Raw genomic sequence first — 72,089 nt, 5'->3', positions numbered from 1 at the left:
TAAAACATTAATGGTTGCCATTAATTTTTATCAAAAGATAAAATAAAAAAGACACTAATTAATAAACCAGCCTGTGCTTTCAGTCATGGCTTTATTGCCTCTAGAAAGTTCACTTCTGGATCCAGGTATTTGGAACTAAGAAGTTTGTTGACCTGTAATCTACTCAGACATACTGAGATTCCACAGAAGAAAACCAAGTTATGGAAGGCTAAGAGACTTCCTACAAACCATAGTTGTTGAAAGGAAAGAAGAAATAAATTTCTTGGTTTCCCTGCACTACTACTATAACTGCTTCCAATAATAACTGAAGGAAAGTTGGCATCTGCAGAGCACCCATGAAATGCATTCATTGTCTCAATTATTCTCTGCATCACCCTTATGACAGAGACACAATTGACTTCTCTGATTTCATGCTGCATTTAAGAACTGAAGCAAAAAACAATAACTGATTTGCCAAAGATCATACAACCAAGAGGAGGTAGAGCTAAGCCATGAACCCTGGTGTGGTGTCTGATCCCAGGCTCTGCACAACAAGACTGTACTGACCACAGCTTCCTTTTCACTTCACTGATCTTTAGGGCATTGAGAAGGTACATCACATCCCTAAGATATACTCAGAAGCCTCTACATTTTGAAATAGTGCTAGTATGCTGAACACGGTATGCACAGCATCAAACAGAAATTAAGCAGTAGTTGTGCTGTCACCACAATGAGTATCTATTTTCCCAAAGCCCTTAATAAATTGCCTGTCCAGGAACAGCTACAAAGAGTTTCTAGAGGAGTTTCCTTCTGGAAATCATCCAGACTTTGGGAATAAAAACTTTTTCTTTCTTTTAAATTGTATGTGTGCAGAATGCCTTTATTTTATTTGCTTATTTATGTATGGGCTAATAAGTATCAAATCCAGCATCCCACACATATTAGGCAAGCAATTTTTCCACTAAGACACAGACCCAACCTGGAAATAACACCTTTTCAAATACTGTTAGCAGGTGTCACATTTCTCTTCCTATTCCCTGTATCTAAGCTCTTGAGATGACTACAGATTCACAGATATTTTTAAGAAATAATAATTAATAGATGATGTATCCCCTTAACTAAATTTCCTGGAATGAACAGCCTGCAAAATCACCACTGGACACCTGACCAGAAGACTGCTGTGAAACCGTAAAGGCAGAGTATTTTCATACATGCCACAAGGCTCTATCGGGCTGTTCTTTTTTTTATTTTTATTTTTAATTTTTTATTGTGGGTTGTTCAAAACATTACAAATTTCTTGACATATCATATTCGACACTTTGATTCAAGTGGGTTATGAACTCCCACCTTCACCCCATACACAGATTGCAGAATCACATCAGTTACACATCCATTGATTTACAAATTGCCATACTAGTGTCTGTTGTGCTCCGATGCCTTTCCCATCCTCCACCCTCCCCCTCCCCACCTCTCCTNGCTGGGTCAAATGGTGGCTCCATTTATTGGGCTGTTCTTTCTGATCCACTAACCTTTGGCCCTCCCCTACCTCACTAACCCCAAACAACTGTTATCTGATAATTTCAATAATGTTATATAAGTGGAATCAGTAGTATGTTCTGCTGTAGATACAATGGTACATTACTCAGAAAAATACTTTGAAAATAAATTCAGTGCTGTTTACAAAATATTTTAGCTTTGTTTAGCATTCATAGGATAATTAGCTATTCTTAGATTTTTTTTAACTTTCCATAGTTCCTTGTAAATGTAGAAACTTTGACAGTAGTAAAGAAAAGGCAAATACAACAGGGCAAGTTATACACCCCCAGGAGCAGTAAACAAGAAATGTGGCCAACCACCTTGATTTTCCCAGGACCTAAAAAAAACAACAACAACAACAAAAAAAAACATTAACTGCTAAAACAGGAAAAGTCTAGGGCAAACTAAACTGATTTGGTTACCCCTACACTCACATGTGAAACCTCTAGACATATGGTCTAAATGATCTCTCTCTCTTCAACATACCCTTTGTGGTAGTATAAGAATGCTCAATATCAGCAGAAACTTCTAAGAGGACAGCTTCAAAGAAAGTAGAGCAACAAAACCATGATACCAAAGAAATAAGTCCCAAATCTAATGCTACTTCCATAAATAATTTTAGTTAAATATGTTAAGAGAAAGATAGATATATATGAAACAAGATTCAGCTTTTATTCTCCAAATGAAACTACTCTCACTTAGAGATAAAAACATATATGTTCACTTCTCTGATGTGAGATATTTTATTTTCACTACAAATCTTTCTCTAGCTGGGGATACAGCTCAGTTGGTATAGTGCTTGTCTTGCCTGCAAAAGGCCCTGTGTTCAAAACCCAGCACCACCAAAAAAAAAAAAAAAATCTTACTCTAAAAATCAGTATCATGATTTTACTTGAGACACAGACAAGAACCAAAACCTTTCACCCCATAATAGGTTATAATATATGAAAATAAAATAATCTAGTTATTTAATTATCAAATTGAAATTATCAAAGTTCCAAATGAAATCAAATGTGTATACTGGCTGTCTGAAACACATATGCATATTTGTGCAGATACACACACTTGTAGATACATTACATAGCTTTACCATGTAAAATGAGACACATTTTGAGGATGCAAAGAGCAAAATATCTGTCATTGCTGCCATGCACCTCCTTCTTTTACCTAGACTGTGAGTGCAGGACCCTATCTTCAGCAGGCATAATCAGCACCATTTTTTTCCCTCAGAATAACAAGAAAGAAGGTCTGGATCTCCAGTACCTTCTCTGTCTGCTAAAACAGCACCTTGAATGACAAACAACATCTTTGAAGAGTTGTCCACAGGATGGGTTTTACTTTCAGGGATAATATGTAAGGTGAGAAAAGAAAGCAAAAAGAAATTGTGCTTCTCAATTCCAGTTTCATACCAAGAATCAAACCAAGAATGTTTTGTAACCAAGAACAATGTCATTTGAAAAGCACTGTGAGTAATTTGGATAGTACCTTTAAAACCTGCATAATTTAAACTCATCTCAAAGTGCTTATTTCACTACTACTTCATCACTCCTTTTTTTAACCCACTGCTATTAAGAATTTGAACTCTTGTTCACAAAACATTAAATAAATAATTTTCATATCTCAAGTCACATGAGAGTAATCAGATATGTAAAATTTTTCTAAGAGTTTCTTGAACTAACACCAACAGAAAAATTCCACCACTGCCTCTTTCTGTATTGGAATCACTCAAAAAAGTAATAACATAGCATCTCTCCCCCCTGGACCCCAAGGTATAGATGTTTCAAGACCCCCCAATAGATTTATAAAACCATGAAAACTATCAACCTCCATACACATAGTGATTTTTATTAGGTACCTTCCGTGCTGCCACAGAGCAAAGGAGTTAATCTGTCCTTCATGTTTATGCCCTGGTGCCTCCTTAGCATCACTATTCATGTGCTTTGGTGCCATTATTGAGTAAAATGGGCTTATTTGAACACAAACATATTATTGCGACAATCTGATAACATCCAGGTTGTGTATACAACATGGGTACTCCTGACAAAGGAATCATTTTTTGTCCTGAATGGGAAGGAATAATATTTCATCACTATACTCAGAATAGCACATATTTAAAACTCATGAATTCTTTATTTCTGGAATATTCCATGCAACTATTTAGGACTTTAGTTCACCTAATAACTAAAATTATGAAAAAAATACTGAATAATAGAGACTTCCTGTAATAAGAAAAAACAAGAAAGAAAGAAAAGTTATGATTGTCTTTCTATTACTCAGTTATTACTTCAGATTCATACATTTTTATTATTACACATTTTATTTACACATTTATTTATTTACACATTTCTATTAGTACACATTTTATTATTCTACAGCAATTCTGATGAAGGCATTATTATAATGCCATCTTTACAGAAAAAGAAAGAAAAATTCTGTGATGTTGAGTAGTGTGCCCAAGGCTACATGTCTGTGCTGTGTCAGAGCCAGGATTTGAACCCAGGCAGTCAGTCAGATTTCTAAGTTCACATTTTTACCTACCATTTTGTATTGCCTCTTTCAATGATTAACTCTTATATATTCTTAAGGACATTAAGAAGAATAGTGAGAAAACAAAATTGTACTAAATGAAGGATGTTTTTCTATGAAGAATTCAGAAATAGTTGGGTTTTCTTTAAATTTAATTACTAGATGCTTTTCAAAAATTACATGACTGCCAATATTCTTTGTTTCATCACAAGGTCAAAATTACTAATTTGTACTCAGGGCATTTACAATTTATTGAAATTCATAAACAGTCTAGTAGATGAAGGCCAAGCTCTAAATAACTAGATAGTCCACTCACAACCAAGGATCAGAGATCAGCCAAAGGCAGGTTGCCAATGCCCCCTTTCACTTAAAGTTGAATTGACACAAGAACTTTTTCACATTTATTTCTACAGACAAAATTCTTAAATTTAGCTAAAATTTGACTAAGTAACTTCAGGCCAAATATATCAGCTTAAAAACAGACAGGAATTAAGAAAAAATGTTAATAAAAGTGTCAGGAGTAAATTAATTTTCCAAAGTTCTTGGCATGATGTAGATTTCAAAATAGAATACCCAATTCTAAAAAAAAGCACTGGTAAAGGATAATTAGAGTACTAAATTAGGCAATAATGGTATCTCAATGACTTTATAGAATAAAAGGTAGTTGTTAAAAAGACCATGAATACAGACTTCATAAAGGTGAGATTCTAAATACCAAAAATTACACAGCATAAGTCATTCTCAAAATGGCTTCATCATTAAGTTATAGACTCTAACTATAAAAGTATACACATTGTACATATCACCAGAGGACATAATTTTTCTCTCAAATAGAATAATTTACCTCTTCTAATAATGAATGTGAAAGTCTAGACTGAAGGAATGATTCATGCTCTCAAAGATAAATAAGTTCTAAGAATGCCTCCTAATTTATAATCATCCAAGGTAAAACAGTATAGTTTTGTGAGCAGGCACTAAAACTAAGCACTAAATCATGAAGAATAATTATCCTGGGTAAAGAATGAATTAGTGCTACTAGATTTGTCTGATCCTAAATTTTCTAATCTTTTCATAGCACATTTTTCCCAGGGGGATTTCCAATTAATAATTATGGTGAGATTGAAGCTGAACCTTTTCACAACCAGGCTGTTGAGCTGAGTCTGTTATATGCAAATTTTATCCAAAGATGAAGGAAACTATAAAGACAGGCTCACTCACTCCATGTTCTCTGCTTCTTACTTTTCTACCTAACGCTTCCCATTCTCTGCCTCTTATTTGCTGATCTTTTATTTACTCATTTTGTACTGAATCCATTTCTTATTGAGTCAAGGCTCCTAGGAAAGGGTGGAATCCGCTGAAAAGACTGATTTCTGGTGGCTGCATGCCACCAAGCTCACATGATGCCTCCTCCCCATATGTACACTTGTGGCAACTTATCTCTGTCCTTCTCCAAATATGGCAAATCTCAGAGCCTGCATCTTTAAATCTGAAGTTTAATTTTGCTATATATAAAGATGTTGGTTGGAATCCACTTTTTTTAGAGTTGGATATCTATTATTCCAGGACCTTCTGCCATTGGGGTTCTGGGTTGAGAAATTAGCTGAAATCTGAATTTGTTTACTCCAGTATGTAATTCTTTTCTTGCAGATTTAAAATTCTATTTTTATTCCCTGTGTTATTCACTCTTATTATAATGTGCCTTGGTGTAGTTTTGCTGTAATTTTGTTCATTTGGGGTCTTGGGGTCTTGTAAGCCTCTTGTAGTTGATTTCCATTTCCTTTTTTAGATTTGTGAAACTTTCTGACATTATTATTTCTTTAAAAGGTTATGCATTACTTTGGTTTGTATCTTCAAGCCTTTTATCTATTTATCTATTTTGATAAATCTTAAATTTGGTCTTTTCATGTTATCTCTATTTTTTAGAATTTCTGTTCATGATTTTATACCATCTTCTTGGTGTAGTTGACTTTATTTTCAAGAGTATATATTTTGTCTTCATTGCCTGAATTGTTTTTCTTCTAAGTAGTCTAGTCTGTTGGTGATATTTTTCATTGAAATTTTAATTTGATTTATTATTTCCTTCATTTGAAGATTTCTGCTGGATTTCTCTTCGTAATCTCTGCCTCTTTATTGACATGATATTTTACTTCCTGTATTTCCTCTACTGTATCATCCTTCATTTCAAAGTTCAGCCTAATTAGGTATTTTCTCAATTTTTTTTCTGACGTTTCTTCTACTCTGTTATCTATAGATTGCATTTTTGGGAAATGTTGGCTTTTGAGGCACTTTGATCCCTTGATTTTCATGTTGTTTGTGTTTCTTCTCACCTAGCAGTGTGAGTCTGAAGCAGTAGTTTCTACCCTGTAGTCTTATAGTGTCCCTGAAGTCTCAGAGTACCTCACCATTAAGGGGAAGACCAATGTTAATAGCAATCAATGCAAACAATATACACCTTTAATTTTAATAGCGCCTATTAAAGCAGCTACAGTTTTGTCACAATAAACAGAAATGGTGTGTTAAATTATTGTCTGCAATATAGATATTAAATTTGCTAAAAGGGTTCAAATGTTCTAATGATAGACAATGAGGGAAAAGGAGTAATGTAAGATGTGGAGTTTTTAAAGGAGAAGGAGAAAATATAAAGGTAAAAAATTTATAGTAAGAGTGAGAAAAGAATTAATAGAAGTTTGTTTTAGTATGAGAGAAGAGAGAAAGAGAATCCAGGAAGACAGAGAGGTGAGAAAAAATATATATACAGATTTGGGAAAAAAGAAAAAAAAATATATATATATATATACAGCAAAATTTTAATATATTATTAAAACATCCAATTCCTTAATAAATTTATAAATAAAATATATTTGCATTCAAAGAACATTAAGATATGAGATGGGGGGAGGAAAGTCTCAATTGAGTATTAAATGATAGCTTCCATTGGCTTTGAAAATTTTTCTCAACATTCCTTCTCCACAAATATGTAGAACTGTCTGAAATTTGAAGGTACCTTCATTCTGGTGGACAGGACAGTTGGGTATGTAAGCTGATAGCAAGATGCTCTTACACCCTCTTCCAGTCTTCCCACCCATTGTAGACAACCCTTTCTCTCCCCATGCAGTTCAAGACTCACTGAGCTGGAGAGAGCTTGGGTTTCTCCAGTTTCTCCAATCTGAGCTCCCCTGAGGACATTCTCCTAGTTTCTGGCTTCCCAAAGCTTCCTAGACTCACACTGGCCAACACAAACCTAGCTGCAATCTGATGAACCTGTTTTTCAACTGCCCCAGACTCTGCTTTGCTGCAGTTCCAAGATTGCAATGCCATCTCACCTTGCAGAGAGACCACAAGGGATGTACTTACACAAAGGAGTAACCCTGCAAAGAGGCATCTAGATGGTGACCAATAGCACACCATGCAGAAAGACTTCAGGTGCAACCAGACCCACAAGTAACATGCAGATATATTTCCAGGCCCTGGCCAGTGTCCTCAGACTGAGGTGGCCATACCTCAAAATGGTGGCAGTGTTGGTGGCAAACCTGCAGTATCCAATGGGTATTCCAAGATGGTTGTGGTCATGTGTAAACACATCTATGGGTACTGTGACAATGGACTTGCAGGCATCAGAGGGCAGTGATTGATGATCCACTTGTGGTCTGTGAGCAGTCTTCAAATTAACATTGGGTGATTCGTGGATGGGTGGCAGGTAGCAGGTGATGGGCAGGCAATAGTCAGGTAAAAGGGCCTTGACATATATTTTTCATGTGTCCACTCTACTAGATTTCTTTTGTCCTGTCTTAAGCAAGGCTGCCAGGGCTCTTTGCCAGGACCTCTTAAAAAGCTTCCTAAATATTGTTTCCACCTTTACCCTTTCTATCCATTATCCACACAGCAACAAGTTTTTCTTTAAAAAAATCAGATCATGGCACTCGCCTGGTTTAAAACCTTCTACTGCTTCAGGAAAAAATCCACATCTGTGACCAAAGACAAAGCCCAAGGTAATCTGGGCCTGCTTCTCTCAACTGAGGCCACCCTCCTTATAGTACTGCAGCCACTCTGGATTTCTTTCAGGCCTCAGAACTCACCAGACTCCTGCTCATCTTAGCTGCTCAACAAATGCCCTGCCCAGTATCTAGCCCCATTTTTTTTATGTCACTGGATTCTTCTTCAAATTTTGGTTTAAATGTCTTATCTTTGGACAAGGCTCCTCTGATCATTTGATTATGTGTTTATGCTTTGTTCATTTTTTTTAATTTTTACCTTTATCAGACTATAAATTTAGTAATGGGGACCAGTGGAATGTGACAAAAATGAGACTTCTGACAAGTAACTTGTTGAAGGAAGGTGTGACTTTTCTTTATTCCACAGAACACAGGCCATAAAATCACAAATAAAAGGTCTCAGTGAAGTATATCATGATGGTCAGCAAAAAATAAGAGGAAAGAAAAAAGAGTTGAGTTAAGACCACAAATGGTGTTAAAAGGCCATGCACTGTATATTCTTCTGTATTGAATGTTCAGAGTGGAAAAATCCATGAGAAAGAAAGATTCATGTTCCTGAAGCTAGAGAAGTAAGAATGGGAATGCCTACAATTGAGTAAAGGTTTGTCTTTTGGGGTAGGGGAAAATTTCCAATAGACAGTGGTGATAGGTGCAAAACAGTGTGGATTTGCTAATGCCAGCACCAGAACTGGGTACTTCACAAGTCACTTTTATTGTGGGTAGAGTACATCTCAATAAAAATATTATTTTTTTAAAAGGGTACATGAGATGAACTGCTGTGAAGGTGCTATATCACACTAATGGAACCAGAAGCCCTCAAGACTCAGGCCATATTATTGATTATCTTATCTTAAGAGCCTAGTACAGAGCTGGGACTTATTGGCTGAATGACAACCAGATACTAGGGTCTGTTGTTTGGACGCAAATACTCTAGCTATTAGATGTAGCTAAGCTTTGTTCAGCTCTGATTTCAACAAAGAGTGAGCCCTCATGAGATAGAATTTCACATTAACCATATATGAAACTTAGTAATCCATGGAAGACTTCCATATTTGTGCCAGTATTTGATAATTATGCACAAACACAAAAGGCCTACAAGGTGGGAAGGTCAGCTGAATATCCCTGAACTTCTCAGAAATATAAAAGAAACTTCCCAGAAGTGAGCAGTCTTCCGTGACACCTGGATGAATGTGGCACCACAATTTCAGAGTCTGGGTAAAGTGTCTTCTTCCACATCTTCACCCTCATGGGCAAGTGGAGATGAACTCTGTCATAAGCATTCACAAAAATGACCAGAAATGTACCATTTGAACAATGAGGTTCATCCTGAGCTCCACCTCTAACATATTCTTTGGCTTTAAATAATATACTTACTTGCTTTCCCAATCTAGTAATCCACAGAATCTGAGTAATAAGACTTCTGCTGTTTTTATTCATAGTATACCATGAAGACTGAGAGAAGTCCTGCAGGAAGGTTAGCAAAGCATTTGCCTCCACGTGATTTACATGGGATGCATGTCTCTCACCTCAGCTTCCAGAATACTAAACTCTTGTCATCAAAGTTAAACATTACATTTACAACTTGAATGGAACCAAATCTTTCTAAGGGCCTACACTTCTAGGGCTGTTCAGCCTGCACAGAAAGAGTTTCTGGCCTGTCACACACCACCAGTAGCATCATGGCTTCAGAGAGATGCAGTCACCAAGAGAAGATACTAGAGACCTCCATCACTCCAGCTGCACTCAGCAGTGATGCAGGCCTCGAACTTAACCATCCACCTACTGCCAGCCAGTGCCCATGATCTGGCCTAACACTGTCTGTGAGGCAGCCCTTCTAATGCCTCCTGACAATGTGACAGAAAATATGAAGTTCTCATCATAATCTTGGTCACTGAGGCTTTCATTATGCACAATTAGATTCTGTGTAAGTCACATTACAGGCAACTTAGTCAATAGGCTGGATTCTATAGGTTGAACAAACATAACACTTTCCATCTTTTACTTACTTACTCTCAGGGTCACTATTTTGCTTCAGAATAACATTAGCTCAGAGAAAAGAATTCTATGACTTCTCCTCCTGGATATGGTCACAAGAGAAGCAACCAAAAGGACTCTTTGGGCTTTGGAAACCAACACTTGGATAAGCACCAGGGGCATTTTATACGAGCTGAGGCCATTGCAGCAGAGGGGCTGTGCCCTGGACTGAACATGTCCTTTACTCACCCAGTCTGCTGTGAGTCACAGAAAACATCTGCACAGCCATGAAGAGAAACCCATCTACAGCTCCCTCAAGACTACATTCTCAGATTAGTTTTACTTGATTGTTTGTTTGTTTTTTGGGGGGAGCATACAACACATTCTTCACTAATTTGGACACATGTGGGTAAATTACTTTCTTGCTTGGCATCTAGTGCTGAATCTCACTAATTTAGCTCCATAAATCATTCTCCCTGCTCCATAAATGAATCTGGGCTGCCCCTGGACAAATACCTTTTTGGTGACATTCCAAGCTGCCAGGATGGAATCAAATGCTTTCAAAAGCCATTCCAGGAGGCATTCAGAGCATCTAGTCTACCCAGATGACACTCTCACCAAAGCCATGAGCAGGTATGAGTCAACCAATCTGCCCTGTCTCTGTCCAAGTCCCAGCTGCCTTAAAGCCCAAGAGATCAGGATTTACTTGTGTTTGTACTCAGTGCTGTTTCTTCCAAGGCTCCAACTGCTCCCCTCACCCCATTTGCCTATAGCCTCTGATCTGCACTTTCCACTGACTACTATACTCACTCTAACACTTACCCAGGTACTTTAATCCTCCCACTGCCACTGACCTTTCCCTCTACACTATTTCAGACCTTTGTTTTCATGGTAACTCACTAAAATTTGTCAATCCATCTCAAGTTCCATTCTGGTCTAGATTTCTAATAACCTACAAGTTAGTCCAGTTTCCAGGACAGCACAGTTTTTGAAATAGCTTGCACACCAACCATTTATGGCAGAGATTGAAGAACAGCAGGAGCAAGGAGGGTGCAACCCAAAGGAAAACCTCAGGGAGGGGCATGGAGCTTTACTTTATTTGTTGATACACATGCATTCAAATGTTCTAGTTCTTTAAGGGTCCAAATTTACCCAAGGAAAAATATTCAACTGTACCATATTCCTGGATTCTATCACCTGAGCTCTTTGAATGGGAGGAGGCCCAATGTCTGGGATGGGCTGAGTGGTAAAGGCGAGAACAAGAAGACTAGTCCTATACACCCACTTACTGTTCTTTGTCCACTCTAACTATTCATCCAATCAACAGGTGCTCACAGTCTTCTAACTGTACCATATTTGTCTACTTGTCATTCCATCCTTTATAAAACTCAGAAAAAAAATTGACACATATAACCCCCTTGCAAATACCCTTAACATTCTTTTTCCTGACCCCCTTTAGCTGACTTCTTCACAACTGCATGAGAAACTCTCAGCTTTACTAGAAAAATCTATCTCTACACACTGTAACTCTGCACCTGCACTCAATGTTTCCCACAAAACAGTGAGTTCCCTGATTTGCTATAGACTCTGGTTGATTATTAACACTTTCACTTCCCTTCCAGTGGCACATGTCACCTAGAACTCAAAAGCTCTTTGCTGTATTCAGAGACAGTTCAAGTCCACAAAAAAATCCATTGATTTCTCACAAGTAATCTATCAAAACATGCATCCAGACCTTTTTTTTTTTTGGTTTCTGACCTGTTACAGTGAATGCTGTTCCTGACATTATTAAGTGTCTCAATGCATGACTACATACAGTTATGAGATTGTCACTTCATAGGTGTCAGGCCCTGGTCCTCATCTGGGAATGCCCTAGTCCCTAGTCCACATCCCCTTCAACAAGGTTTTGCTACTCTCATGTATTCACACTCTTCCCAACCTCACTCTCCATCAGATAATTTTCACTGGCATACAAAAATTATCTGATATCCTTCACATTAAGGTAAAATCACTACACTCACCTTCCTGTACCCACTATGGACACTACATCATACTCTGCAGCCATTCACAAGAACATTAAACAGTTACCTTAATTTGCTATATTTAACTTTTATGTACATATATTTAAATTAGTAAACCTTTTCTTAGTATAAAAATTAAATGAAGACCAGCATTTCTAACACCCTATTATCTTCCAATTTCAGTATATTTTCTCAACCTCAATTTTTTAGTAACTTGCTTAAAAATATAAATTTCAGTCTTATATTAAATTATCTTCACCTTCTCTCTACTTTTGAATGTTGGGACAAAATACTATCCTAACAGTTACATCCCATAAATTTTTGAAGGTATTATTACATTATCTTCTCCACTATTGCTGTCTGTTATTATCTAATTGTTCTTTTTGTGCTCATTTTAAGATCTTTTTTGTGGGATTGGAGTTGTAACTCATTAGTAGAGGGCTTGCCTAGCATGTGTTAGGCAGTGGGTTTGATGCTCAGCACAATATAAAATAAATAATTAAAATCAAGTTATTGTGTACACCTATAACTAAAATATACATATTAAAAAGAGATCTACTTGCTGGGAATGCAGGTGAATCCCTGTAATCCCAAGAGTTCAGGAGGGTGTGGCAGGAGGATCACAAGTTCAAAGCCAGCCTCAGCAAAAGTGAGGCTCTAAGCCATGCATTGAGACCCTGTCTGTAAATAAAATACAAAATAGGGCTTAGGGTATACCTTGGTGGTTGAGTGCCCCTGATTTCAATCCTGGTACCCACCTTCCCCACAAAAATGATCATCATTGTCTTTGAATTTCTCTAGTTAATCTGTAGTATGAATGGATTTGGATTTATTTTTACTCTATTTGAATTTTGTTCTGTTTCTTGACTCTGAATATTCATCATTTTAGAAAATATTGTAGCAATTACCTCTTTCAACATTATCTAACCCCAATTCTCTTGATTGCTTTTGGAATTATTCTGACATGTCTACTGATTAATCTTCTAACCTCTTATTCTTTCTTTCATAGTTTCCATATTTCTAATTCTATGCTTTATTCTGAGTATTTTTCTCACACCTACCAGAATACCAGTTCTCATTTTAACTGCATATTGTCTGCCTTTTCACTCAAATGACTTTTTAAAGTTATAAATGGACATAATACCTTTATATTATTTATTTTTATGCAGTACTGATGATTGAACTCAGTTCCTCACATGTGGTAGGCAAGCACTCTACATCTGACATACAACCCCAGCCCTTAACTTAAATGACTTATTAAATAAATATATTTTTTACCTGTATGAAGTGTGATTTTTCCTATTTTGTCTAACATCACTGGACATTATGGAAAATTTAAATTTAAAACTCAATTAGATACTTCATAAACCTACCAGAATTAATGAAGTAAAATGTAGGAACAATACAAAATGTTAGAGAGAAAGCAGAGAAACTTGATCATTAAAATACTGCTACTATGAGTATAAAATTGAAAATCCACTTTGAAACATTTTCTAAACAACAACAACAAATCCTAAATACACAGCTTAGTCATTGCATTCATAATTATTTATTTCAGAGATGTAAAATCTTGTTTTCACAGAAGAATCTTTTATAGTAGTTTTATTCATAGTGGCTTAAACTAGGTACAACACAGACATGTTTCAACAGGGCAATGATAATGCAAACTTTAGTACATCTACACAAAGTGTACTACACAACAGTAATAAGGAACCAATACTACATGCAAGAATATTGACAAAATCATTAACAAATCAGAGAATTATGCTGAATACAAAAGTCAACTTTGAAAAAAATATACACTGCAGGATTTAACTCATACAAATTCTTGAAATGACAAAATTATACAAACAAAAAGCAGATTAGTGATCACCAGGGTGTAGATAGAGGTTTAAGCAAGAGAAAAAAAAAAATGTAGCCATAAAAGTGTAATATGGCAGGTCCTTGTATGGACAAAAAAAATCTATTTCTGATTTGTGTCATTGTAAGTATCCTGATTGTGACATTGTGCTCATTTTTCAAGATGTACAAAAACTAATTAAAGTGTACAAAGTATAAGCCTGATTTAGTTTCTACAAGTGCATGTATATCTACAATTATCTTTAAACACTATTTAATTAAAAGTTTAAAATTGGGCAAAAATGAAAAATAATGTAGAATCCATGTATACAAGGTCCATAGAGCACTCAAATTCATAGTTGGAAAATAAAATGGTGGTTTACAAGGGCTGCATGGAGGAGGAAATTTAAAAAAAAATAGTGTTTGATGAGTTTAGAACTCCATTTTCCCAAATTATGGAGATGGATATTAGTAAATTTTGCAACACCATGAATTTATTTAAATCCTCTGAACTACACATGTAAAAATGTTAAATTTATATATATATAATAAAAATTATTTTCAATAACAAAAATCAACACTCCTTCAAGAATTTCCAGATTATACTTAGTAAAATTTATATTTCTTCTAGATTCTGGGGCCTACAGGGACTCTAGTCTCATTGTCTACCAATCTGTCCCTGTCTCAACACAGTAGTCTTACCATAGATTCTTCAGTTTTGCAAATTCATGCAGCTTTTTCCTGCACCTGCCTGCCTTTATCCTCTGCCTGGGACATGCCTCTACTGGGCTCTGCACTGCTAACTGTTTCCCACCCTTGGATGTAATTCTAAGAGCTAACAGAGCACACAGGGTCAAGTGTGTTCTCAGGAATACAATGGCACTCTTGCTTTCTGCCTGTTGTCCTTTCTTCTAACCAGCAATTTGAGGATAATAACAGCACTGACTACCCAGGCTACTGTAGGGATTAAATGAATCATTATCTGCAAAACACTTAAAACAGTGCCTGGCACTCAAAATTCAATGATTCTAATACTATAAAATTTTAGGATAGGTAACAACTGCTAACCTATGTAAAATAAATTAGATTCTTGGCAGGGCAAGGCAGGAGGAAAGGGCAGAGGAAACTCTTACCACTAGAATGGTGAGTTCTTCTATGCACACAGTTGTTAAAATCCATCAACCTGTGTGCTTGTAGTTTGTGCATTTTGCTGTACATTAATTAGAAATTCATATAATGGTTTTTAAAATGTCACTTCTACAAAGAGGCTATCATTAACACATGATTTAAAGGATCCTTACCACAGCTAAGTGTTCCTTACTTTTATATATTGCTTGTGTCCTCTGAGCCTTTGTCTTCACCTTAAAGAACCCTGCTTATTAACACATTAATCACCAACAATTTATTTTAGATTTCCCTCTCCTTTCTCTACTTAGCAAACAGAATAGCACCTGGCACTAAATAAGTGTTCAGTAACTATTCAAAGACTGCACAAAGGAAGAAAAATAGGGGGAGAGGCTAAACTGGCCATAAGCTCCCAACATCCATCACAGCACAGTTGCATGTTAACACTGTAAAGAATCTGAAGAGTATTCAATACACCAGCTTCGTTTTTGATATGATTAAATGGAGAAAAGGGATACAAATAATTTTCTCAAGGTCAGAGTTGGAGAGAAAGCAGGTTTGGAATCCATATCTCCTAGAATTATTTTTTATTATTATTCAAACTCAATATTACTCAGTTTGTACATATGGCCTTACTCTATTATTACAATCAGATATTCATTTAAGAATTAAGTTGTGACTTTCAATACATTAAACATATCTTTCTTGGGGCAATTAAAAAATGGTAATAATGTTTAAATACTTAACCATGAACAATTATGAGTCAGAATGTTTCCAATTCACTTGGGATGCCTTTGACTGCCCTTAATTCACAGTTAGGATCATTAAAGGCAAACCTCTATCACAATGTTCACTTAAGTTTTGAAATATTTAACCTATATAATTCTAATTCAAGTAAAACACATGAAAGAACACTTATCCTTTCAGATTCCTGTCATGTAGGCTACAGGATGTTATTTAAGCAAAAAAAAAAAAAAAAAAAAAAACTGAAATTAAGCAGAAGATTACCATTGCTCAGACCCAGTGTTGGTGTCATAATCTGATTACTGGTTGCATAAATTTCCTCACAGAGGTAAAATAAGAATTACTTGACATCAAGGTTTGCATTTAATAGAGAAAGAGAAGAAAATGGAAAAATAAAAGCACACACAGAAGAATTTTATTTTAAAATAAGACTGTGTGTATAAAACAAAGCTATACTCATCACTGATATGCAAATAGAAAATTAGCTATTTGGAGCTCAGTAAATCAAGGAAATAAACATGCATTTTTTTTATATTCTCAGAAAAATGAAACCCATGATTACCTATTCAAAATTCTAAATGCAACTTATTCTCAACTTTTCTAAATATCGTTTGTTCATCCAGGATATTTTTCTGCTCCAACAGCTTTATTTATTGAGGTTTGTTAGTCTGATATTTTCCTCGATCTGATGAAGTTTACAGACAGTACCTAACTATCCATTAGATCCTATCATTCATTTAGCTGCACCAGGACTTTATATCTGCTATACATACCAGCAGGTCAAATATAGTTATAAAAAGAAAGAGGTTTTAGAGTGTCAAAACCTAGGGTTGGGGGCTAGGAAATATTAGAAAACTATCTGGGCCAGGTGTGGTGTCACACATTTGTAAACCCAGTGCCTCAGGAGACTAAGGAAGGAGGATCACAAAATTGACGCCAGCTTCATCAACTTAGCAAGACTCTGTCTCAAAATAAAAAAGTGTGGTGAGCCGTTCTAATTAGACCGTGGCCGCCATTAGAAGATGGCGCCGGCTTCCACTGTGGCCTGTGACAAACAACTCCTAATATGGAGAGTTGGCACGCAATCCCTTCCCACCCTATGAGAAAGGTCCACGTGGCAGCTTGGGATTGGTATGCGGGAGGCTTTATTAGGCTGTGCTTGGGCGCTCGGCGGCGGGTCGCTAGAAGATGATACATGAATCAAGGCCTGAATAAACTGCTGAAAGAAGAATCCTGTGTCGTGTTTTCCCTTGCCGGCGAGGGGTCGAGACAAAAAAGGATCAGGGATGTAGATGTAGAATGCCCTGGATTCAATTCTTAGTACCATGAGAGATGGGAGGGGAAAACAATGAAAAACTATTTGAATATACAAGACCTACAGATTTAAACAGTTATTTCAATATAAAATAACCAGAATTTTTTTAAAAGAATGAAAGTTTTTTTCTCTTATCTCAAAGTTTTCATGAAAACCATAATCTTAGGACAATGATAGTGTAAGAGCCCAAGAATGCAAAAGAGAACTGTTACAAGATGTGTATGAGGATCAAGTTACTACCTCTCCTACAGGCACTACAAAAGAAATGCTTAGGTTTTTTTTTTTTTTTTTTTTTTTTTCCCAGAGTGAGCAGAGGAAACTTGGAAGAATTAGACCTTTGCTTCTGAAATGTATAGGTAACGTACATTGGAACATGACTCTTAGGGCTAAAGCCTATAAACAGCATGCAAATGCAAAAAGATGCCAGCATTTATGTATGTGTCTGACATAGGGTAGACATACTATATATTACTGTATTAGCTAGAAGGCTACATTTTTTTCCACTGGTCACTTCTTCCCATCTTTGTCAGTTCTTCACTGTTTCTTCAACTTTAATTTTTTTTCTGTCATATAACGTAACATGTTCACAAGTTTCTGTAATTAGGTGCTTGATGTCTTTGGGAAACCATTTTACTGTTTATTGCTTCCTTAACCACAGAGCAACCCTTGCAACTGCTAAGTTCTCTCCTAGTGTTCAGTTCTATGATTCCCTATATACTCCAAAAAATGTAATTTTACAAAAGATAACAAAAATCAACCCTCTGATTTCCAGATAAGAGCATCCCTGATGCAATGGGAGCTCCTGGGGTGGACCTACTGCCTCACATGTTTTACAAGTTTGCAAAAAGCTTTAAATGTCATTAACATGCCAGATTTAACCTAGATATCATTGATGACCTTGGGTCCAATACATACAACTCTCTATTCATTGGTTCTTTTTCGCTAAGCAATATACCTCTCAAATTTTACATGTCCAAAATAAACTTTAGACACCAGCATCAACCCCCCCACACATATATACAAACTTACTTCTCCAAAAAAATTGTCTCTTTATTTCAGAAAAAGATCTATCCTATTGGTCAATCAGGCCAGAAATTCTAAGAGTTATTTATGGCTGCTTGCCATTACCATATCCAGAAGGAAATACTATTCATTCTAGGTTTGAATTACAGCAATAACTGACACTGCTACACAAATTGAGATTAACCTAAATAAACTACATAACAAGAAGTTCAATGTTTCAATGTGCACAATAAATTTTGGGCCAAATGTTTCAGATTTTAAAGGTACCTCTGTTAGTGCAGAACACATCTGAAGCCATCTGATTTTTGCCTCCAATTATCCAGATATCATCAGAAAAAAAATGCCTTTCCATTTTTTGTCAAAAGTGGAAATTTGTTTGAAATTGAAAGCCAGTCTTCTACATGAATGAAGAAAAAGACAAACAATTTATGGAATAAATGATCAAGAGCATGAAGAAAGTTCAGCAAGTAAAGTGAAAAGAAGAATTAGGCTGATGCAGAAGAGAGCATGATTTGTAGGACTGGGTTGAAATCCTAGCTCATTAGTTGTGCCCTTGGGTAAGTCAGCAGCTCTAATCTGCAGTTCTGAGGGTTTGAGGGAAACTAATTATACTTGCGTCAGAAGCCAATGTTGAAAGTAAAATAAGATATGTTTCAAGAAGTCCTCAATATATAATAGCCACTATTATATACTTTTAATATATAATATATATTATACATTTTAATAGGCTATTTAACTAATTTTTCAAGTTGGAGAATAAGACTTACTGTTTCTCTTCAAACTGAAAAAGAAATAAAAAATAACCTGTAAGCCCAAAAGGTCAACATGAGACATTGCTAACAAATAGTGGGAGGGGAAAAGAGGTTCCTCTCTCTGGACAAAAATCTCTCACTTCTGTTGTGTCTGGGAACTGACTAAAGAAGTTTAAATCTGATGGAATGTTTCAATATTTAGGAGGCTTCCAACTACATGTTCCTATCGCCATCCAACAGATGTGTTGACATATGCTGGTTTCACAACTCTGACTACTTCAAAAACTAAAAAAATGGTGAAAGAAGTACACAAACACAGAAGTACCTTATCAAACTCCAAAATGGCTCTCCAGCCTTAGGTATCCATGGAAAGAGAGAGAGAGCCACTGGAATGATTTGTTCTTATATAGGGGACACACAAAGGGAGTTCCATGGAACAGTCTATCCCCAAAAGAGCAAATGTGTAGGATTACTAAGGAACAGGAGTGTGTAACTCAACCCCACTGGGTGATGCCCAAAACAAGAGAAAGACCTTATTATCTGAGTGGGGTTAAAAGTTCAATGTACTGTGGGGTGCAAAAACTGTTCAGTACCCTTTACTCAGAGCTTAAATTTGTGTACTGTTCAGAGTGGTTCCCAACATGTTCTGTGCTAAAAAGCACCTCTGGTGGTGCAGAACCTCTCTGATGCCATCTGACTTTTGCCTGACAACCACTTGGCCAGGAGCAATGCAGGACTGACTTTCCATCTTCAATAAAAAGTGAAATTTCATTAGAAATGGAAAGCTATACATCTTTGAATGATATATAAACATGTAAACAAAGTCATGAACATAGTGATTTATAATATCTTACACAGCTAGGCATGGTGGCATATGCCAGTAGTCCCAGTGGTTTGGGAGGATAACGAGTTCAAAGTCAGCCTCAGTAGTGGCAAGGAACTGAGCAACTCAGTCAGACCCTATCATTAAATAAAATACAAAAAAGGGGGTTGGGGTGCAATGACTATAACTCAGTGATTGAGTTTCCCTGAGTTTAAGTTCAATCTCCAGTATGAAAAAAAAGAAAAAACAAAAAAAAAAACCTTGTTTCACAGAGGTACTTATTAATATGAGACAATTATGAGATTGAAAATACAAACCTAAACCTAAAAGGCTTTGCAAATATGTAATATCCATAATCAGTCTCATTTCATCTCTTTAAACAAAAAGGACTACCACCACAATATTCTACCATTTGTTTGAAGGTACACTAAGCTGAAGCCCTAAAAGAATTTTTACTTCATTAGATCATTAGAAATTAAGAACTCTTTGGAGTGAATCTGCAAATTAAAAAGAAAAGAAAAAAAAACTCATGAAACTAAATGTCATTTCATTTTATACCTTTTCACACTTCTTGAATAAACATTATCTTATAAATGAAGCTAGACCACAAGTTAATAAATTTATACATATTTATTTGCTATCAAGTTAAAATAATTATTTCTTCATAAATTATGTTGTAATTGATAATAATTAAGAAGAAGCTTAATTTAATCTCCCTCCCCATCCCTACTACAAATTTCTCTCTAGCACTTCTCCCACCTTCATCTATCATACTGTGTTCAACACTGTGAATGTCTGAAACATTTATATAAAACTCTGAGTGGTATTCCAGAAGAGTTGTATAAAACTCTGCACTGTCATTTGCTCAGCCTAACAATTTCCTAAGACAATGAGTTATTGATCTTTCTTTTTTTTTGTTTCACCCAAATTTGAAAAGCATCTGTTATGATTGAAATCAATATAAAGTGAATATCTAAATTACTTTTCATAAAACAAAGACAAAGGGATAGCAGTTGTCGAATTTTCTAAGGCCATTAGTAATTTTAGAATTTTTAAATATGACTTTTACGTGTATTTCAGGTTTGTATTCCTCTTTCAATAACAAATGTAGGAATCATGCTAAATATGTTTAAAAATAGTTCACATTAAAACAGTGTTTTTGTAGGCCTAGATGGACAAATGACAAAATTGGGCTTAAAGAGGATGGTCCATGGGTGATCAATTCAGGGAGAAAAAAAGTTTTTGCCACAAATACTTTTATAATTTCAATTAAAATCTTTTCAGTAAATTGTTTTACAGATATCTCTTTTTAACAACAAAACAAAGCAAAAGCATCTTTTTACATTTACATAAAAATTCTTCATAAATCTTTATATAAGTGCAGCCAGTTGGCAGCATAAATACATTTTATCCTAAGCTTACATCATTTCAGGATTCTTTTGGAAATTATCATCCTTGAAACCTTGATATTCAGAACATTGTCTTTAGATTAACTACTTTTAAAATATATACCAAATATTCTTGTTAACCACTTATATCACCAAATAAAGAAAACCTGCCTAGCATTATACAAATATTTTGAATGTGATATAGGCAAGAACACTTTGAAATAATGCTTAACTAATCACAAAGTGATGATTCTGTAATAGATTGCCACTTATTAGACAAAAGTAAATAAAACTGTCATGATAAGATAAAAGAATAAAGAGAAGTAAGCAGTGATTACTCTTTTATTATTAGAGAAAGTAATATCCAACACAGGCCAATAAAAAGAGGAGGGAAAGCCCACAACAAATAAACAAAGGGCCTGGTCGAGTCAGTACTATAAGGTAGAAACAATTCAGGGATAACCGTGACACCTAAACGTCCATCGAAGAACAGAACAATGGGCTGCACAGAGAGGGCAAATGTTCTTTAGGTTCAGGGTATGCAACATACTGAAGAATAATATTACATGGATACTGGCTGAAAAATAACCAAGCTATTCTCAAAACAACTCTTTATTAAGGACTGAATTAGGACTCTTAAGTGAGAATATTCTTTTCAAATCATTGGTGGCCTTAATTTGGTCACTTAATATGGAAGTGGTCCCAGAAAGTACAATCAGTTGTGTCTGAAGCTTTAATGTTTAGAGCAACTTACATTCTAAGGACACAGAGAAGCCCAGGAAAATGTCATGCAAATACGGAGAAAGAAGATGGCAATCGACATGATAAAGGGTAGGCATCAAAAGAAATAATTCCAGCAATTACCTTGATATACAAATTCTAGAATTAGGACAAATAAATGTCTGTGTAACCCCATCTATGCATTGTCTTACAACAGCCCTGTGAAACTAATGCAGCCCATTTGGAAACACATACACTTTCCCTGCCTCTTGGCTGAAGGAATGTACAATTGGATCCCATCACCTTCCAACAGCTTTGAAAAACTGACCTGCTGCAAGAAAAGACATTTATTACTAGAATATTCTTAAGGTATGCAAAAACAGAGCTTCTTACCTGATGGGGATATAGAGATTTGTGGTATGGCACAGTAATAAAATACATATACTATTTTACCTCCTTTGTTTGTGTAACTCTCACTTCTTTTTGTGTCAAAACTTTTCTGGTGAGGATGTTTGTATATAAGTTCTGTAAATGGACTAGAAGGCCTGTGAAGTTTACTGGTACATGGGCTACCTGGGGCAGGTAGCTAAAACAAAAACAGTAAAATCACAAAAGAAATATCCAGTGCCCAACAAACACTGACAATGATGTGAAAATGACTTTTCTGTTATTTCTCCACGTATGTAATCTGAAGATATACAGCTGTTATGTTATCAGGGGTAATAATAGAGTCCAGATTATTTTTGAATGGGCATGTATGTCATTCAAGTGGTAAACTTCTCAGAGTTCAGGGGATTCCCCATCTTGAGTATTTGTTCTGGCATATTCTGGCCATCTCCAGTTTTGTCCTGTGGAGACAATTCTACAGAAGGCTCAGCTAACTTCAGACCACAGATATCATCATGGGTTTTGTGATGCACTTGCTGTTTCCACAGGAGACAGAACTAAAAAGTAGCTTTTTCGGTGGTCTACAATACGCTCTGCAACAGTTTATCTTACAAGGAAAACAATTAACACTAACCATCATGGCTGTTTTCACAGGTGACACTCCCACTGAAAATATTTATACACAGATTAGAAATAGATGAATGTATGCATAGGCCTTCATACATTGGATTACAGAATCAGGTCTTTGGATAATTATTTCAGTAGAAAAACTAGAATCCAATACTTAAATATCCACTTTACCACCCATGTCCTGATATAGCAAAATTCTGCCATTGCAGGTGCCCCAAAATTACTGCCCTCGCCCAAACACACAGAGAGAAGGGGAAGGTCTAAAGACTTTTCAGATATAATCCCAGATGAGGACTTGCCTAGATTTGTCTTCTCTGGACTGTTCCCTTTTACCTGTAAATACCTTCTGATAAGTAGTCATAGGTCCTGGTGTGAAGGCTAAGACAACATGTAAATGTGCTCTGGACATTTTTGTGCCTAAAATCCTGGAAGGTTTGCATACATCATGGAAACATATTTTTAGCTTGTGCATCTCCATTTAAATGAGCTGAATAATGCAACCTCTCTGGAATGTGTATGCCTGGTTACTAGAGTTATAAGTTCTCTTTGGTTCTAATGCTGAGAAATTGAGGTTGATCATTCTAAGTTTCATTACCTTTGTCACTTCCTTTAATAAGACTACCACAATATATTCTTTAGAGTGCTGAATTTTCATCTTTTTATCTGTGTAAAAATACACAAATGGATGTGGCCTTTTAGTCTCTTGGGAAGATGTCAATCCATCTTGTAAAAGAACTTGAAGGTGAGTGGAGTTGACTGATACATGGGCTACCTGCGGCAGGTAGCTCAAACAAAAACAGTAGCAACAGAAAAAAAAAATCAGTCCACAATAAACACTGACAATTACATGTGCACACTTTGGTGAAGGCTTCCAGTAGGCTCGGCAGGTACTCTGAAGTAGAGTTGGACCTGGATGGCAATATTAGAGCCTGATTTTTCTCTAATTGAGTTTAATCTGGAGGCAAAATAAGAAGATCAGCACAGAAGAGACATCAGAGAGCACAGACACCTATAAACCCCCGCTGTCCCTGGACTGCCTTGCTCACTGGTGAGCCATTTTTTGAGAGAAATACTTGTGGTGGCCACTTGATGGCAGCTTTGCACAGACCAATTCAAACCTGGGCATTCTCTCTGGCTCCCTCCACTCTCCTGGATCCTGGGACCTGGGTGCTCACATGCCTTCCTACAAAAGTCAAAAAGGCCCTGTCCAGGGGTGCATCCATATTTGCAGCTGGACACTCTGCATTTTACAAAGAAAAAGAAACAAAATTACTAACTGTTCACCTCTGCCTGCTTGTTTTGATGCAAACAGAGCAGATCTGATTCAAAAGAGAGCTCTGGGGCTGGGGATGTGGCTCAAGCGGTAGCAAGCTCGCCTGGTATGCCTGAGGCCCAGGTTCCATCCTCAGCACCCCATACAAAGTAAGATGGTGTATCTGCCGGAAAAAAATAAAAATAATAATAAGAATAATAATGAATAAATATTAATTTTTTTTTCTCTCTCTCTTTAAAAAAATAAATAGAGCTCTGTATCTTGCTCTCAAAATATTAGGGGACAAAAAAATCACATAATATAGACAAGACTTATTGTTAAAGGAGGGTGAACAGTCTCTCTCTTCAAGGATAAAATTAATATTTGGTTTCATTGTGAATCCAGGAAAATTAATTCCAGATTTTTCAATTATATAAATAACTCCATATATGTGCCAATAAATAAATATATAACCAGGCACTCTGCTCCTCTCTGCCCTAGTTAAACATGGGGTGCCTTGAGATTACCTGCTCCCTTGGATCCCTTCACCTGCATATCAATGCAGTAGGGGTGCAGTCCCTTCCACTACTCTTTACAGCATCCTGAACTTCTACCTATTTTTTAGGCCTGAACACCTTTTGAAGACTCCACTTGGGGAGAGATTCATAAAATTCTGGAATGAACCTAAAGGCATTTCATTATCAGGCTATCATGCTATCAATTTGGTTCTATGTTCCTATTCACTATTTTTTAATTTATTTTATTTTAGTTGTTCTTAATTATACATGACATATAATTCCATTTTGGTAAAATTATACATGCATAGATATTCCTATTTATGATTCATAATTATTTGGGGCTGGGGCTGGGGCTGTAGCTCATTGGTAAAGTGCTTGCCTCACACATGTAAAAAACTGGATTTGATCCTCAGCACCAAAAAAATAAAAAATAAATAAATAAATAAATAAAATAAAGATATTGTGTCCATTTCAAAGATAATTCATAATTATTCTAATTATGAATTTCATTATAATGGGTCGACATCATTGTGGAATTTATTTATATATTCTTTTTTTAAATTTTATGTTCTGTATTGTGTAAACTTATTTTAAAAAGATTACCATTTAGGTGCTTCATATTTACAACTTGACAGAACACTGACACTTGGAAAGGGATGGATTACAGGTAACAGGAAAGGGAAAGATGATAGTTTAGTTTTGTATTGAAACATCTTGAGAAATATCTTAGTGAACTCTACTTCCAATAAACAGCTCAGTCACATACAAAACAACATCAACAAAGCAAAACTAGATTATACAAAAATGCAGAAAAAAACTATGATCATATATACAATTTATAATCCAACTTTTTCACTTTAAATATTTGCACAATAAAAAAATACAAATAGTCTGTTTAAATGTACATTAAGAGAAATAAACTCTTCCATGAAAATCAACATAATACAAAAATGCATCTAAAGGACCACATAATCTGTACAAGACATTATTAATGGAGAATATTAAGGGAATTCAGCTGCCAAAGTATTCACAGTCTCTTTTGGAATGTCAAGATGAATTCCTTCAAAATAGTGCAGAAACCTTCTTTTACTTTTTCCTTGTTCTTTTAGCTTCTCAATCCTACAGATGTTGCGGAGAACTGGCAGGTATTCAATTACACTAGCTTGTCTATTACCCAGGTTCAGAAGAGATCGACTAGAAAACACACTTTTAATGACTGATATCCTCTTCCAAGCACTGTCTAAATCAGTTGCTGACTGACTAAAGCATACATTATTGTGCTTTTGTGAAACACTAAAAGTAAGATCCTTGGTTGGATCTCTTCCTAATTTCTTGGAAGAATTCAAGGAGGATTCCAATGCTTTTGAAATAGTAGAAGAACATTTAGTAAAGGTAAGAGCTTCTGCAGTTGCCGTTAGTTCTCTAGAGCTTTGAGAAGTCCATCCATCATTACTCTCAAGACTAAACTCATCACAAAGTCCACTTTTAACCATTCCATCTGTCCAACGAAAGTCATTTTTCCCAAGTTCCTTCTGTTCCTTTATATCAGTTAAAAGGGCATCCAAGAAGGACATGTTATCCATAAACTCAGTGAGAGAATTTAAACAATGAGAGACAAGGACAGAACTTTTTTTCCCCCGCTGGTGTTTTAGGAGGATGAGGAATAGATTCAATGCTAGACTCTAAACTATTGTTCAGGTTCTTTGTCCCTGAACTGCTGTCTCTGGTCTTGTTTTCTTCTAAATTTGAGGAAGATGCAGGTGATAGGTTAATAAATTCAGAAAAGTCCAAGTCATTGTCAAATAAATCACTATCATCTAGTGTCACGATCTTTTTCTTATGTTTCTTTTTCTGTGACTTATTCAATGGCCGCTCTCCTTCAGTACATTTCCTAGCAAGACACTTCATGCTCCTTGCTGCACTGGCATCCACATTTATTGATAAGCCACAAATGGTTTTTGATTCTGGAATGATATCAACTGGTTATGGTAGAATAAACTCAAGATTGCTATATAAAAAATCTACATCCTGCATGTGGAATTCTGTAAGAAGCTGGATGAGTTTATGCCATTCTTCCTTTGTAGTGATTTTGTGCTTTAAAAATGAAAATAAGTCTTCAGATGGGGAAAAAATGTTCTTGAGTCCAAACAAGGTCTCAACACAGCCAGTGTCACATTTGGGAAGGTCCACATGATTGCTTTTGGTATTTCTAGTGTTATTTTTGGAAGCAGGGCCATCTTCAGAGCAAGCTAGTTGTTCATTTCTGCTACTTCCTCGACAATGAGATAATGGCCTTTCTTCTAAAAATCCACCTCCGCTTCTAATCCAAAATTGTAGGTAAAGGATACTTTTTCTGATATCACAGCCATTTGCAGTTAACAAGGTTACAAAGTCTTTTACATCAGTTCTGAAATTTTCAGTTAAACATATCATTTGTAGGTAGGTGGCAACATTTAGCAGAGAAGGAGTACTGAAATTGATTTCTTCAAAGCAGCCATCAAACAGTAAACTAAATGTTGGATCACTTGTAGTAAGGATTACAGGTCGTTTCGTTGTTGCCATGAATGTTTTGATTGCATTCAAAAAACCAGAATCTTCATCAAAAATGACATCAACCTCCTCAAAAAGAATAAGAGATGTTGCATTTTTCCTGTTGGGTTCTTCAGCTCCAAATTCTTTGACGTTTGAATTAGGTACACTTGCAGATTTAGTCTGAGTAATTTGCTTCTGTTCCAAAGAATTTTTAATCCCTTTATTACTTTCCAGAAGTTCTCCTATTTCTTCATTATTTTTGGACTTGGAAGATACTTTAAAGTAATTTGCCAAAGTTTTAGGGGGAATTCCTCGCTTCTGCCCATTACTTTTTGGTGATGATGGAGGAAGTTTCCTTGGTGAAGTAACAACTTTCTTAGGAGAGTTTAATTTTTTTTGGTGACTTGCCTATGTTGTAGCTATTAAAAAAGCAGGGTTTTTGTGAGTTTACACCTTGCTTGTCTACTTGATGGGACTGAGTAGCTTCCTTCAGCTGAGACAGAATCTGTCTACCACTGCGCTGGGAAGAGGCATTTACTTCAAATATCTTGAATCCAAGCTCCTGAGCACAAGCATACACTGCAGCAGTTTTTCCCACTCCTGTTGGCCCTGTTATAAGAACAGTATTGCAAAGACGACTCTCTTCCTCATCATCTGAACTGCCTTTAAAGTCTTTGCTATCTGACAAATCTTCCTGTTTCTCCTCTCTTTTTCCCTTCAAATTCTGTCTTTCTTCCAGTTCAGCTCTTCTCTTCCAGTCTTTCAACCAACTATGTAACTTTTTTATAGCTAACTCATTGCCTATGAGTTCACTGGCATTTTGAGGTTGACACTTTTCTGTCCAAAGCATGTATTCAGTTCCAGAATCAGAAATGGAAGATATTTCTGCTGGAAACTCTCTGTCACCATCTATGATCAGAATATCATTATCTTCTACTGCTCCTGATTTCACTTTACGTGGTGTACTCAAAGCAGTTTGTTTCTTCCGAGACATTTTAGAAAATATACCTTTGGAAGAACCTAGCTTTTTCTCAAAAGAGTTGTTTCTTTTGTCAAGTTCTTCTGGCTTCCCATTTATCTTTACTGGACTTACTGAATATTCATTTGGTTTCTTTCTTTTTGACTTCTGATTTTCCATTTCCACTCGTTTCCTTTTGCTTTCTTTTTGATTGTTATCAAGCTCTACTTGNTAGCTGTTGAGATAAATTAACCCTCTTTACTTTCTTCTTAAATACTGTATTTGAGAATGTGTCCAAAGGTTTTTTACAATCTTTGTTATTGTCAACAGGCAATGGTGCAGATGACTTTATCTTACACTCTTTCACTGAGTGTGTCTTCTCATTTGTGGGTGAAGTCTTTCTAAAATAATCCATAATATTACTAGATTTTGGTGGAGAGAAAACTCTGTCTCCAGTCTTCCCTATCGGTGATAAATATTTTGTAATTGTTTTACAGGAAGATTGGTCATCATCTTTTCGTCGCTTCTTGCATGGCCAAGTAAGTTGAGCCAAGGTTATAATGAGCCCAGGTGTGGTTGAAGAAGATCCAGAGAGGCACTAGCTCAATCTCGTAGTCCTTCACTGGAGGGGGAGCAGCTGCAGCCGCCATGGCCAGGACCCCCACCATGCTCCCTGCTTCCCCGAATCCCAGCTCCTAGGACCTTGCGCGGTCCGGCTCAGCCTGCCTGGAGGCCATGGAGCTGGCCGGCTCCGGTAGGAGCGAATTGCTGGGCCGCCGAGTCAGTCTCAGGGTCCCACCGCGCCCACCCGCCCAAAACGGGCGCGGAGACTGGGCCCAGCTCCGTCGAGTCAAACGCGGAAAAAGGCGGTGAGAAAGCGCGGGCAGCTAGGGCCCTGGGACGCGGCCGGCAGTGCAGGATGTCTCAGAGGCGGCAGTTCCAGGCTGAGCGCCCAGGACTTGAGCCTGGTGTGCCTACAGCCAACAGAACACAGATCGGGCCGCGGGGCTTCGGGGGGAGTTCTTGTCAATTGGGTTTTCGCGCCGTCCTGAGCCTATATATTTTCATATGCATACAATCTAACTTATTTTAGATTCATTCTACTGTCTTTCCTATTACTATCTATTCTACCTTTCTTGAATACTTCTTTGGATAATCTACTGAACTACTTTTTCCCTTCCTCATTTATTGTGGTTTAGCCTCGACATCCGCAAAAACATTTCACTTACAGTTTTTTGTGATTCGCTTGTTTCACTTAGCATGACAGTCCCCATATCCATTTATTTACTGACAAATGTCATAGAGTCATTCTTCTTTATGGCTGAGTAATATTTTATTGTCTATATATATTAAAAAAATCTCTATTCATTTATCTGATAATGAACATCTAGCTTGTTCCCATACCTTAGCTGTTGTGTATTGTGTTGCTATAAACATTGATTTGGCTGTGTCACTGTAGCATGCTGCTATTAAGTCCTTTGTATATATGCCGAAGAATGTGATAATTGGTTCAAAAGGAGTTTTAAATCCTAGTTGTTTTTTTTTTTTGAAACTTCATACTCCATTCCAGAGAGGTTGCACAAATTTTCAGTCTCACCATAATTTTTGAGTGTTTCCTTTTTTCCACATCCTCACAAAAATTTGCTTTTACTTATATTCTTGATAATTGGCATTATAATTGGAATGAGATGGTATCTCAGTGTAGATTTTTCTTGCATTTCTCTAATTGCTAGAGATGTTGCCTTCTCGGTGTTTTTGAATTTTGCTTCTCAGTAACAACATCCATGGTATTTTGGGAACCAGTTTTGCTTTATTTATGAATTGGGGACAATATTTCACTTGAAAGATTGACTGGGAAGCTTAAGGCACATGACCATGAGTCCAGGGATGACTTTTACACAGTTGTCTTGCCCATGATTATGAGAAAAAAATTGATATGGTGTGAGACGAGGGAAGGGAGAAGGGAGCAATAAAAATGAAACATATTGGGGCCCAAACCCATACTTTTCTCAATGAAGTGCAGGTGAATGGAAACCAGGCCTGGTTCTTGATCTTGGGGAGAGGGATGGGCCATTTCCCCAAATACCAGTTTCTTAGCTAAGCCAAGCTGAGACTGGTACCAATGTGTCCAAGATCCTCCCAGCTATGGTGTGCCATGTGTGTCTGAGAGTCACAACTTGAGATAAGTATCCTTTTGAATTTTCAAAATTAAATTAATGCAGCCACCCTTCTTGGGCACGTTGGTCCAGGAGCTGAGTTTAATGCTGGCACAGACTCTCGGTCATGGCAGATGTGGCCCACATTCCCCTAGTATTTTCTGGGCAGTACAGGTAGCAGCCCCAATAAGGAAGGGGACCACAGCTCTAGTTTTATTTAAGTGTTAACAAGCAGCATGTCAAAATATGGCCTTACACAGTGCTGATGAAGGAACTCCCCATGGGATCCTGATGAAAAAGGTGGCCAGCAAAGAGAGAGACAAAGAAACAGACATAGAGAACTGTGGCCATGGCACTTGGCAGGACTAGTGACCTTGAGTTTGCTTACAATACAGAAGAAGGAAAAAAATGTAAAGAGTTAACCTGTGAATAGTCACCCTGAATTGTAAACCTCCTGAGGTCAGGGTCAGGTCTCAACCCCCAAGTAACACTGACACATTCATTCTCATATGAATGTCCATTTCACACCTTAAAATTTAGAAAAATACTCCTCAAAACCACATGCACTCTGCAAAACACAGTGCCATTCTTCTTGGTGTGGCTCCTCCTATGAAACAGAACAGGTTTGACACATCTGGATGATCTTTCTAGCATGAATTCTTAGGGACAGCTATGTAGGGTATGAAGGCCAAAGTTGGGTGTTGCAAGCCACTCTGAGGTGAGTGGAAACAGGGATTATACTTGGGTTATATATTTATATATTTTTTTACCCTGGCCCAGAAGTTTACTAGGATCACTATAGTTGTATATGGGTTGAATTATTTTACTCAATAAATGCAGCATCAATTAGCACAGTAGTAATCTGATCACACATGCAATTAAATATTTCTTTTTTTTAAACATATGAACATTATCTGAATTAAAGCATCCATATTTTTAAACCATTATTCTTAGGTCTGCATAAGAGCTTGTATAATAGTTGCACCATAGTTGCTCAGCCATATTTCTATCTTGCATAATTGGTTTCCTCACAGTTTTTAGCTATTCTAAAAATAACCTGTAAAATATAAACATATTACCCAAAAATGATTAAATAACAAGTGAGTTTAGAGGAAGTATTCTTGGTTGGGGAATTATTTCTGTTCTCTCTCATCCATTTTCAACAAGAACACACTTTCTTGGAATTCTAGGTTTTGGGGAGAAGCTCTGTCCTTAAATTTTTTGGATCTCTGCTCCTTTGACTCTTTATATCTCTCACACCTACTCAGCTTTCTCTCTGGTGTTGTTGTACTGAGTCTGAGCAGGTGGGATGCATCAATCCCCCAAATGTAAAGCCTACCAGTACTGAGAGAGGAGCCAGAGGAGGCCAAACTGAAGTCCAGTTTTGAAACATGGCTAAGCAGAAAAGAGCTGAGTGCCCAACTGTGAGAGAAAATGGCTCAGGCAAAACCTGTCTCTTTGAAGAAAAAAAATAACTTCATATTTCTTTCTGAGACTTAAGAAATGTACTTTATTTGCAGCTTTTGGTTTAAGCAGTCACATGAAGCTTTCTTAATCCACAGGATAAAAAATCTTGGAGTATTTAGTATGAGGGCAAAGAGTGGTGGACTGACTTCCTGTTCTGCACAGTGACTGGTATTTGCTCACTACTCTCAAAGACCCTTCTTGCTTTGGGGGTGGGTGGCCTCTGTGTCTTCTCATGGAAATTGGTCTGAGACAGATATTTGAGCAGCAGGTATGCAGAAGGAAAGTGGAAAAAGATGTGCACAGCCTATCACTGTGTGGTTTCCTGGGTACAGTGCACAAACCTGGTGTCTTCTTCCCAGGACACTTAAAGCAATAATCACAGAAAAGGTAAAATGGGAGTTATAATATAATTCAATGTTCAGGCAAAAAGTGCTGGATAAAACCAAGGCCCCTGAATATATTTATACACCTACAAATGTATGAGTTCAGAAATTAGGGGTGCAGAGGCCAGAAGCTAGAGCCTTAGGATGAGGTGTGGAGACTTGGCCACATTTGGGGTAGAACAACCTGGCATTCTGGTTTAGAAGAGCTGCTACTTCCTTAGCCTTGCTCTCAGAGTGCGGGGTTGGGGGGATTGCAGGAATGGAGCATAGGGATCATTTGTGTTCTGGTGTGACCTTGTAGCTCTAATTTTTCTAATTGAGTCTGAAGACCCCACCTCAGTTGTGGGATAATATTGAATGGTGCACAGATGGCTAGCCTTTGATTTAATGTTTCTATGAGATTTTAAAGCTAATTTTCATTTAAGGCAAACATTACTCATCTTGATTCAAAATTGCCACAAACAGTTAAGGTTTTGAGTACATTTCTGTAAGTATAATAGGCAAGTTGACTTAAAATAAATAAGTGAACAAAAAACAATAGTAATGCCAAAATTGCAAAGGTGACATGGAAATAAATATGTGTATAAACCACTATAAGATTTTAGTAGGCAGAAAGCCTCCCAAAATCAGCAACATATTTACCAGAACAGGGTCTTTGTGAAGTTCTTTCAGGGAATCTTTATTCTTCCTGTTTCCCCTCTTCCACCTCTATGTCTATGATAATCTTCTTTTACTTGAGGGAGATTAGCAGTGAGCTGGGATGTCAAGGCTGAATCAGATTCATGTCTACCACTTTCAAGGCTGGTGGCCTTGGACAGGAAATTTAACTCCCTCTGAGTCCTGGTCTCCTCATCTATGAGGTGGGAATGTTCTGAACCCTGAGTGCCTGAACACTGCCATGAACTGACATAGACAGACTTCTCAGCTCTACAGTATGGACAATGGCTCCCCTGAAGATCAAAAGGGAGTGTGATGGGTTATCTGTATCCAGTGTCTGTTTTCTCTTCTTCCAGAAGTTTCTTGTTTTTTTCCCTTGTATTCCCCATCTGCATTCCACCCCAAGTTGGGTGAGTCAGACAGGATACCCAGTCCAAGAAGTCATAGCATGAAGCCCCCTGAACAAGAGGCATTTAACATGCCAAGTTGATTTGAGCTGGTCCAGACAGACTATTCCAGAGGCCCACAAATAACTGTAGGAAGTGAGCATGGAAACCTTATTGCCAACTTATGGCTTCAGGGAGGCCAGAAAATGAAATAGCAAGGTTAATGTAGATCATGAGAACTTTTCAAATGTTTAGTGATACAAAGGAAACTGAGACATCAAGAAGACCCCCCTTTAACCTTAATTCTTGTAACTAAGTCAGAAATATTTCAGACATTTCATTCTGAATAACAGGCATAAATTTATTGAAAGGATAAACAGGGAAAGGGGACACTATCACAGAAGATAATGGGTCCTCTCAGAAGGGAGAAAGTATGATTTTCTTGCACTCCACTTTTGCTGGGTATCCAAGAGAAATTTCCAAATATTCCCACCTAGGCCTACCACTTGACTTTGAACTGACAGCTGGATGACATCAGACTGTCAAGTCCCCACAGCCTTGATAACTTTAGGTCACCTTGGCCAATGCTAATGGTTCTCTTTGGATTCTTAACCATAAATTCTAACAGATTTTGGAGTTAGGAATAAATATCTTTATCTCCCTGTGTTTTAGAATCTGGTATGTGGAAAGAGTCACAGAAATTCCCTTCTTCAGGGTAACATGGTTTCCTCTTATGGGCATTATTTCATACCTGATTTTCTCCTGCAGAGAACAGATAGTTTGCTGAGGAGTGTGACATACACTTTCCACTTAAGGCAGGGCTGTAGGTTAATTTCTTTATGAAAAGGAAAGCATGTGTGGGTCAGCACAGTGGGCCCACTTTATAGAATTATTCCCTGAGCCTCAGGTCCCACCATACACATCTGTCCCATATCATTTAGCAATAAGTAGTTTATCCCAAGCCATACTATGGTTGATCCTTGATCCCAAAGACTGGGCCCCAGACAAACATCAGTTTCACCAGAGAACTGGATAGAAATGTGGATTCTCAGGCTTCAGCCCAGCCTTACTCTATGAGACTCAGAGTGGCTCACAAATCTTAATTTTCATAATACATTCAGTTGCATGCTTGGGGCTGAGAATCTATGCCCTGATTTGGTCTCACCTTCAAGAACAAGTTTTTTTTTTTTTTTTTACCACTTTATAAAAAAATATTATGGCCTCATCATATTACACTTCAATAACCTGCATCTAAAATTGTCTACTTCAGATGGTGTACAGACCTGAGATCCTGGTGTACAGATCCTGAGATCCATGGGACTGCTCAGATGTTCATGGAATCCTGTTGCAATATAACCTTTTAGAACCTCAACCACAATACCCACAGTTAATAGTCAAATCTCTGTAAACGTTTTGACCTTTACCTCTCTTCCTGAGATAAAAGCAATACCCAACCTGTTGTTTAAGAAGATTAAAGAAGGCTGAAGTTTTGGCTCAGTGGAAGAATGTTCTCCTAGCATGCACGAGGCACTGGTTTTGATCCTCAGCACCATATAAAAATAAAAAAAAAAAAATAATTGTGTCCACCTAAAACTAAAAACAAACTATTTACAAAAAAAATAAAAAAAGAATCTCTAAACACCATGTTACTGCACTTTAACCATGATTGGGTGGACCATGGTTATCTTAAATGAAGATTCTGGATCATGATGTGCAGATCACTTCTGTGACTCTCTCCACATACCCACAGTTGCCTGATAAGACCAATAGATGGCAAGCGTGTGTCTTTTTTGCTAGTGGTGGGCGCTTTGCAGGTAGTTGCTGGCTTCTCTTGGTTTCTCCCATCAGAGTCCATGAAGTGTCACTGTGCGGAGGCAAATTTTACTCCAAATAACAGGAAGTGATATGAAGCCAGGTTCTTTGACTACAGGAGCAATGGCCATAGTATCATAGCAGGAAATTGTTTGAGAATGTTACAGGTCCTCCTCCCCATAATGACAGGCTGATATTTTCTCCACAGCCTGACGTCCTGGTGGTGGCAGAGATATGGTCACAGTCCCTGATAATACCAATCTGGAGGAGGAAAATGGAGACAGGATATTTTCTTCTCATGAAAAATATACTCTGGTTTTATGAACACCCAGAACATATGGCCTGCCTTTTTTGATTAATTTTCATATGATGAACAACTTAGGGAGATGGCTGACTATCTCTAAGGATTAGCTCTCTCCAGAAGGTCATGACTGGATGCAGTGGTCCATGCCTGGGTGCAATGGTACATGCCTGTAAACCAAATGATTCAGGGGACTGAAGCAGTTGAATTGCAAGTTCAAGGCCAGCCTGAGCAATTGCATGAGACCCCTGTCTCACAGTAAAATTTAAAAAACACATCCAGGGACCTTGTTCTGGTATAATAGAACAACTGTAGAATGCTCCTGAGTTAAATCCCCAGTACCTTCCTCTGCCCCCAACACACACACACACACACACACACACACACACACACACACACATAGCAGTCTAAGAAGTCATCCCCTTCATGGTCAGCAAAGCCACATTGTCAAAGAAATAGAGTCCCAACAGTAAAACACCTTGGTAACACAAGTATATTCCATTTCTAGAAAAAAAAATAAAGTGATTTTATAGGTGCTTCTAGCAGCCTGCTCTCTGCTTGCTCAGGCAAGGGCCTGTGTTTGTGATCTTCTAGGTCACATGCTTAATGGACCCTATGTAACCTTGTGGGTGACTGCAGAGCAGCAGGACTCCTTGTTTTAATAAAGTATCTTCCAATGAGGCATAAAGTTTGGCCATGAGAGCAGAGAATTCTGATGCCAGTCAACAGTATCTCCTCTGTCCTTTGATCCTCAAATTGTCACCAGATGATACCTGCCTGAGGTGACCTCAGGATGTTTGGGACAAGGACAGACTACTCAGGTAGAGAGAAGAGAGCAGTGGCCTGGTTTTGCATGGCATTGCATCTCACTGGAGCTTTTATTCTGTCTGGTGGCACTTTAGAAGGGAAAAGTGAAACACTTCATAGAACACTCTGGAATGTGCAGGATCAGAAGTGAAATGTTTTCTTTGTAGATGGCAAGATAATGTCTCAGGCTACAAGCTCCAGCATGGGGCTGCAGATTCTGATGGCCTGCATATTAGTGTGTGTGTGTGTGTTTGTGTGTGTGTGTGTGTGTGTGTGTGTGTGTGTGAATGTGTGAATGCCAGTGCCAGTGAAGTGATCAATGACTCACTGTGCATTCTTGGGATAGAAGAGGTGGAAACACTCCTTCTTCAGTGGGATTCCTGCTAAGGAAGAATCTTGTCTGCTGTTCAAGCAGGGGCATCTAGCTCAACATTGACAACTGACCTGGGACTGGTAAGCTTTGGGAGGGATGGTATAACTCTTTGAAAGAGAGTTGTGGAGAAAATAATAAATTAGAAAAATATCAGTGCTTTTTTTTGCGACATGTGTGATTTACCCCAGGGTTCCTGACCTCAGCAATGTTAAACTTAGAGACCAACAGCTTGTTTTTAGTGAGGAACTTGCCCATCTTGATGATGTTTAGTAATCCAATTCCCTGTCTTGAAAATAAAAAAAAATGCCACTAGAAGGCCCAATGTCCACTGGGTGTGACCACTGACATGGCTGAGAACTACTGAGCAGTGAGGCATGAAGCTAAGTCCACACCTGCAAAGGAGTTTTCATGGATGTCTCTGTGTCCACTTGGGGTCTGTTTAGGGTCTGCTACTGCTCACAGAGTCTGGGTTAGTGGGACTTGAAGGAGGTTTAATACACACCTGTTGTGAGAGAGTAATTGAACAGAGGCTACCAAATAAAACCCCCACCAACAGAGGCACCATCTTAATATTGTGGGATTATCATGGAGTTATTTCTGTGACAGCAAAAGTCAGTGGAGGTATCAGTGCTTTATAGCACTATGGTGATCATTCAGTAACTATAGCTATTATCAGACTTACACATAGTGAAAACCAAGTCTGACTACCACAAAACCTGAGTCTATTTGTCTTCGTATTTTCTTTTTTTGTACCTGGGATTAAATCAAGGTGCTTGCTACCACTAATCCACATCCCCAAATCTTTTTTTTTATTTGGAGTTAGGATCTTTCTAAGTTGACTAGATTCTTATGAAATTGCTGAGGCTGGTTTTGAACAAGTGATCTTCCTTCCTCAAACTTCCTTGCTGCTTGGATGAAAAATGTGTACCACTGTGCCCAGCTGAAGACTAATTCTTCTAGAATCCTGTGAGAACCTGAAGTACTGCAGCAAAAGAGATTTTCTCATACTTTATTCATTGTTAAAATTATCCTTTCCTGGGAAGAAGCACCTTGAAGTGTGAGATGGGTCCAGGGAAATATCTAACTTTCTGAGCTTTCACAGTGTGGCTGGGGATAGACCAGCTATTTCCTGGGTGACACAACTGTACCTTTGTAAGATTTACTGGCAGGATGGACTCATCAGTTCAAATGCTTTTCATTGACACCATTCTTCAACCATTCTTATTCTTGGTTTTTCAAATGTAACAAAATAATTGATTTGAAAAGTTTGCAGGGCTGTGGATTTCTTTTAAGAGAAAAAAGGGCAACTATGTTTCATCAGATACTGGCTCAGTGTTCTCTAAAACAGATGTCATATATATGCAAGCAGAAGGACACATTGGCACAAAGACACACAGTGCTTCACTTGGATTGTCTAGTAAATGCTATAGTATGTTTAGGTGTGGGTGAAGGGTAGTGTGCTTCATTCTCTTTGTGCAGGCCCTCTGGAGGCCCAGAGGCTCAAAGTCATGAATGGAAGCTCTGGGGCCTCAGGCGTTATGGGCCTCCTGCTGTCCATTCAGTGTGAGCATTCACACCCACTACATGTGTGGATTTAACAACAGGAAGTGTTGCATTTTGCTGTTCAATATATTTGTTTCTCAGCCACCTGGTTTCAAACTTGTGAACTCTGCATTTGATGTAGAAAGCTAAGTTGTATCATGCAAGACAATTTAAAAGCCAGAATCTGATGCCTTAAGTGTGACAAAAACATCTTTTGAATTCTTTTTATGGATACCAAATCCTGAGTAAAATTTTTTATCTAACTGCAAAGCAAAAGACATGACTTTTTGGTGCAGTGGTGCATGCCTGACATCCAAGCAGCTCAGGAGTCTGAGGCAGGAAAATCATGAGTTCAAAATCAGCCTTAGCAAATGTGAGGCCCTAAGGACTCAATGAAATTGTGTCTCTAAATAAATCCATAATAGGCTGGGATGTGGCTTAGTGGTTGAGTGCCCCTGAATTCAATCCCTGGTATCCCCCCAAAATAAAATAAAATAAAATAAGACATTAACAAAGACCATGCGGTCTATCTGAAGTTATGGGGGAAACTGTGATATGATCATAGACTTTGGGCATAAGACAATTTCATTAATGTGTTGGTTTGGTACCAAAGTGCCTTTAAGTCCAAAGATAGCTTTTGAAAAAAACAACATGATTTTAATTCAATCAATACAGAGGGATTGGGGAAGGGACAAGTGAACCTGGAGAGGTCCATAGGAGGGGAAAGCACCAAGGAAGGTTTGAGCTCCCTGCCCACTTCCATGGGCTCCTGGGTCAAGGAAAGTTGGACAGGGGATGGGGTTTCATGGAGTCAGCACTGCAAAACTATCTCAGGGCAATTGTAATTTTTTCTTTTCAGTATAAAGTTTCTGGTGATCAATGAGGTGTAATCTCACAACAAATGATTTTACAGTCTATAGCTTTGTGAGGATTGTCTCAAGTACGAATGATCTGTTGCTTGCTAACACTTGAAGCATACTTAATACTTTGCCACATTCCATACTTTTATTTGCCTCTTATCCAATATGAATTTTTTGGTGAACAATAAGACTTTTCCTAATAGAAATAGCTTTGTAACATTCTTTGCATTTGTATGATCTCTCCCCAGTGTTAATTCTCTCTTGTTGAGAAATGTGTGATCTTTGATAAAAAGCATTGCTATGTTCTTTACACTTGTATGACTTTCCAGCAGTATTAATTCTCTGGTGTGAATAAGGCATGATCTTTGACTGAAAGACTTGAGATTATATATATATATATATATATATATATATTGCATTTGTATGGCTTTTCTCCCATATAAAGTCTCTGGTGTTGACTGAAGAATGATCTTCAATTAGAATCTTTGCCACATTATTGATATTTGTACGGTTTCTCCCCAGTATTAATTCTTTGGTATTCAGTAAGGCATGATATTTGATTAAAAGCTTTGCCACATTTTTTACATTTGTATGAATTTTCTCTCATATGAAGTCTCTAGTGTTGAGTAAGAAATGATTTTTTATCAAAAGCCTTGCCACATTCTTTACATTTGTATAGCTTTTCCTGCAATATGGATTCTCTGGTGTGGAGTAAGGCATGGTTTTTGATTAAAAGCTTTGCCACATTCTTTACATTTGTATGGTTTTTCCCCAGTATGAATTCTCTAGTGTTGATTAAGGTTTGATTTTTGATTAAAAGATTTGCCACATTCTTTACATTTGTATGGTTTTTCCCCAGTATGAATTCTCTGGTGTTGAGTAAGGTTTACTCTTTGATTAAAAGCTTGGCCACATTCTTTACATCTGTATGGCTTTTCACCAGTATGAATTATCTTGTGAATAATAAGTATTGAGTTTTGATTAAAAGCTTTGCCACGTATTTTACATTTGTATGGCTTTTCTCCAGAATAGATTTTCTGGTATTCTGTAAGCTGTGATTTTTTATTAAATGCTTTGAAACATTCTTTACATTTCTAGGTTTTCTCTCCAGTATGATTACTGTAGTGTTTAAAACAGTTTGAACAACATTAAAGACATTTTCACATTTCTTATATTTGTAAGGTTTATCTCCACTTTAAAGCCTATGGTTTTTAGTAATGGATGAAGTTTGAGTAAAATATTTTCCACATTCTTTACTTATGGAGGATTTATCACTGCTCTGGTAAACAATTGAGGAATCCTTAAATGCTTTTACATATTTCCTTAACTTGTAGAGCTTTCCTCCAATATTAATTCTCTGGTGTTCAGAAATGCTTGCAGTTTTATTAAAAGTGCTTTCACACACCTTATATTTGTAATTTGTCTCTTGATTATGAAATCTTGGATAAATAAATTTTGGGCATGAGTTAAAAATTTTCTCACTTTTATCATTGTAAAGCTTTTTCATATGACTACAGGGGTGTTTTCTAGGATTTAAAAAAGGAGTAAATTTTAATGAGTTTCACAGAATTGATATTGTTTTACACCAAAACAAATATACTGCTAATTACTTAGGGTAGAGACCTGTCTATAGGTCTTGAGAGATTTATCATAAATATAGTTGCCTCTTTGAGTATCTACATCTACATTTAGACTAAGCAATAGTAGGTAAGTACAAATATTTCCACATTCATTATAATTCTGTGCATTGCTGCAAGGAGAAACTGTTCATTGCACCATTTTTGTTAAATAACAATCAGACTAATCAAATTCAGAAATTTCTTTTTATTCTTCTTCTTTTTTCAAAAATCTCTTGTCTACAGAAATATTTGTGGATGTTTACTCAATGGTACATTTCAAGTTATTCCAGTGACTAACTGAAGCTTGAAATAGACTCCATAGCAATTTTTATTATTATTTTTTAGAGGAAGGATATAATTCCCAAATGCTGTGCAGATATATTTAAAAGCACACACAGGTGCTCAAATGTGACTGCTATATATGCTTTTTCTCCAGCTGAGCCAATGCCCCACATCCCTACAGTGCCACCTTGCCTCCAACACACTATTGTCTGCTTTTAATTTGCAGGGGATTCTGCTGGCAGTTGGACATAATCATGGCCCTGATGTGCCAGATCACCCTTCAATAAGCCAAAGAGAAACCTGCATCTCAGCTGGATTGCTCAACTTTCAAGCTAAAATATCTATCACTGTGGGTGTTGCTAAAATTCTCTCTATGTAACTAGCTCACTGAAATCAGTCAGAGGATACTTTTAATTTGTTAAAAACCTCTTCCTTGGGATGCACAGATGAGTAGTGCTAGGGCCTCTGAAAAATCTAATGGCAAATGTATTAAGTTTACTGGGAACATGTATAAGATCCAGGAAGTCTGTGGGTCTCACACTTGGAAAGTTTTTCTGCTATGAAAAACCACTAAAACCACAAAATGCATAGATCTTCTGGGATTTGAACTTGGAGCCTGGTTGAAATCCCTGTTGCTATAAAAGATGAGGCAGTGCATGTAAGATGGAGCTGCTGAAAGGCATTTATGAACTGTGCATGAAATTAAAAAAAAAACACATATGGAAGTCATTAGGCAAGAAAGTATGGTATCTGGAAACTCACAGTTGAAATCCATCTGGTTTGGGAGTAACCAGTACATGTTATATACTACCTAGCTTTGTCTTAAGTTCAGCATTGCACTGGAGATAGTATCATGCATTGGAGCCATATAGCCACATAGCATCTGAGAGATGGGTGACACTTGCCAGAATGTCAATCAACCTGTCTGAAGAAAGACTCTTCCTGTTAAAATCGTATTCCTAACTTTGATGTACACTCCCTTAAATAAAGAATTGGAAACATTATCTATAATCTTTTTTCAGATCCTATGTGGTCTAGAGAATCTATAAGGTGCTTTATCTCTTTTAGTAAGTTCTGGCCCTGTCTCATACTCCATTACTAATTATTTAAGATATTTATTTTTTTTCAGGTGGCTCATCACTACCCAAGAATTAAATTACTCAGGTGGGTGCTTGATATCCCATGACATGGAGTGATTATGCTAACTTATGAGCCATAAATAGGTTGGTAACTACACAAATACTGCTTCCAGTTGAATTAAAATTATAAATGAATATTTACAAGCACCTTTGACACAAACTATCAAATTTCAGGGAGAAGGGTCTACAAAAATGGGTTTCTGAAATGGTAGAAAGAATCATAAAATAGATCTTTTTTTTCCTATAGAGAAGTTTCATTGTAAGACATGCCCCATTCAAAGGTGGTCTTACCTAGCCACTATGGCTGATTCACTTTTCTGAAGAGTTTTACAATTACAAGCTTGAAACTTTTATTGTTCTTCATTTGCCCCACACTCTCCTTACTGCTTCTGTTCCAGGCATGTTTTCTACCTCTCAGCATGAGCCCAAAAGAGTCTCAGAAGACTTCCACTGTTCTCACAACACCCTCGGTTTTACTTTTGGCTTGTGATGCATTCCTGAAAGCCATTTGGGCTGTGGATTTTCTGGGAGACTGTGCTAGAAGTTCCTGAGTCTTTCCTTTGTTTCAATTGTCATACATAACAGATGAGCTGTATGCTTATATGATGTGTTTTAGAAGGATATACTGCTTCTCTCTCTCTCTCTCTCTCTCTCTCTCTCTGCTTAATTATTATTGCATTTAAAAAGCAATGCCTACCAAACTTCCACCTTAAACACATTTAATGACTGAATAGTTCTTTTCAACAGAAATTTCTTAGTGAGGATTACTGCAGCATTTCCATTTCTTCTTAATTGGCATGTTTTTAGTCTGTAAGTACAAATACTATGCATGTGTTCAAATGATAAGAAAATTTGTCTACACTGTGTAGGAAATCGCCTCCTTATTACTTCATTAAACAGACATATTAGAATACTGCAATTTTATATTAATGATCTATAGACTTTTATCTAATGTGCACCCATGAAGACATTATTAAAAGTTTTAAAACATGACTGATTAATAAGCATTTTATTACTGTTTTTGATTTTTTTTAATTAAAATGCCTTTTTCTATTCTAATCCTATTTCTAAAGCTGAGCAAACTTGTTGAATCTTTATTTTCCTAAAGGTATTTTTAAGATACAGCTTCATAATGGCCTGTAAACATCACATATATATGTAGTTTGATACATGTTTTTGCATTTGAAAATATTGTGTATTGTAAGTGGTTGTACACAAAATACTGAGTAGTAAAATTTTTACAGTTACAATACGTATTAAAAGTTTTAACCAAACAAAAAGTGACTGGCACAAGTTGAGAAGTCACTCTTCTGAGATATTTGTGACAATGTAACCTGATAATTGTGTAATTTTCTGTATAAATAATTTTCATGTTTTTTTTCCTTGATTAAAACAAATTTTCTGAACTTCCCTTTCAATTTCTATTACTTGTTTAAAATTAAGTATTAACTGCCTTGGTATCCATACCTTCTCTTTATCAAGTTTTGCAAAAAAAATTATTTCTGGCTCTCCTGAAAATTTTTGGTTTTGATTAGAAGACATTCCTGAAAAAAAATTAAAATAGCAAGTTATTCCACTTACTACACTACTATATAAGTAAGTATATTCAAATACTCTGAATATACTTACTATATAAGTATATACTTACTATATAAGTATATTCAGAGTATTTGAATATACTCTGCAAATATAGAAAACTTTATTAGGTGGGGGGAAATAGCCAGAGAACAGTATGATTTAAGACCATTATCTCAAGAAATATATAGAATTTACTACAATATGTGTGGTAAGCCATTCTTATAGACTGTGGCCGCCATTAGAAGATGGCGCCGGCTTCCACTGTGGCCTGTGATAAACAACTCCTTTTATGGAGAGTTGGCGCGCAATCCCTTACCACCCTATGAGAGAGATCCACGTGGCGGCTTGGGATTGGGATGCGGGGGGCTTTATTAAGCTGTGCTTGGGCGAGTGGGGCGGCGGGCGCTAGAAGATGATACATGACTCAAGGCCTGAATAAACTGTTGAAAGAAGAATCCTGTGTCGTGTTTCCCTTGCCGGCGAGGGGTCGCGACAAATATGCTGGCAAAAGTTGTAAAAACTTTGAAAATCATCCTAAGAATTTATAGCAACACAGCTGAGGACAACATTCAAACTGAATAATGTTACCACAACAATATCAAATCACAGCCCTTTACTTCAACATATTTGGATTCCACCTCAAATGTTTCAGGAAATGAATATCTCTTATTTATTTATTTTTTATCTTTTGGTGGATTATTTCTTAAGATTGAATACAGGGGCATTCTATTGCTAAACTATATCCACAGATGTTTCTATATTTATACTTTTTTAAAATTTTGAGACACTTCATCACAAAGATGCTGAAATTTATTTCAAACTTGCATTTCACTGCCTCAGCTTCCCAGTTATATGAAATTACATTGATATATCATGGCACATGACATGTTTTTGTTTACTTTGTAATGTCCAAATATTTTCCAAACTGACTATACTGATTTAGTTTAACAGATTTTAAATAGAATAATCCCAATGAAAATAATAGCTCACCCAATAAAGGGTAAAATCAACACAAGAAAATAATATATCACTAGTAATTAAGAGTCAGAAAATTGATGTTGTTAATTATCTAAGCAATGCCAAATGACCAATTGAAAGATATTTAATAAACTAAATAGCAGTGTAGAAAACTGAAAGATATTCAGAAAAAAATAGCAACAGAAAAAGTAGAAATTATATACTAAAAATATTATTTTAAAAACAATGTCTCAGACTTGGGATACAGCTCAGATGGTTGAATGCTTGCCTCACATGCAAAAGGCTGGGCTTAATCCCCAGTACCACACACACAAAAAAGTCTCATAAATTAGAAATTTGAGGAAGAAAATACATCAAAGGCTAGTATTAATTAAAAGACACAGGTAGTGCTGGATGATGTGGTTCATGAATGTAATCCCAGAATCTGGGGAAGCTGAGGCAGGAGGATTATGAGTTCAGAGACCAACTCAGCAATGGTGAGGCACTAAGCACCTCAGTGAAACCCTGTCTCTAAATAAAATACAAAATACAGCTGGTGATGTGGCTAAATGGTCAAGTGCCCCTGAATTAAATCCCAGTATAAATAAATAAATAAATAAATAAATAAATTTAATAAATTTATAATCAAACCTTTAAAACTCTTCAAGAAAAAAAAATTGATATGACTAAGAAAAAGAGAAATTTTAATTACAAACATGTTCTTTTATGGTTAACAGTTGATTTTTTTTGCAGAAGACTTCCAGAAGGGAATTGGAGTATATAGGTATATATGTTGAAAGAAAAAGAAAATATGAACCTAGAATAATTTACCCACCAATTCAATTTTTTAAACTTTAAGAACAATACAGGCTTTCAAAATATGTAAATATTCAAAAATTTCTTTATTTCTTGACCTGCTCTAAGAGAAATAATCAATGGAATCTTTCTAATAAAATGAATCTGGACAACAGAAATCATATAAAATTTCAAAGCTCTTGTGGAAAAAAAATATACAAATATACATTTTATTTTACTTTCATTGTTGTACACAAAACATTTCATTCTACTATAGAGTTTGGAAAACTAAAGCATAAAATTATCATAAATCTTTGTTAATTAGTATGTTAGAAAAGCAGGTGTGACATCAATAACAAATCATGGCAACACATGTAAAGACACTGATTGTTTTAAGAAACAAAGTTAATTTAGTTTAGAATGCAGTGTAAAACTAAGTACTTTATTTTTTTAAAAATTTCTTTAGTTATACATGACAGTAGAATGTATCTTCACATATCATACATTCATAAAGTATAGCTACCTAATCTTTTGATGGTAAATTATATGAAGTTATGCTGGTTGTGTATTCATATAAGAGCATAAGAAAATTATTTCCAATTTATTCTACTGTTTTTAATTACTTTTATATAATTCCAAAAGAGTGAAAAAATAAACATCAAAGATAAAAAATAAAATAATCACCATAAAAATCTATGAACTACAAGTTAAGGCAGTTTTTTAATAGTAGAAAAACATATCAACAAAACTTGAAAACAACAGAAGTAATTTGTTCCTCATCAGTAATTTAAGTACACATAAACTAATTTGAAAAAAAAAACTAATCAGAACACAATGTGACTAAGAAGATTAAACCCAAAAATATGTTAATTATATGAAATGTAAATCTACAGAAGGTACTCTTTAGATATTAGGTCACAAAAAGACTAAAAAACGATAAAACAAATATTACATTTGAAATTGCAAAGATGATAATAATTATATAAATAAGAGAGAAAATAGAATATTACATAAAGATAAATATGGCCAATCCCTGGAATACAATCATAGTGAATATATTCATAACTGAAATCATATTTTTCACATATAGAAAGAAAACACAATAAAAAACTCAACATCATAGAAGGCAACAAAATAATAGTAGGAGATATCAATCTCCAATTAATGCAAGAAAAAATAGCATTGCATTAATATCCATGGAACAAAAGAACCTCAAAAAAGCATTAAAAACCCATTAGGTTTACAGAGGCAATCTTCTCTAGTGTGTATGGAATATTATTTCAAAGAGATCAGGTTAAAAGCACAAAACAATGTTAACAGATATTAAAATATTAAAGTTGCTTTCTAACATAACATAATAAGTTGGAAATCAAAAGTGAAAGTGATATCCAAAATTAACTAATATAAGTTTAAAGCAAAATTCAGCAATTAAGCAAGGCCCTAAGCAACTTGGTTAGACAAAATGAAATATAAAAACAGCTGCCAGCCAGGCATGGTAACACATCGCTGTAATTCAAGCATCTTGGGAGTCTGAGATAGCAGGACTGTGAGTTCAAAGTCAGCCTCATCAAAAGAAAGGTGCTAAGTAAATCAAGGAGACCATGTTTCTAAATAAAATACAAAATGGGGCTTGGGATATAGCTCAGTGGGCAAGTGCCCTTCTCAAAAAAGTGCTGTCGATGTTGCTCAGTGGTTAAGCACGTCTGTTACTGGGGGGAAAAAAGTGCCTATAGCACCCCAAATAATCTAAGAACTCCATATAATACCAACCAAATAATCAATGTTATTTTTACATAAAGAAATATATTTGAACAATTATTTATTTGAACAATTCTATGGAATATCCTAGGTGCATAAATAACTGCACATTAAAAATTTAAAGAAAATGCTTTCTTATATAAAAATAATAAAAGCCTCAGTATTAAATAGATTTATGTAAACTTGAGGTTAAATGATGAAACCAGGAAGAATAAAACTGAAAATACATCAATTAGCTCTCAACTTGATGGTCAAGTCAAAATATATTTTTACAGATCTATTCTAATTAAAACAACGTTCAATAGAGACCAATGTTGCAAGCCAATCAAATGTCATTTCACAAGACTGTATGAAGGCAATTTGGAATAAACTATGAAAAGTTTTCAAATTTTACAAAGATAAGAAATTATATAATATCCACAATGATTAACTTTTATGATAGTATGTTAACTGAAATAGTAATTCACGAAGAAATAAATACCAGATAATTCTACTTCTGAGAGATATCTACTGTAGCCAAATATACAGACCAAAAGAAATGACATCAGGGATGAAAAGGTGAGAAAAAGGAGCACTTGTTTGGAGGAAAAATAAACTTACTTTCTATGTGATACACAATTTTTATAAAAATATTACAAAAATTTAAATGAACACTAGTCACCAGTAAATTTAAAATATATAAGACAGTAAGTTCAGTAAAGTTATACAATTTTTATCACAATTAAAAATTTGACAAATATATAAAAGATAAACATAATTGTAAACATCTTTATGGTGCCATTAAAAAGCTAAAGTCTTACCCCTAGACAAAAGCACAGATTCATATATAGAGAGATGGTGAATATGCAATTAATTCTAGCTACTTGAAAGGCTGAGGAATGGAAATAAAATTTCAGCTTCAGCCACTTATCAAGAGTCTATTTTAAAAGTCAAAAGGGGGTGAAAATGTAGCTCAATATTATAAGAACCTCTGAGTTCAATCCACAGTATATGTATATATTTCTAGACCAAAATTAAGATATGTTACATGATTAAGCACATGAACAGAGTAAACAATCAAAGCACTATATACAAATCATAAATAAAACATAAATATTTATACATGTAAGTAAATGCATAGAAAACTTGATTGAAAATTGGCAAATTGTTCACGTGCAGTCAATTTCACTTAATGCTTTCCTAAAGTGACAAGTCATGATCATTTCTATTTAATTATAACATATAGATATAAAAATAAAAACAATATCACTGATGTGAGAAAACCTAATGAAAAACACTGAAGCTCTCTAAAGAGTGGAATTCAAAAAAAAGGACACAAGATTTAGAGACATGTTACCCACAAAATTGTGAATAATTGTATTACAATAGAAATCTTTCTTTTAAAATTTTGTAGTTACAGGTGGATAGAATGCATTTATTTAATCTGCTTATTTTTATGTAGTGCTAAGGATCACAGTGCCTCATATGTGTGAGGCAAGCACTCTGCCACTAAACTACAGCCCCATCCCTGAAAATTCTTCTTTAAACCACGTTTATCAGCTATACTTACATAACCACTAGGAGCAGGCATTGTGAAATACTGCTATTCATTACATGGCAGAAAAATTTCACAGAATATCTAGTATATGCATTCATATAAAGCTCTAATAAGAAAAATTTGAATGAATAAATACTTAAATTATATTAAAGAAACTCTTCTATAATATTAATATATTACAATGGTTTTACCAGGAGATATTTGGAAATGAGAAGATTTTCTAGGGATCCCCCAAATACAAATAAATGCCAGGTTATGCATATCCTCACAGGCAATATGAAATACTTTGTAGGGATTCTGACTGTGGAAATGTAAAGAGAAGCATTCCTCTGATGATCAAACTCCCAGGCATTACAGGCACTCTGTTTTCCACCCTTAGAATGCCCTGCAATTTCCCCTAGGAACTAGTAAACTAATAAAATACATGTGCAATGCCAAGTTGCTATGGCAATGCCCTGTTTGAAAAGGCTCTGGACTAGAGTGTTATCAGCCTCAAACATGATCTCTGGCACACAGCTCCTGGGAATAAAGGAACTCTCTTTTTAGACAAGCACAATGTTTCACTGAGCCTAAATCTGTCCACATAACAGTAAGTTTATACAATGGACTTTCTTGAGAGCTACACAAAACTCCCAACATTTCACATTGCAATTTAGTATATAACTGAGAAATAAGCTGCATAATATTGCTAAGTTTGTAACCTTCCTAGTAATAAAATGAACAGTATGTATTAGTGATGCCAATGACCTAAATTAACCTATTGATATAAATAAAGCTTGGCAGCTTGGGCTCTCTCCACTATGCCACTTTCCTGTATCTTTTCTCTGTTTCTTCTTTTTATTTTCCTACAATACTTTGTTAATTTGAATGTAGAGATATCACTGTAGAACAAGTACTAGCTTAAATAATTGATTTGCATGGTAAGCATAGAGCATAGAATGCTCTTTAATGATTGCAACAGAAACAAACCTAAGCTTGAAAAAATAATTTTTGTCAATTTTTTGTCACTGTGATTCCTCTTTGAAATTTGGATCTTTTCTCTGTATTCTTTGCTTCATTGATTTCTACCCACTTTCATACGTCTATTGTCAGGTTTCTCTTTAAATTCCAAGGCTATAGCTTTGAGAACACAAAGGAAACAAAGGATTACTTAGAGACAGAAAAAAATTTTTTTATGGAAAATGGAATATGACACATTTTTTATTTTCTTGGTAACTACAGAAGTCATTTTAATATTCTACACAATCATTTTCCCAAACTTTTTTTTTCAGACAAAAACACTAAAATACTTTGAAACAATTTTCATTCTCCACATTGTAGGCACTACTTAGAAAAAAAAAATAAGTTAAATATAAAAAGAAAAATCCTAACATTTTCTTTCCTACGTAAACAAATGCTGGATCTTTGTCCTAAAAACAAGAAACTAAAACTTTTTCATGCAGAATAGAAGCTACCATAAGATATTCTACAAAGTTAAAAAATTAAATTTTTTAAATTAGAAATTCTGAATAAAATTTAGGCTCACCAATAAAGAGTAGGTTTCTAATGATCTCTATCATCACATCTTCATATAAAGTCTGCTGAGAAGGATCCAGGCATTTCCATTTCTCTTCAGAGAAATCAATGACCACATCCCTTAATGTTAATGATTCCTAAAATAAAGCATATGATTAGTGACATAGTATTTAATTTCTTACAAATTGTAATGAGAAGTAAATGGCTAGCTTTCACATATGGTAGTGACCTCAAGCATTTAATAAGATACTTTTTTGTGGTGCTGGGGTTTGAAGCCAGGGCCTTGTGCATGCAAGGCGAGCATTCTACCAACTGAGCTATATCCCTGGCTCCAATAATTATAAGCAGTAAAATTGGTGGATAAATTTGGTACAATGAAACCCAGGGAGCAGCACATGTGAAGCAAAACACTGAAGTAAAAAAAGTGGAAAATAAAATCCAACATAATCCCAAAGGATAAATAATAGTTGCAATTTGTTATTAAATATTCAAAAGAAGCACAACCGAACAAAGCAATGATACTTGAGACATGCATAGCAAAAATGTAAGTAATAACTATACTCATATGTCAGTGGTCACTTCAGTGAATAAGAGACTTAAGAGATCACTAAAGACACATCAAAACTTCCACAGTTCACATATTAATTTAATGGTCATCTCCAAAGTTGTCTATCTTCTCATTATTTAAACTTACCATAAAACAAGTACTGTATTTAAAAAAAATATTTTTACTTCTTCAGACAACAACATCACCACTCACTTCTAAACAATAGAATAAGCAGTTAAAGAAAACAATCTGAAAGGTTCTGGCACCCTAAATGCCACCCTGGCAGCATGGATATACTCCCTTTTCCAGGGTCTCAATTATCTCAAGTGAACACTCACATAACCTGAAGTTAGTTTAAGGTTCTGATCTATGATGTCCTTTTTTCTGCAATAATAATAATAATAATAATAATAATAATAATAAATAGATTTAACCCAGGGGCACTCTACCCCTGAAATTCAATTCAAGAAATTTTATTTTATTTTTAATTTTGATAAATGAACTCACAAAGTTGCTTAGGGCCTCTGAATTACTGAATCTGGACTCAAATTTTTATTTTTTGTACCTCATTTTTCCACATCACTGTGATTACAGGTGTGTGCCACCACTCCTGACTCTACAACCACTTTTGATACTAAACGTGCAAATTTGCAGAACAACCAATATTTCAAAAACTAGTATTTCAATAATTCAATTCTGATGACATTTAATACAGATCCTACAAGTTTGAGGTTCAGTTTTATCAAACTTTACTAATTGAGGTGCCAGTTTCAAGCCCTAGAATAAAATAACATTTATATTTATGATTCATTTCTTATAAATTAGGGGTCTCTACATCTACACACTCAAGTTATTCTAATTAAAAAAACACACTTATGTATACCAGCTTTTTATAAATTATATAAGTCAGGAAGTTGACATTTGAAAACTTGCATAGAACATAAAAAATATCAGAGGAAATTGGGACACTATATAGGCCATTTTAGGAAATAACTGGTTGAAGATATTACCTCCAAATTTTCTGTTCTGCTACAGCAGTGAAGAGACCCCTTCCTATTATGATTTAGAAGATCCTTACTATTTGAAATATGCTGATTCAGATACTCATTCTGCATTTTTTCATTTTTTTTCCACCAAAAATATTTAACAGACACATTTACATTCAGGGGTAAGAACAAAATATTTCTAAAGAAGAGGAGGAGGAGGAGGAGGAGGAGGAAGAAGAAGAAGAAGAAGAAGAAGAAGAAGAAGAAGAAGAAGAAGAAGAAGCAGCAGCTTAAGTCTCTCCTCTATATCATTAGAAAATATTATTGAGTCATCTCATGTCAGCCCAAACCAACATACACACAATTTTCTTAAAACTCCTAAGTATTCGCTGGCTTCAGGGTAAAGAATTCTTCATTTGGAATTTTGATTATTATTATTATTATTATTATTATTATTATTATTTGGTACAGGGGCATTCTACAACTAAGATATATCCTAGGCCTTTTAATTTATTTTATTCTTTTTAAACCTTGTCTCACTAAGTTGCTACACTAAGCTTGAACTTTGACCTTTCTGCCTCACTTCCAGGTAGTTGTGATTACTGGCATGTCCTAATATGCCCAGAAAGATAAAAATGTGCTAACCTCTTTTGATCCATTTGCCTTTCACCTTCTTTATTTTCTTTTTCTGCTAAAAACAAGCCCTTGAGAGCCTGAGATTTTAGATACATCCATATCTTATGTTTGATGAATTTGCAGTATTCCAATATAGACTTAGAAAAAAAAGTTGCTTATTACCTATCTCTGAATTTTTTCAATCTGACATTCTAGAAATAGCTAGACACCAATGAAAATTATAGCCACAGATAGAAATAAGATCTTACATAACCTTCAATGATGTTCTTTTACAGGCTCAAAAATTGACTTTAGTTTGAATAAAATTTTATCCTAAAATTTTCCTCTATCTTTTTTTCTTTGGAAACGTTTTTTTTTAACTTTCAAATATTTCTGTTAAATTACATTTCATAGGTAATGAAAATGTTAGATTAAATGAGACATTCTCTACCCACCATCCTATTTACTTAAATAATTAGTTATCTTCCCAAACTTGAGGTACTACATTATGTCTTCCAATTGGCATATAGTTAGTATTTGCTTGAAGACTTCTGCAAAAGCACACTAGGATTTTTTTGTTTGATTGTTTGTTTGTTTTTCTGAATCTTTGGTACAGTTTATTCTCCTTTCAAATTCTGGCACCTTATAATCAGTCTTTCCTAGATGAGTAAGAAAAGAGGACAAAAATCATATTTGCCTTTTTTTTTTAAAGTTACAGAATCAATGGGTCTGAGCAGCAAAGTGTTTCTGAACCTAACATTTGGGGAAAATAATATTAATATTCCAATATTTGATCTATTTAGATGAAACCAATACAGAATATTCCTGATATCTCTAGAGGATCTAGAGTAACTAGCTAGTCCAACAAGGTGCTCCATTCCCTGAACACAAGCTGCTCTGAAAGAAGAGAGGACTACACACAAGTTGGTATTCTCTAGGTAATTCAACAAACATGAGCACCTTAGGTCAGCTTCATGTAATTTTTACACCATGGCTACTCAAAGACATGGTAGATATTACAGAGATATCATACTTTAAAGTTTCTTAAGGGGATGCTAGACTTGCTTTCTATGCTTATGAAAGACAAATAAACACAAAGTTCAAAGATTTTTTTATTTTAATGCCAAGATTAAACTCAGGAGTGCCTACACATTTAGCAACATTCCCCTCTTCTTTTTATTTCTTCTTCTCAATATATTGATCCTCTAGTTTCAGCCTACTAAAATGCTGAGATTATGAACATGCATCTTCACACCTGGCATTAGGTACAAATACTTTTTAAACTGTTTTACGTTATAACCACGTTCTTCTCATGTGAAAGTACAACCACACATATGCACGTGCACACACACACACTCACTTTTAAAAATTCCATCCAAACCTAAGAGGAAAAGATGAATTAAAACTCTGTGTAATTTGAAATATTCCAGGGAACCATACTTCATAATATAGTAAATTAGCTGAGAAAAGATGACTTTTAGGAAAATCATGCTTAGCACACACTTGGAAGATGCACTTAAAAAAATGAGTGACACCTGGTAAGGAAAAAGAAACTGAAACTCCTTGGACCACAGCTCCTCCCAAATATGAGTCAAATTTTCATGTCCTGATCCTGTCTTTAATATCCACTCTGAAGGGTGTAGGCAAGAAAGTACAGAGTTGGTTTCAGGCCAAGCAGAGGTCACCAATCTGCACGGGACAAAAAGTAGAATCCTGACTGTCAACCCCATTCTTAGGGCCAGAGGTGGCAGTATATTGAGCTCTATCAAATTTAGACTAGGGTTAAAAGTTTACAAAAGTGACCTCAGGAAAGCCCAGGTTCTCACAATTAGTTCTGACTACTTTTACTCAGCCCCTTTCTTCTGTTTCATAATGCCCATCTGTGAAGACTTATCATTGTTAAAAATAGTCTAGACCCTGAAAGTCTGAGGGAAAGGGCCTGTGACAGAGCCACTCAGATATCACAAAACCTGGAGATGAATCAAGATATTTGCCTGAGACAGAGATGAATTATCTCCCAGAATTTGAAGCCTACCTTGTATTCTTCAGTTGTTGCTCTGAGTCAATAATTATCACCCAATCACTTCTGAATGAATAATTTTTACCTGAATAGAAAAAATACCAAGCTAAGATCACTCTGCCACTGATTCTAAGGTGAAATAATTTTAATTCAGGCCATAGGACCCCAAAATAATAAAATATTAATTATATTCCTTCTCAGACAGAGCTTTCTATGTGCAAGAAGCCCTGGCCATAAAAGGGGACATAAGTATTTAATGTTGAATATAATGTTATATCAATTACCAGTGACAACAATGTCAATGACAGATTCACAAATGCAAATAATATAGTGAGAATTACTTTACATTTTTGGGTATCATAACCTTCATACTCTGGCTAAATGAGGCTTATTTGTTTGTTTGGTTCCAGGGATAGACCCCAGTGATGCATTATTGAGGAACATCTCCAGTTGTATTCAAAATTTACTTATTTATTCTGTTTTGCCAGAATCTCACTAAATGTTGAGAGCCACAGCCGAAGGGGCCCCAGCAAACTTTCAGACTGCCAGCTGATGATTGGCTCACAGCAGCCCCAGCAACTTCTAACTGATTGGCTCCTCTGCAGTGAGGCTCATTGGGCTGTTTCCCCGCCCTTTCAGACCACGGAGCTGCTCATTGGGGGACTTTTTTGGCTCCGCCCATGGGACCCAGCCAATCGGCCTCAAGAGCAGGAGGAGTGGGGGAGGTTGAGAGGCTTGTGGGAAGCTGGTAGTGGCAGTTGGGCTCTGAGGGTTTTTCCTGAGGAGCTGTTTTGTTTGGCCTGTGTGGTTCTAAAAATAAAGTTCGTTTCTTTTGACAAGTGGCTCCTGAATTGTGCCCAGCCAGACTGCAGCAACTAAGTCTTTGAGGCTGGCCCTAAGCTTGTGATTAACTTTCTTTAGTTTCCTGAATCACCAGCATTACAGGTATGCAACAACACATCCAGCTCATGTTAAGGAATATCGATGAAGCTGGATTTTAGAAAAAGTAGACAATCTTCTATAGCATCATAGTTGAAAGAAATAAAATGATAAATATATGTGTAACTGAACTTTTAGAGGTCATAAGTAAAACAAATACATAATTACAATAAGTTATAAATAAATTTCTATAAATTCTTATGATTTATAAGTTATCACAAAAATTGGTACTTTATAATAATTTAAGTTATGAAATAATTAAAACTTTTATTACATAATAAAATTATGATTATAATTTCTAAGAAAATTATTATACTTTTAACCCAATATATCCATAATTTTATAATTATTTGAAACAATGAAAATTGTTAGCTAACTACATGTATTTCTCATTAAACTTTCAAATTTCACACTTCTTTCCACTTCTAATACTTCTCAATATAGATCAGCCACATTCCAAGAACTCTAGCCACATGTGGCAAATGGCTGACACATCACAAGTATATACCTGAGTGCTGTGGTTCCCTGGACTGCAGAAAATTGAATGACTGAAACCCTCCTTTCTTATCAGAGGTGATAAAACATGTCTTCCATACAATATTTCTCCTTTAAACCAAATGAAAAAAAATGATATTTTTAGACCCAGGAAGGTGCTATAAGATGAGAGTTGCCTAAGGAAGGCCATTTTTTTCCAAACTGATAACTGTTAAGGTCAGTAGCCTTTTCATATATTAGACAGCAAACAACAGATAAAGCAAATCCAGGCCCGGGAGGGTCCTCATGTCTTCATGTCTGTCTACACCTTGATACTGAAATTTAGTTGTGAACAAAAAGATAAGGCCCAATGGGCCTTCATCCTAGTAACCCAGCTATGGTTGTCTGGTTTATCTTTTGTTTAGATTATACTGTGAGTTCAAGTACTAATAACATTTTCATGTCTACATGCATTTTGGCATTACTCAAAGTCATTTTATAGGACTTTCAACATTAAATCAAGAAAAATGAATTCAATGCTTCTTCCATGCCTAAATCTAAGCAGTTACCTTGAAATTAGCATGTTTCCTGTTTCCATTAAATGTATTTAAGCTATCAAGTGTTACAAAGCTATCAAATATTACAAACTAAGAGCTAATTAATGATTTTATTTATTTTAGAGAGAGGAGAGAGAGAGAGAGAATTTTTTTAATATTTATTTTTTTTTTAGTTATTGGCGGACACAACATCTTTGTTTGTATGTGGTGCTGAGGATCGAACCCGCGCCGCACGCATGCCAGGCGAGCGCGCTACCGCTTGAGCCACATCCTCAGCCCTAATTAATGATTTAAATGAACAGTTTATTAAGTAAGCCAAATTGAGACTGGGTTTATCTGGGCTATTCTGATTTCAGCAGAAATATTACCAGTGTAAACTCTGCTATTTGACATGGTTATCCTGTTCCTGGAATAGATGGCTGTCCACTGTGTTCTTTTCATTCTCATCCACATGGCCTCTTCTCCTTCATAAGCCTAATCTGAGCTTCTTCTTCTTAAGATGGTGGGATTTACAAAGAGAAAAACAGGAAGAATTTAAGACACTTTATAACAAAACAGAACAATATTTAAATGTGATTTATATTTATAATATGTTATCATTAAAGGGTACAAATTGAAGTAACAAAATGGGGAAAAAAAACTAATTACCTCACATATGACAAAATGTATGCCTCATATTTGAGAAAGGAGTAACAGAAGCTAGGGCAAGAGGATCCCAAGTTTAAAGCTAGATTATCAACTCATCCTGGCCCATAAGTAAATTAGAGACCCTGTCTCAAACTTAAAAAAATAAAATAAAAAACATCAGGGGATGTTTCACAGTAGTTAAGAATCCTTGATTTTAAAATTGGGTACCAAATAAAAGTAAATAAAAATAAAAAAGAATGTCAAAAACAGACACTCCAAAAAAGAGAATGTAAGAGCTATGAATGGTGGCAGATTTCTATATTCCCAGCAGCTCGGGATACTTAAGAAATAGAATTGTGAGTTCAAACCCAGTGCCAACAATTTAGTGAGGCCTTAAGCAATTAAGTGAGACTAAGTATCAAAATAAAATAATAAAAAAGATCTAGGATTTTGTTCAGAGGTTAAGTGCCTCTGAATTCAATCCAATCAAAGGAAGGAAATAGACTTCAATAGCCACCTTTTAAAAACAAACATAAGTGTTCAATAATTATAAACTAGCTCAATAGCTTTAAAAATTTGAAAATGGCAGATAAAATCATATCTTGAGACAAAATCAAATAGTATCATAAATATATGAAGCAAATAAATTCTCAAGAACTAAAGACAGAGTGAAAATTCTTATTTCTTTCAAGAAATGGCTATTGAAAATACATGTTCATTCCCCAGAAGAAGCATATGCTTATAAAAATTCCTGCATATCTGACCAATGAAAAGATATAAGGATATGGCAATGTTGATCCAAACAGATGAAATCCAGGACATGGAGAAAAGGCGATGCACATTGAGAAACATTTAATAAGAATAGGGTTAGAAAGACAAAGGGAATACAGTGAGAAAAATGATTTTCAGAACCCATTTTCATCATAATGTACCTAGTTTGACAAATATGTGAGCCATCACATAATTTTATGTAGATGTCACATACATGGATATTTTGCATTAATGCATGTTTAAAAATATGTAGATTGTGAGAAAATAAAAAAATACACAAAAGAACATAAAAGACTTGATCCTACACACCATTGTGTACATAAGAAAAACGCATCATTACCAAGTTGTAAAATTTCTTCTAAATCTACAATATTACCTCATTAAAATGTTAGCATATTTTACTTTTAATGAAAGAAGTGACCAAAGAAAAAATTCTTAAATTCATCTGGAATATTATATGTTATACATGAAATCAGCCCCAAAATTCTGAATTAAAAAGAACTTATTTTACAGTAATAAAAACCAAGAAATCATAATACAAAACAAAACCCATAGATGAATGTATATGTATGTAAAACTTTATGTGTACTTAATAGAAATTAAAAGGCCAACCAAGACTCCTTGTCATGATGGTACATTCCTGTAATATCAGCAGCTCAGGAGGCTAAGGCAGGAAATTCTCAAGTTTAAAGGCAACCTCAGAAATTTAGTAAGCCCTTAAGCAACTTAGTGATTTCCTGTCTCACACACACACACACACGCACACACACACACACATACACACACACACACAAAAACTGTGTATGGTGGTACATGACTGTAGTCTCAGGGGTTTAGAGGAAATTTAGTCAAGAAGATTTCATGTTGAAATCCAGTGTCAGAAATTTAGAAGATCTATAAACAACCTAGTGAGACCCTACTTAAAAATAAAGCATAAAAAACCTGGGGATGTAGCTTAGTTGATATGCACCCATGATTTCAGTGCCTAGTACAAAAAAATTTTAAAAAAATAATATAAAATAATGAGAGAGAGAGAAAGAGAGAGAGGGAGAGAGAGAGGTTTCTGATGTGACTCAGTGGCTTAGTGCCTCTGGGTTTAATTCCTGATACTAAAAGCAGTACAAAACCAATTGGGAAACTTAGGCAGATATAATATTGCTCAATTATAGAGCAATGCTAGATTTGATCTCCAATACAAAGACAAAAAGAATAAGAAGAATAAAATAGAACTTGGTTTGTAATGGAAATAAAGATATGCATCCACGAAAAAAAATACATAAGATAATCTATCTACTGTAGGGAGAGAGCCACACATTTACTTAAGTCAATTCCACAATAAAATTAGAAAATAATTAATTAATCAGTATCTTAGTTAAGTTGGTAGATTTACAGAATTTACAACAGAGAGATGCTGCACATTCAATAAGAGAAAAGCTGGATTAACTGAAATTGAATGATAGTTTTTCCTCAGCCCATATGAGGACTATCCATTGATGAATAACTAATGTGACACTAAGCACATGGTAGATTGCAAGATATACATCCTGAAGCTATTTATTGCACCCTGAAAAAAAAGTGTAAATTAGTAAAATTAAACCATGATTTTTCTATCAAACCAAATGTGTCTGTGTGCATGATGAATAAAAATGTTAAACATTTCAGTCTGCAGACACTATTTAATTACATATTTTTATTCAGAAATCCAAAAATATGTATCAAAGAAGATATGGAAGAATACTGAGAGTGCTTCCCACATGGTGTGAGGTCTTTTTGTTTTTGTGGTACTAGGCACATATATTCTAAATATACAGTTTTATATGTTGCTTTCAGTATCCATTAAGAAAGTAGAAAAACATGTATTTTATTGCCTTTTATACTTTTGTTTTTACCTTTACTTGTCTGTTTTCTTAATCTACATTTCTGGGCCAGCAATTATAAATAGTTGGAATTGTGTTGCTTTCCCCTGTCTCCTGTTTATTAGTTCTGTTGAGCTGAACTTTCATGGATATCTTCATGCTGTCACACTAAAAGTCACTCAAAAGATCATATTTTAATGAATGTATACTGAGTGAATTATGAGCTATGTTTCTAATGGACACATTGTAGTAACACATTAATTACTAAGCAGAATTAAACTGAAACAACTCACAATCACCAATGAAGAAGTCACAAGTTTTTAATAGGCTTATCAGATGTGATGATGACCTTAATAAATTTGAGTACAAACCCTGAAAAGTGCATCTGAAAGTAATTATATTGGTGTCATCTAAAATTGAAGAAATATGAGCTAATTTATTTTTTAGTTACAACATAGCTACAAAAATATTAAATGTTGTAAAATACTGTCAGGGACATGACACTAACATAATGATATGTCATATATTTAATATAGTAAGTAATACTGAAAGATCATAGAGAAACATTACCCCCCAAATTGCTACCCCCCCAAATTGCTGCCACAATAATAGTTATATACTGAATGAAAATGTATTTCTCTAAGTAAAATATAGTTGTATTTGCAAGTTTTAAATAACATCAATTTAAGATGCAAGATCTAGCCGGGCAAGGTGGCACATGCCTATAATCCCAGCAGCTCAGGAGACTGAGGCTGGAGGATTTCAAGTCCAAAGCTAGCCTTAGCAACAAGAATCTAAGCAAATCTGTGAGACCCTGTCTCTGAATCAAATAAAGAATAGGGCTGGGTATAAGGCTCAGTAGTTCAGTAGCCCTGAATTCAATATCCTCACCACCCATCAGAGACTTTGATGGGAAACTTTAAAGATACCAATATCAATGAGGTAGAAAAGTAGAGAATAGAAACCTAAAATTGATCAAACTACATTCATTCAATGCAAAATATGATAGAAAACTAGCCAACAAATTGACCAGCTTTAAACAGAGCAGGTTAAAAAGCTGAAAATGTAGCAGCCAATCTCCAAAATATAAAGCAAGAGTGATCAGGATATGTCTAACAGTAGAAAACCTCCTTCTGAGAAAATCAGTTTTCTTAGTTCCAAATAATAAAATGTATTCCTACTAGATTCATAAGAAAATAATAGTTAAGGCAGAAGTTACCAGAAATAATGAAAAGCAAAGAGAACATGTTACTGTCTAGCATGAAGGGAATAGTTTCTCGAAGAACACAAATAGTTTACATCACAAGGAAACTGGTACTGAGAAAAGAATCATGAATATACTTACATATCATTCAGAAATTAAAAGCTGCCTGACCATCCTGTTTCTGATGCTCAGAAAAGGCAGGGAAATTTCAATTACGTGTTATAGCAACTTTGTTTAATGTACTCAAAAGTACTATTTAATGCTGATCTCATTATCATGATGGAAATTTTAATATACAGATTTAATTAGCAGTAATTTCTGATATTTTAAATGTGGCTAAAAATAGAATTAGACACTTATTGGAATGAAATAATCAGAAATTATCTCTTATTATTATGGATAATTTAAATACAAGACTTTCAAAGTGTAGGTGGCTGTGAATATACAAATATCAAAGTGATAAAATAGCCATACTACCCATAAAATCTCTAAAAGAAAATGATTTCTTGCATTTTCTCAAATCTCAAGGCTTCTAGTATTCCTTAGTTTGTGACCACAAATGCTTCTCTTCTGAGTTGCTGGAGCACTCAAAATATAGAAGACTAATAAACCCTCTCACAGGGAAGATGGTAGCAATACAGCAGGGAACTACCCTCAAACCCCACAGGGTCTGGGAACCATATTTTATAATATGTAAGACCCTCCAATAGCCTGGCTCTTCCAAACATTGTTTGCAAAGATAGATAAAAGTCAGTTCACTTCACAAAATGAGTGAAGTGGGTCTGTGCCTCTGCAGAAAGGAATAATTTGTAAAAGAGACATAAAAGTGAGTTCTGGACTGGACATTACAAGACATCATTGACAAAATCCTGAAAACAACAATTCAGAGAGCAACTTACCCACATAAGCTCATCTGTGAGAATCAAATTCAGTTGAACAGCAGAGGACAGAGGCATATCCAAAGGAATTTAACAGTATCTGTTTTTACTAAATTTCTGTTAATATTTTCCACAATTATAGATTTCTGAATCACCTCAATTATTACTTTCTTTATCTTTTGGATGTTATCATTACCTTTTGCATACAACTCATGTGGCATACTGAATTTATCCCTGCATGTATGAATGTATCATTTATCTTTTTCTCTAAATAACTGTATATGTATGTGTATATTTTTATTCTACATTTCCAAGATTCTGCCATAAAAATTTCTGTGATACCACCTCCCTGAAATGCATTTTTTTTTACTTCAGTTTGGTACATCTAAATGTTCCATTTCATGTAGTTGGGAAAGATGGGACAATTGTGAAGTCTTTTTGATTTTACTAATTATCCACTAGAATTAAAGATCAACCTCAGAGCCTCCAGAGAATTTAATTCTCATTCACCTTTATTATACATAGTGTTTCACTTTTTATGTGAGCAGAAGTAATTGTATTTAAAAGAAGAGTAAAATATTTTGAGTCTTACATGGTTTTTTAGAGGTTCCCAAGTCCCTAGGGTGCTGGTTCTGATACCACCTTACCACTGAAGCATCTTAATTGCATTCCACCTTGGACACTGGTACTATGCTTCCACTGAAAGTGATTCATTAGTTATGAATATTGTCCTTTTTCTTCCCTCAATACTCTTGGAAATGTGAGGATTGGTGATAAGTTTAGAATCATAATTTTCAACATACTTATCATAGACCCATTTGTTAACAGGAGACACCCATATGCTAAAAACAAGAAAAAATACCATTCACCAAGTCCTAATGATGTAATAAAATAAACTCTGGTAATAAAATAGTAATCGTTCATTAAATTTGTTTCAAAAATATTTCGGTTGGTAATATTTTACTGCATTAGGGAAGAGTGTTATAAATGCAATTTCAATTTTCAGAGTTGTGACTGATTAAAGAGAGTATCAAAAGCTGTGTGCAAAATGGTTCATGCCTGTAATCCTGGAGTCTTCTGCAGCTATGGGTGTAAGATCACTAGTTCAAAGCCAACCATCCTTAGCAACTTAGTGAAGCTCTAAGAAACTCAGCAAAACTTTTTTCTATATAAAATATTTTATAAATGGCTGAGGATGTGCCTTAGCAGAAAAGCATTTCTGGGTTCCATTATAATATGAAAGAGAGAAAGAGAGAGAGAGAGAGAGAGAGAGAGAGAGAGAGAATGATAATAAGTGACACTTTAGGGTCAAGGATTTAAACAATTTAAAAACAATAGTGGTTTAGTCGATGGAAACTCATCTAGGTTTATTAACTGCTGATTTGAGAAGTTATTCTGCTCTCAAACATATACAAGTGAGAAAGAAGTCCTATTTTAAGGTTTGCATAGAAAAAAAGAGGAGTTTTGAAACAGCTTTTAGTTGACCCAGAGGCCCACTTTAGTTGGTGATTGGAGTTATGCTCAGGTGATATATTCTTGAACAGTTTGAAGTAATGTGTTTTTATCAAGAATTTATAAAATAAGATTAAGACCTAATATAAATCAAGCTTGGCAAAGGGGAAAACATTCAAATAACAACTAACTATATAAACACATACAGTAATATTAGATAAATTAACATACAGGATGTTTATATCATTATATAATCACCAGAAATGTAAAAACAATGACAACTAAAGAAAAAGTGAATGAATAAAGAAACAAATAAATAATGAAATGAATTAATGAGTGAATGGATAACTAAAAAGTAGAAAGATGTAATGTGACTGGAATTGTCAAAGATAGCTTGTAGCATTGAAAAAGTGTAATGTTACTTGGAAATGGTGTTTTATTACTTGCTGAGGAATACCTTATGAACTATCAATTCCACTTATAGATGGGAAGATTTAAAGACAGAACCCATTCACCTGGCCCTCTCACTAGGGAATTGTGCAACAGTTACCTTTTTCTTTCTCCCAAATTTTATTTCTGCTTCCAAGAACACTATTCCTCTACCCTCATGCTGTCATTGTAGACTTGTTGCATCTGGACCCTTCTACTGCTTAAGTTTTTTCTTTATTCTTCATTTCTCTTTTCCTGTTTACCCCATATAGTCCACCAATTTTTCTTTAAATATTTATTTCTCAGTTGTAGTTGGGCACACTACATTTATTTTATTTATTTATTGTTATGTGGTTCTGAGGATCAAACCCAGGGCCTCTCACATGCTAGGCAAGTGCTGTACAGCTGAGACAAAACTCCAGCCCCTCCACCAATACTTAAGAATAAAATAATGGCACCTACATATTCTGCATCCACCAGTCTTACAAGTCTTACATCCATCTACATCCATTTCCTGCCTTGTGAATGGGTAATTTATAGATCCTCTCCATTCACAATTGGGGGTAAAATATGCAGATTATTAGAGGTCAGTTACAAAACAATAAAAGTATAAAGAGTGGGATGCAACTAAATCTGAAGATAAAAAGAAAATCTGCAGACTTCACTAGTTAAAGTAAAGGATCTAAAATTCAGGGATATCAATAATTTTGAAAATACAATTTTATAAAAAGGAGAGTAAAGAACAGAAAATACTAAGCAAAAGTGAATATTTCAAAACACACAAAATGTACATATGCACTGGGTGTCATGGGTGGGTGCTTCCAAAAGACAAATTAAACTTAAAGAAATATGATTAATTTGAGATGCAGCAGTAATATATTGATTGTATATAATGGTAATATATATATATTCACCTGTACAAAATATGCCTTATTTAATAATGGGTTTATATTGCAAGAAAGGCACTCTAAACTTTTTTTTAAAATTTTTGAAATGCTATCGTGAATACTGACATCTAGATTTTTATATTACCAAATGCTTAAGCTACATATTACATTTACTTGAAGTTTATCACTGAAAAACAGATAATTTTACAAAACATCGGGCTTGGCAAAGGCCTGATGTATACTATGAAGTTATGAAAACAAATATATACTTTCAAATAATATGAGTAAATATACCTTTGTAAGTAACACAGTACCTTTATTAAAAAAAAACTTGAAATTTAGAGAAATTTTACAGTGCTTTGCAGAAATAGAAATATGACATTATTTACAATAAAAACTGTTGGGATGAGGGGATGTTTTTGGAAAAACTATATTATATACCTTCTTAATACAAAAAAATCATTTTTAGAAGTAATATGTACTTCAATATAAAAATAAATATAGCTGTGAATGGTATTACACTTATAATTCTAATGACTTGGGAGGCAGAGGCTGAAGAACCAAAAGTTCAAAGAAAGCCTCAGCAATGTCCACCATGAGGAAGTTCCTGTTTCAAAATAAAATAATAAATGTCCTGGGTATATGGCTGTAGATTAAGGGTATACCACACCTAGATTCAATAATTGATGCATGTTTGTTAAAAGTAACTATAACAAGGGATTTATGCTATGTGTGGTGGCACATGCCTGCAATCCCAAAACTCTGAAGGCTGAGGTAGCAGGATTGTGAGTTCAATTCCAGCTTCACCAAAATGAATCACTAAGAAACTTAGTGAGACCCTGACACTAAATAATATATAAAAAAATACTGGGGATGTGACTCACTTATCAGGTAGCCCTGTATTGAATCCCCAGCATGAATAAAAGGGATTTATATTGAAAATGTTATAGTACATGCCTCTAATGCCATCTATTTGAAAGACCAAAAGATAAAAATCTCAAGCTCAGCCTGGTTACTTGCTGACAATCTTTCTCTGTATAACATTTAAAAAAATGGCTGGGGAATGTGATGAGTGGTAGCTTTGGTTTAACTTTCAAGAACCACAAAACTGAGCAGTTATTTATTTTCAAAAAGTTACACAAATATGTAAAAAAAATATAAGTTGGGCAAAATTAAAATAAAAATTTTGTTTTTAAACAGTAGAAAGATGAGCTGGGGTTATGGATCAGTGGTAAATCACTCATCTGGTACATATGAGACACTTGGCTCCATTCTCAGCACCACATGTCAATAAATAAATAACATAAGGGTATTATGTCTAGCCCCAACTAAATAATAAAATATTTTTTAAAAGTATAAGGAGAAGTGACAAAGTGGGAGAACTAATAACCTAACATAAAATTAATCATGTGTAGTAAAAAAAGAAATGACACTTTTTGAAAGAAAAACGTTCAAAAATTAAAACCTCTCAGCATCTTAACAAATTAGAAAAATACAAACTAAAATCAGATACAAAAAAAATTACACAGTACTGATGACGACAAAAAACAAATTATCTTGAATTAGAGAAGCAATGTAAATTGCTATTATTTTTGTGTGTAAAGTGTTTATTTAATATATATGATATTTCTCAACCAGTACCATAGCCTATAGAAATTACTGTGCTTCTGAACCTTGAACCCTGATAATATATAGTGTACATGATAGCATAAGGTTATGGCTATGTTAGCCCATGCAATGGAAACCAGGGAAATAGGAGCAAAGAGGAGACACATTCAAAATGAAATAAATAATAAAGTTTGAAAAAATTGTTTTTTAGGATGAGACACATTTTTAGTTTTATTGAAATGGCACTCCCTTTCTCCACAGAAAATTATTAACTGGGTTTCTCCAGAAATCTTTACCTTGGCTGATTTTAGGACTGTCAGCTTAAGAACTCTACAAAAGAGTTCAATGTAGATAAACTTTCAATTTTCATGTTGCCCCATTTTAATTGGCCACTGACCAGGAAAAAAATAAGCACTCCAGGTGCTAAACACACCCTTACTAGTTTCTCATAAACATGTATCCAGAAGAGTAGTTTGTAAAAAGGTGTAAACAAGGCCTCTGGCCTTGAGCTGGGGCTTTACACAGATGTCTACATTTCTAAGAGAAGAGAAGTTACCAATTGGGCTCCATGGCAATAGATGGCAAGGGGAGAAAAAATAAAGGGGAAGATTTTCCCTTCTCAGGTGCTGTCCTTGAAGGGTTAACTTGACCAGAACAGTGAAAGAAAAAAACTGCTTTTACGTGGATTCTGCAGACTGTGAACTTCTGAGCCCCTCCCCTTTCATGCTGGGTATAAAACTCCGAAACTACCTTAATTTGGAATTCAGGGGATTGATTGATTATAGCAAAAGCTATCCCCTCTGAACCTGGCTGCAGCCAAATAAAACTGTATCCTGCTATCTTCAGTGCCTTGCCTCGTCTGTCCCTACAACTTCATTATATCTGGTTTAATGGAAAGAACAACTATTACATAAGTATTATATACACATGATATCTGTGTAACACATCACATGTATATTGGCTTTCAAGGGAAATACGTGCAACTTATCACAAAACAAAATTTTACAGAGGACATAAAATGCTCCATTATACACACCATGTGTGTAAATAACACTCATAATTACAAATAAAGCTATTTATCTCAGTTTTATGAATAATATTCCCCCATTAAATTTTAGTATGTTTAAATTGTTTTTCTGAAATTTATCTAGCAAAAAAATATGTAAAATAGCTTGAAACCTCCAATTTTGAAGACCAAATAAAGTTGATATTTCTATGTGACATTAGTGTGTATTTTGAAACTATATGGCAATAATACAAACAAATGAATCATAATTTAACCAAATCCGAATCCATATATATGTCATTTTTTGGCATTGTTAAGAGACTAGAGTAAGAGTTTTCCTGGCCTAGGCAGCTCTCAATCACCTGTTCAATACAGAGCAGGCATGTTGGGTTCTGCCAAAGCCTCTTCCCACTTTTATGTCTGGGCCGGGAGAGCAATTGACGTGAGTACACAGTGTCCCTAATCATGATCTGCCTTGGATACGTGGAAATATGGAAGGAGTTTGGAACAACTCTGGAATTCCAGTCTGGAATACACTCAGATGTATTCCTAAGGTTCCTTTCTCTTGAGCCCCCTCCGGACAGCCCTAAGGGGTATCTAGGGTGATTGGTAGATGAATGGAACTGAGGGAAAGCCCCAAACACATTTGCCTCCATGTGGGCTAGCAATACTCCCAACCCCGAATCCATTCCCTCCGGATGCTCCCCTTCCTTTATAGGTCAGAAATGGTTAGCAATTCAGGTTGTAGGGCTGAGAGAGGCATGGGATAATTAGTAAAAGCTGCCCAGGTTCTCTAAGGTGCATAGGTAACTTTCACTAGTCTGTTTTACTGCTCCAATGTTTAAAATGTGCTGTGTTCTCTTTAAGCTGCTAGAGGGAGGCATTTTCAAAATCACTCTTCTGGTAGTCTCTCTGATATGAAGCACTACCTTACAGCCAGGAGATTTCCCTTACCCTCAGGAAATTCCTTTAGTCTACAGAACAAAGGCAACAAGAGGAGTGCACTATTCTCTTTTGCTGTGGGTTTTTAGTGGCAGGGAGAAAATCAGTAAGGCCTGTAAGTCTGAATCCTCCCAGAGTCTTTGGCACAGGGCAAACTGAGACCCTAGCACTTTGCAAAAGGGGACCAGAAACACCCTTGGCAAAGCAAGGTGAGAGATGGGTTTTCTGGACCATTTAGGAAGCTCAAGCTTAGGGAGACGTCCCTAATGAGAACAGTTTTCTCCAGTGTGGGCGCCTGAGTCCTGATTTTTTCTCTTCTCACTCAGATGGGAGCTTCTCTCTCCAATATGCCAGGTGCACCACTAACCTGCATATTGAAAAATTGGGATAGATTTGACCCTTAGACGCTCAATAAAAAGCACCTCATTTCCTTCTGCCACCAGGCCTGGCCTCAATACAAACTCCCTGATGGAGAAACCTGGCCACCAGAGGGAAGTATTAATTTTAACACAATTTTACAGCTTGACAAATTTTGCAAAAAGGAAGGGAAATGGTGTGAGGTGCCATATGTTCAAGTTTTCTTTGCCCTAAGGGAAAACCCTAAATTATGCCAACAATGTAAAGTAGACTTAGCTATGATATCTGCCATGAAGAGAGAAAATCTTGGGGTCTCACCCACTAAGGAGAAAGAATCAGGAGGACCCACAAAATCTCCATCTGCTGTTGGTGTGCAACAGCAGCTCTCCTTTCCTCCATATCCTGGCCTCTCTGCATCTGCCCCATTAGACAGACCAAATATATTACCTCTCCAGGAGATGCCGGAGGAGAATTTGGACCAATCAAAGTACATACCCCCTTCTCCCTTCAAGACCTAAGGCAGATAAAAACAGACTTAGGGAGATTTTTGGAGGACTCAGATAAATATATTGAGGTATTTTGAAACTTATGCCAGGTATTTGACCTCACCTGGAAAGACATTATGCTAGTACTCAATCAGACCTTGACTTTCAATGAGAAGGAAGCAGCCCTAAGAGCAGCTGAGGAATTTGGGGATGACATACACCTTGCTCTTTCCCCAGCAGAACAGACTAGGAGCAAACCTAATTACCCATCTGGAGCACAGGCAGTTCCCAGAAATGATCCTGAGTGGTACCCAAATGATGAGCAAGATGCTTGGAAAATTAGCCATTTCCAAGTGTTGATCCTTGAGACCCACAGGAGAATCAAGCAAAAGTCCATAAAATATTCTAAGGTTTTAGAAATTATTCAGGGACCCCAGGAAAGCCCCGCTATTTTCATGGAGAAATTCAGAGAGGCAATGAGAAAACACACCACAGTGGATCCTGAATCCACAGAGTGCTAATTACTTTTAAAAGACAAATTTATCACTTGGTCAGCCCCCGACATTTGGAGGAAGTTACAAAAATTGGCATATGGCCCTGATCCATCTTTAGATAACATCCTCCAACTTGCTACTTCTGTTTTTTATAATAGAGATCAAGAGGAAAAGAAGGAGAAAGAGCTCAGACATAGAAAGAGAACTGAAGCCCTGGTATTTATTCTTGGAGGAGTAAGCTCCCAGGGTGAAGGAGGAAGATGAAATGCTCCTCAATCCACAAAAGGGACTTTTTTCCATTGCAGAGAGGAAGGACATTTCAAATGGGATTGTCCAAGAGCCAAGCAACCACCTCAAAAGCCTTGCCCTAAATGTCAAGGCAATCACTGGAAGAGTGACTGTCCTCAGGGGTGTAGGTCCTTGAAGCCAGACTCCTCCACACAGGCCTGAAGGGACCTGGACTCAACTTTGCTTCCTGTAACTCCTATCATGGCATATGATCCCCTGGTATGCTTCTCCCCAGGGAGCTGAAAGGTCAACTTCCTCTTAGATGCTGGTGCCAGTTATTCTGTGCTCACCTCTTACCCTGGACCTCTTTCCTCTAATACTGTAACCATACAAGGAGTGTCTGGAAGGCCAATCACCAGAAAGTTTACTTCCCCTCTGAGTTGTGAGTGGGATGGGGTGATGTTTTCTCATGAATTTCTGATAGTCCCAGAATGTCCTACCCCTTTATTTAGAAGGGACTTACTTTCAAAACTTCAGACATCCAATTAAAATAAATTTGGGACCTCGAGGACCATTATGTTTGCCTTTATTAGAATGTAATATAAACCCTGAAGTGTGGGCTACTGAATGCAAAATTGGACAGGCAAAAAGTGCAGTTCCAATCAAAATAATCTTAAAAGACCCTTCTGACTTTCCACATCAGAGAAAATATTCCCTACACCCAGAGGCGAAAAAAGGGCTTATTGAAGATCTTTCAGAACCTCAAAAGACAGAAACTTTTAGTGTCCTGCAACATCCCATGTAACACACCCATTTTAGGAATTCAAAAACCAATGGGGAATGGCAACTAGTTTAGGACCTGAGAATAATTAATGAAGCAGTTGTTCCTCTCCACCTTATGGTTCCTAAAGCATACACTCTGTTATCTGAGATTTCAGCAGCCTCTGCTTGGTTTACTGTGTTATATTTAAAAGATGCCTTTTTCTGTATACCCTTGGACTCCCAATCACAATATCTGTTTGCCTTTGAGGAACCAGATAGTGGATCTCAACTAACTTGGACAGTATTGCCCCAAGGGTTTAGAGATAGCCCTCATTTTTTTGGCCAAACCCTAGCTAAGGATTTAACAGAGTTCAGAGATAAAACATCTCTGACTATCCTACAATATGTAGATGACATACTTTTGTGTGCCTCTACTCAAAAGTAATGTCAAAAAGCTACTAAAGAACTCTTAAACTTCTTAGCTTATAAGGGTTATAAAGTCTCAAAGAAAAAAGCTCAATTATGCCAAAAACAAGTTCAATATTTAGGATTACAGCTGTCTCAAGGAACTTGCAAGCTAGGACCAGAAAGAATAACCCCTATAGGACAATATCCTCTAACTCAAACCATAAGACAACTTAGAGGCTTCCTAGGGATAACTGGATACTGTAGACTTTGGATCCCTGGATATGGGGGAAATAGCTAAGCCTCTTTAGCCTCCTCAAAGAGACACTATGCCAAGGTACAACTTCCCTGATATGGGAACCAGAACAGATTAAAGTCTTTAAGGCATTGAAAGGGGTCTTACTCCAAGCCCCTGCCCTCAGCTTACCCACTGAACAAAAATTCAATCTATTTGTTACTGAAAGAGGAGGAATAGCCCTAGGAGTGGTCACACAAAAGAAGGGGCCTGCTCAACAGCCAGTAGCTTATCTCAGTAAGGAGCTTGATCTAGTGTCTTGAGGATGGTCTCATTGTTTGAGGGTAGTAGCAGTTGTGGCCTTGCTAGTCCCTGAGGCAATTAAAATCACCCTGGGAAGAGACCTTAGAGTCTACACCTCCCATAATCTCTCAGGAATTTTAAGTACAAAAGGTGAACTATGGCTCTCAGACAATCACCTTCTAAAATATCAAACCCTAGTTTTAGAAGGACCTGTTACTCAAATAAGGACTTGCTCTAATTTAAACCCAGCTACCTTCCTCCCAGAGAAATTAGAGGAAAATCCTGAACATGACTGCCAACAAGTCCTAGCTATAAATCACTCAGCCTGGAAGGACCTTTAAAACCTTCCCCAATCCAATCCAGACCTCACCATGTCCATAGATTGGAGTTCCTTTATGGAACAAGGAGAACACAAAGCTGGATATGCTGTGGTGACTTTACATGACACCATAGAAGCACAATCTTTTCTCACAGGCTGGATAAGAAGATGTACTATTGAGTATACACCTGCATGCAGGGGAGATGGACCCCAAATATAAAGCAGCCAGCAAAACTCCCCAATCACAAACATAGATGAGGATGATCTATGTTTCCTTGTTATGATCATCTAGCTTCACTGTTTATCCCACAAATTGATTTAGAAGATGTAATGTGGCATATAGAGACTTTAAACGATTTTATACTCAAACTACCCTCCATGATGTTGAAGAAAGTATCTCTCTCCTTAACACTGAAATAATACTTATGAGGAAGGCCATCTTACAAAATCAGATGGCTTTAGATATCCTCACTGCAGCTCAAGGTGGTACCTGTGCCATTATTAAAAATGAATGTTGTGTTTACATCCCTGACAATTCTGGCAATGTGACAAAAATTCTTAAAGATTTACATGCTCAGATAGAAGCCATGTCCTCACCAGCCTTGTCATGGGAACAATATCTTAGCTCCTGGTTCTCTGGTACTTCCTGGTGGAAAACATTGTTAGTCTCTATCTTTGTCATACTCTTGGCATATTCCTGTGCTGTGTAATTTATTGTTGCATCAGTCTAGTTCCAGTACTAATG

General features: G+C 35.9%; 1 protein-coding gene and 1 long non-coding RNA gene across 2 annotated transcripts; both read right to left on the bottom strand.

The window, feature by feature from the left end:
• Positions 1–25,488: 25,488 nt before the first annotated feature.
• On the bottom strand, positions 25,489–28,245 carry LOC107155875 (ATPase family AAA domain-containing protein 5-like). Its single transcript, XM_015501902.2, is given in 3 exon segments — positions 25,489–26,164; positions 26,166–27,472; positions 27,474–28,245. Coding segments are annotated over 3 exon segments (2,667 nt in total). The 5' UTR covers positions 28,215–28,245; the 3' UTR covers positions 25,489–25,545.
• Positions 28,246–49,453: 21,208 nt separating this feature from the next.
• On the bottom strand, positions 49,454–56,626 carry LOC125611160. Its single transcript, XR_007341288.1, has 3 exons — positions 56,465–56,626; positions 55,574–55,671; positions 49,454–50,095 (listed from the first exon to the last, which is right to left on the bottom strand). It is a non-coding gene; the product is annotated as an uncharacterized LOC125611160 (long non-coding RNA).
• Between the last annotated feature and the right edge of the window lie 15,463 nt (positions 56,627–72,089).

The sequence above is a fragment of the Marmota marmota genome, unplaced genomic scaffold (assembly GCF_001458135.2).
Source record: "Marmota marmota marmota unplaced genomic scaffold, marMar, whole genome shotgun sequence".
In the NCBI taxonomy this organism is placed as follows: Eukaryota; Metazoa; Chordata; class Mammalia; order Rodentia; family Sciuridae; genus Marmota; species Marmota marmota.
This window is presented reverse-complemented; position numbering and strand designations above follow the sequence as displayed.